The sequence below is a fragment of the Hibiscus syriacus genome, unplaced genomic scaffold, assembly GCF_006381635.1.
Source record: "Hibiscus syriacus cultivar Baekdansim isolate YM2019G1 unplaced genomic scaffold, ASM638163v2 tig00013808_pilon, whole genome shotgun sequence".
In the NCBI taxonomy this organism is placed as follows: Eukaryota; Viridiplantae; Streptophyta; class Magnoliopsida; order Malvales; family Malvaceae; genus Hibiscus; species Hibiscus syriacus.
This window is the reverse complement of record NW_024062310.1, coordinates 643181-715269: the sequence shown is the minus strand read 5'-3', so window position 1 is coordinate 715269 and position 72089 is coordinate 643181. Positions and strand designations below refer to the sequence as shown.

The 72089-nt window shown below is 32.9% G+C and overlaps 3 protein-coding genes across 3 annotated transcripts; 2 read left to right on the top strand and 1 right to left on the bottom strand.

Moving 5' to 3' along the window:
* Positions 1-32640: 32640 nt before the first annotated feature.
* Positions 32641-37270, top strand: LOC120206510 (nucleobase-ascorbate transporter 7-like). The gene is made up of 16 exons (XM_039206146.1): positions 32641-32895; positions 33091-33188; positions 33275-33451; positions 33549-33649; positions 33725-33796; positions 33836-33839; positions 33881-33940; positions 34055-34239; positions 34387-34483; positions 34571-34657; positions 34746-34804; positions 34879-34970; positions 35053-35130; positions 35217-35377; positions 35455-35691; positions 37260-37270. The coding sequence occupies exons 1-15, from the start codon at positions 32766-32768 to the stop codon at positions 35671-35673; spliced, it is 1620 nt and encodes a 539-aa protein (XP_039062077.1). The 5' UTR covers positions 32641-32765; the 3' UTR covers positions 35674-35691; positions 37260-37270.
* Positions 37271-44400: 7130 nt separating this feature from the next.
* On the top strand, positions 44401-60247 carry LOC120206509. Its single transcript, XM_039206145.1, has 3 exons — positions 44401-44745; positions 44841-45096; positions 60237-60247. The coding sequence occupies exons 1-2, from the start codon at positions 44490-44492 to the stop codon at positions 45050-45052; spliced, it is 468 nt and encodes a 155-aa protein (XP_039062076.1). The 5' UTR covers positions 44401-44489; the 3' UTR covers positions 45053-45096; positions 60237-60247.
* LOC120206508 (cyclin-D1-1-like) lies at positions 52750-54703 on the bottom strand. Its single transcript, XM_039206144.1, has 6 exons — positions 54403-54703; positions 54117-54203; positions 53729-53827; positions 53423-53624; positions 53199-53329; positions 52750-53113 (listed from the first exon to the last, which is right to left on the bottom strand). The coding sequence occupies exons 1-6, from the start codon at positions 54652-54654 to the stop codon at positions 52952-52954; spliced, it is 933 nt and encodes a 310-aa protein (XP_039062075.1). The 5' UTR covers positions 54655-54703; the 3' UTR covers positions 52750-52951.
* Positions 60248-72089: the final 11842 nt, after the last annotated feature.

Here is a 72089-nt window from a genome sequence, read left to right as displayed (position 1 = left end):
TCTGCCTCACGAAGAGCTTACAGAGATCTTGAATCTGGGTACAAATGAGGAAAGAAAGAAGTAAAGATTGGTACCACCCTGTCTGCTAGAAGGAAGACATAGCTTGATGGAGTTGCTTCAAGAATTTAAAGATGTATTTGCTTGGTCATACGAAGATATGCCAGGTCTGGATACAAGACTGGTTGTCTATAAACTGCCGATAATGCCTAATGGTAAGCCCGTACAACAGAAACTGAGAAGAATGAGACCTGAGATGCTGCTCAAAATTAAAGAAGTGAAGAAACAATTTGATGTCAGTTTTCTCGCAGTGGCCAAATATCCTGAGTGGGTGGCGAATATTGTCCCAGTGCCAAGGAGGGATGAGAAAGTTCGAATGTGTATCAGCGACAGAGATCTCAGCAGAGCGAGTCCAAAGGATAATTTTCCTTTACCACATAAAGACACTTTAATGGATGATACCGCTGGAAATTCTTTATTCTCATTTGTGGGTGGTCTCCCTAGCTACAATCAAATTAAAATGCACTTTGAAGATATGAAGAAAACGACGTTTTTCACTAATGGGGGCACCTGCATTGTATGGAAGATTAGCCCATTGGCAAATCCTGTTGCCTGAATTTGATATCCAGTTTGTAAACCAGAAAACGGTTAAAGGGAGTGCCATAGCAGAATTCATTATAAGTAGGGCTTCCGAACAATATGAACCGTTGAATTTTGATTTCCCAGATGATGTTTTAATGGCTATCTCGATGGAAGAAACAATTGCATCCAATAGGAAATACTGGAAGATGAACTTTGATGGCGCTTCAAATGCCTTGGGGCATGAAATTGGGGCAATCTTGGTCTCACCAGATGAAGAGCATTATCATTTTACCAGTCGGCTCAATTTTGATTGTACAAACAATATGGCCGAGTAGGAAGCTTGTGTCATGGGTCTTAGAGCTGCTATTGAACTCAAGGTGAAAATGCCCAAGGTATATGGCGATTCAGCTCTCGTAATCTACCAACTCAGAAGAGAATGGGAAACAAAAGATCCTAAACTGGTGGAATATCGTAAATTAGTCTTGGAACTTATTGAAGAATTTGAAGAAGTGACTTTCTATTACCTCCCCAGAGAAGAAAATCAAGTGGCAGATGCATTGGCTCCTCTGGCAGCAGCCTTTAAGATGAACGAGCATGCAAATATGATGCCTATTGAGATAAAAGCTTATGAGTGTTCACCCCACTGCTTTAGTATTGAAGAAGAAGAAGAAGAAGAAGATAGAAGGCCTTGGTACTAGGGTATCTTGCAATATATAAGGTATCAAAGTTATCCCGAGTAGGCGGCCAAGAATGACAGCGGGATATGTGCCCAATGAGGAGACCCTATACGAGAAAAACTTGAATCAAATCCTATTAAAGTGTGTGGACATTGAAGATGCCAAGACCGTTCTTGAAGTACATGAAGGAGTATATGGCACCCATGCTAATGGAATTACGGAGATAGAATGCACACCCCTCCTCATTAGTTGCATGTGATGACAGCCCCGTGGCCGTTTTCTATGTGGGGGCATGGATGTTATTTTGCCGAAAGCGTCAAATGATCATCGCTTTATTCTGGTAGCAATTGATTACCTCACCAAGTGGGTAGACGCAGCTTCCTATGGGAGTGTTACCCAGTCAACGGTATGTAAGTTCTTGAAGAAGAAAATCATCTGTGGATATGGCTTACCAGAGAGGATTACTTCTGACAATGCATAGAATTTAAACGTCAAGATGATGAAGTCTGTCTATGAGCAATTCAAAAGAGAGCATCATAATTCCCCTACTTATCGACCGGAGATGATTGAGGCAGTAGAGACAGCTAATGAGAACATTAAGAGGCTTATTGAGAAGGTGACTGAAACTTATAAAGATTGGCACGAGAAGTTGTCATTTGCTCTATTTGTCTATCGGACTTCAGTGCAGATGTTAACTGGGCAACTGTTTTCTTTGGTTTATGGGATGAAAATTGTCATACCTATTGAGGTGAATTTCCTTCACTTCGGATCTTGTCAGAGGTGAAGCTAAAGGAGGCAGAATGGGTACAGGCCAGATATGACCAACTGAATTTAATTGAAGAAAATAGATTGAAAGCTATTTGTCATGGTCAGATATACCAGAAGCGGATGATACGAGCACATGGTAAGAAAGTTCTCCCTCGAGAAGTCCATGAAGGGGATCTGATGCTAAGGGGGATATTGCTCGTTCCAAAAGATTTCCGAGGGAATTGAATGCCCAAGTGGAAAATATCCTATGTTGTCAAGAAAGCCTTTTTTGGGGAGCTCTAGTCTTGATTGAGATGGATGAGTCCGAATTACCTTATCCAGTGAAATCCGACGCAACTAAGAGGGGTTTTGCTTAAAGATAAAAAAAAATGAAAAATGAAAAAATGAAAAAAATGAAAAAAATGAAAAAAATGAAATAGAAAAAAAAGAAGAAAAAGAGAAGAAGAAAAAAATAAAAAAATAAAAGGGGGTTCAAGATGCAAACTCGAAAAGGGCATTTTGAAACCAAATGAGATCAAGTTGAAAACTCGCAGAGGGCGGCTTGAGTTAAATTCAGAATTCGTGCATGGTGGAGGTTCTGAATTATTTTTGGAAGTGGAAAGAGCTCATGACATGAGTAGTGACAATGATAGTTGGTGATCAGGATTGAGACTAAAGATTAACGAGTCTCTATGAAAGCAACCAGAGGAGAAATTGAATGCACATGAGATTCAATACTGGTTTACGGCATCCAATAATGGGAGATTTTAGGGTTCAGAAGTAGCTTTGCACTCTTAGGTGTCATCACAATTTTGGAATTCCTTTTGACAGAAGCTATGCTCGGGTCATTCTAACGGCGTGCCAGTTCAAAAGCATTTGTGTTATTGATATTTGAATATGCCTATCCTTTTGTTCTTTTTCCAGTTAAAAGTTTGCCATATAGTTGCTAAAAATTCTTTGCATTTATAAATAAAGAGATATTTTTCCTTTCCAATTCCCCTTTTACAAGCATTTGATTTTGAAAAAGTTAAAACATATAGCTTAGCTTGTGGTACATTAGATCATTTTGTATTGTTATGCAAAAGATGTTGAAAAGGAAGGTATTCTGAAGCTAACGTTGGTTTTAGCATGTATGTTTGTATGGCTGCGGGAAGCAGAAATCATGGGATTCATATAAAATTCCAACCATTAATATATGACCCAAAGAGATTGTCATTCATCAGGATGGTCATGGGTACTGGCGGGTTTCAAGAAAGAAAGAAGTCAAAGTCCCGTCAAGCCGAGAGATATGACATTGAGATTGTTAACTAGGGTGAACTGGTCAAATGTAGGTGCCTAAGACGAAATCGAGGTTCATCAGAATCAAAGAAGATGATGTTCCTTCGAAGAAAAAATGTGTTGAATTGCGTAATCGCATACATTTTAGGCATGAATAGGATCATGACATTGCATGGTGACTTAAATGTCTACAGGTTTCCCAATGATAGTGGAAGATTGAATATATTGAAGCATCAAGATGATGATGACTAGTTTTGAACTCCTAAAAAGAATGGTGACAACAATTGAGCTAGAATAGATCCATGTATCTAAGGGCTTTCTGACGAGTTTTCGCGATGAAGATGAATTTTCAGAAATTTTCTCGAACTCAGAATGTTCAAGTATAATATTTTCAAACATACATTAATGATTGATAATGTTTGATTTTCAGGTTCGACCTTTGAAACAAACCAAACTAAAGCCTTCACAAAAAGTAGTGAAGCAAAAGAAGATTGTTCGAGTCTTATACTCTCTGAAGAAATAGGGGGGCAGACGCGATCGTTGAAGATTATTCGAGTCTTATACTCTCTGAAGAAATAGGGGGCAGACGCGATTGATGAAGATTGTGGATCTTATACTCTCTGAAGAAATAGGGGGCAGACGCGATCGTTGAAGATTGTTCGAGTCTTATACTCTCTGAATAAATAGGGGGCAGACGCGATTGTTGAAGATTGTTCGAGTCTTATACTCTCTGAAGAAATAGGGGGCAGACGCGATCGTTGGAGATTATTGTTCGAGTTCTAGTCCCTGAAGAAAATTGGGCAGACCCGTAGGAAGATTATTGTTCGAGTTCTAGTCCCTGAAGAAAATTGGGCATTCTCGTAGGAAGATTATTGTTCGAGTTCTAGTCCCTGAAGAAAATTGGGCAGACCCGTAGGAAGATTATTGTTCGAGTTCTAGTCCTTGAAGAAAATTGGGCAGACCCGTAGGAAGATTATTTTCGAGTTCTAGTCCCTGAAGAAAATTGGGCAGACCCGTAGGAAGATTATTGTTCGAGTTCTAGTCCCTGAAGAAAATTGGGCAGTCTCGTAGGAAGATTATTGTTCGAGTTCTAGTCCCTGAAGAAAATTGGACAGACCCGTAGGAAGATTATTGTTCGAGTTCTAGTCCCTGAAGAAATTGGGCAGACCCGTAGGAAGATTATTGTTCGAGTTCTAGTCCCTGAAGAAAATTGGGCAGTCTCGTAGGAAGATTATTGTTCGAGTTCTAGTCCCTGAAGAAAATTGGACAGACCCGTAGGAAGATTATTGTTCGAGTTCTAGTCCCTGAAGAAAATTGGGCAATCTCGTAGGAAGATTATCGTTCGAGTTCTACTCCCTGAAGAAATAGAGAGTGAACCCGTAAAAAGAAGATTGTTCGAGTTCTATACTCCCTGAAGAAAAAGAGAGCGAACCCGTTTGCAGAAGATTTTTCAAGTCTCACTTACCTTGAAGGAGGAATGGGACAAATCCCTTATCAAGTTTCAAAGCGAAGATGAATTTGGACAAAAACGCGTTGTCTTTTTTATCTTTGCCCTATCCTTGTTAACATAAGGATGAACAAAGAGGGGCAGCTGTAGACACCCGTTTTGTCCGGGATACTATCATTATTATTATTATTATATTATTTTATTATTAATAATAATGTTAAAGTTGTTTATGTTATCATTTTGCAGGCCAAGGTACGCCAAGCACAATTCAGGTCCCAAATTACAAACAGTGCACGACAGCCATGGAAATTGCCAATTTTGAACATGTTCTAAGCATCTTCGGTTTCTGATGTCTTCGTAACAGTTATTCAATCATCTCTTAGCTTTCCAACGTACTTTGAACCGCATCAATCCGATATTTGGAGCTCGAGATATGGTTAAATTAATGAAGACAGTGCAAGCTGGAAATTGTCCAGTGGGCAGATCACGACATTCAGATGTATCGCCAATTTTGAACATGTTCCAAACATATTTGGATGTTGAAGTCTTCTTAACAATTATTCCATTATCTCTTAGATTTCCAACGCACTTTGAATCGCATCAATCCGATATCGATAGCTCGAGATACGCTCAGAGAGATAAAGACTGTGCAAGCTGAATACGGGATTTACGAATTTCAACAAAAAAATTGTTTTTACTTTGCACAATATACACGTTGGGAACAGATTTTTTATGAACATGGAGACATATACACGTTGGAAAAACATGTTTCAGCTAGGAGACAAGCACTCACCAGCACATGTGGCCGCACAGTACCTCACGCCAGCCCACACCATGTTGTTTCTGCACTAGCAGTCTATTAATGGAGCACTAACTCTATTATACTGCCACCACTAATATTTGCTGGCCACCCATGTTTTGTTAAGTGTCCATATTCTACACAAAGTCAATACTTGCTCAACCAAATATCACCAACACAGAGAAAATCAACATGCAGACAAAGTATTCGGTAAAGAAAGTATTGATAAAACGAGAGGGGCTGGACATTGGAGAGGAGGCTCACGAACAGCAGGGACATTCGAGGAAGGAGGTTCATGAACAGCAGGGGGAGGCATTGAAGAACAAAGAAATGGGGGGGGGGAATGATTCGGAAATAAAGAGGGAGGAGGGTTCAACAACCGAAAAAAAAATTAGAAGAGAAGGCACCATTGGAAAGAGGAGAACAAAAAAAAAAAAAAAAAAACTCTTCCCTGCTCGTTTTCTATGCAGCAACAACAGATAAGAAAAATATTTTGCCCACAGTATTCAAGAATCGAACATGTAGCAGGGTCTTCCCTATCGTTTTCTGAAAGCAATAAAAATTAGTATTGAGGTATTCATCATATTTTTTCGATTTACAGTGTGTGAGTAGTGTGTGTATGGGATTCATGTTGAAATAAATGAAAAAGACGAGTCAAGTTTACCTTCGGGTATAGATATGTCGTCAAAGTAAGTGAGTCGTCATTATTAGTGTCCCTTCGTCTAGGTTGCAATGTCGCCGGAGTTGGGTAAAGTTCCATGAGTTTTTCAATCCTTGCATGTTATTTACTTAGTTTAGTTCTCATGGGTTTTCAAAATATCAAAGCAGAAATAGATGGGGGGTTAAGTATTACCTTAGTGTTGCGAGTTCTCGTAGCCGGAGTAGGGTCTTTGGCATATTTCGTCCGTGTTGTGGGAGATCTCTTCGTTAGCTTAGGAGCTCAAGCTTCTCGGTCGTGGTAAGAAAGGGGAGAGTTTGGAGAGCTAAGAACGGCGCTGGTGTAATATGTTAGGTTTAGATGAGTTGGGGTTTAGCTATTAGGTTAAATATTAGTTTAAAGTTTTATTGAACTTAGAGAAGTGATGTCGTTTAACAGGAGTTAGGGAGTCCACTGTGTGCGAATGGGTTTATTACTGAAGAAGCCACTTTTTTTTTATATTTAGTTCATTGTAGTCCTTAAAACCCATGTTTCCGTGATTTCATTGTTTGTAATTTTGTTGAGTTATGTTTGAGTGCTTTACATTGTTACTGTTATGACTTATGCCTTCAAGTTTACATGAAATTTAATATGTTCATGAAAAGTAAATGTATATTCATGTTGCGCATATTGTTTGCTTCATATTTAACTAGTATTATTAAGTTCAGAGAGTCAATACATATTCATTCATATTTTCTACACATACATGCATGATTAATAGCTAGGTATATATATGTACGTCATACGTGAACCTTATAGTAAATAATAATTATCATATTAAATAGGTTTTCATCTTTTAATTATATTAACTAATCTAATGTATGTAAGTTATGTGAATTTATTTAATTGTTAAAACATAAATATAATTGCAAGTATCCATCACTCAATATGTATGATATCCTCACGTGCATAACTTAATCTATCCACATAATTGGATTAAGGGTAATACCCTTTTAATTTAAATTCGTTTTAAGTGGGCTGTCTTAGCTATTAGAGGTCCGCTTTTAACGATTTTAAATTAAAAGTGTATCCCATTAGTGACACCTAAAAATTGATTTATCACTTTAAAATTTTGGAACGGAAGATAAAGAAATGTTCGGCTATTTAAATTTATCGAGAAAAGGTTGTTATAACTATTTAAGATCTGGTCTCGATATTTGTAAATAATCGAATATTCTTTATTTTTCTAAAGGTTGTTACTGTTATGACTTATGCCTTCAAGTTTACATGAAATTTAATATGTTCATGAAAAGTAAATGTATATTCATGTTGCGCATATTGTTTGCTTCATATTTAACTAGTATTATTTAAGTTCAGAGAGTCAATACATATTCATTCATATTTTCTACACATACATGCATGATTAATAGCTAGGTATATATATGTACGTCATACGTGAACCTTATAGTAAATAATAATTATCATATTAAATAGGTTTTCATCTTTTAATTATATTAACTAATCTAATGTATGTAAGTTATGTGAATTTATTTAATTGTTAAAACATAAATATAATTGCAAGTATCCATCACTCAATATGTATGATATCCTCACGTGCATAACTTAATCTATCCACATAATTGGATTAAGGGTAATACCCTTTTAATTTAAATTCGTTTTAAGTGGGCTGTCTTAGCTATTAGAGGTCCGCTTTTAACGATTTTAAATTAAAAGTGTATCCCATTAGTGACACCTAAAAATTGATTATCACTTTAAAATTTTGGAACGGAAGATAAAGAAATGTTCGGCTATTTAATTTATCGAGAAAAGGTTGTTATAACTATTTAAGATCTGGTCTCGATATTGTAAATAATCGAATATTCTTTATTTTTCTAAAGGTTGTATCTTTCTAATGGTTGGGTAATTTTAATTTAATCTGTTTTGGTGTTTATGAATGTTGTAAATATGTATGTTATTGTTTTATTGGGGATCATAAATCAAATTAATATTGAACTTGTAAATTTCATTGCAAAGACATTAATTAATTGATGAGGTACCGATTTAGGGCGTTGTGGGGGTGCTAATCCTTCCCCACGCGTAACCGACTCCCGAACCCGGATTTTGGTAATGTAGACCGCAAATTTGTCGTTTTAATTAAAATTATTTTGTTATAAAATGACAATGTTTTTGGGTGCCCAATCACACCCTAATCAAAGATTGGTGGCGACTCCTCGAACCATATGTTTTTATTGTAAAGGAATTTCCAAATTTTCGAAACGAGAGATTTTCTAAAATCACATTGTTTTTAATTAAAAATCAAACATAAAGAGAATAATTAAAAATGAACGCGGTTTTCCAAATCTCACCCCGTTAAAAATCGTTTCGACACAGTGCATTGATGCTTTAATAGCTTAATAATTTAATTTTTTGTATGGTGCAGAATCGGTATAATTTTTTCAAGTGGGTAGACAATGAATATATTGATGAAGACTTGAAATTTCAAGTGGAAATGTTGATGACCTGAAATAGGAATTTGAAAGTTGAAAACCAACAGTTGAAGGAAATTGTAAAATGTACAAAAAGGAGGACAGATGCTTTATTCTATAAGAAAGTATTATTTACTTCTATGATAGTGTACTTCATGGTGAAATTTGGTCTTTAGATGAATGATGGTAAGACAATTGTAGTTAAAGGAAATTGTAGTTGTTGTTGAAGGAAATTTGTTTCTTGTAATGTTTCTTGTAGTTGGGAAATTAAAAACCAACAATTAAAGGAAATTTTTTTCATATATTGATGAATGATAGATAGTATTCTTTACTTTTGGGACAATGTACTTCATGGTAATGTTGAAGGAAATTTGGTCTTGAAATGTTTCATATATTGAAGTCAACTGCCCAAAATAGTTGCATATATCTAAACAAAATGAGCTGTCAACTGCCCAAATAGTTCACATGAGTAAACAAATTCAAATCTTGAAATTTCATGTGAGTAAAGACAATGCAACACAAAACACAAAAGAAGTAGAAACTTCATTCTAAGATCTCCAAATTGTTGGTCTTATGATGGGAAGCTTTGGCCTGTTGATGGGAAGCTTTGGATCAATGTTGGAAGTTGTCATTGAAGGTGATTCAGAAGATGTTGAAGGTGGTGGTGATGTTGTGCCACTTGAACTATGCATTCTGGCTGCAACAGATGGCCTTGTGTTAGGTGTTGAAAGCATCACTTGACTTGGTCTTCATGGCTGTTAAAATGAAAGCAAATATGAGAAGAAAATATAGTAAGTTTTAAATATGTGTTTTAGAATTATAATTACTTACTTAAAATTTGTAGTTCGGTTGCTTCATTTGTGTACATGTCAATTCCTTGCATGATTGTTCTTCCCTTGGCTCATGTGGTGTAACATGATCTCTAGGAGGAAAGGATATATTTGTTGTCACATTCTTCTTTCTAGTTGTAGAGTTGTAGTTGCTGAACACTGTAGTAGGCATGAACCTCATTTATAGAGCATTGGTGTTGACAGTTGTGTTGAAGCAGGGGGTGTACAAAGAGGTGGGTTGAAGCAGTCCCAATGAAGTTGCTGCTGGTGGGACTTGGTTTGCCTTAAAAAAACAATAATTAGAATACATAGATTCAAATTATTAAATTAAAGTAAAATAATGAAAAACCAAATTAAACTTACATTGTTTTTGCCTTTTTGATGGACAAGTTCTTTAATTATGTTTAGTCTGCCCATAAACTTTACAAGTCATTTTTATTACAGTCCTTATTTTATTCTCATCTTATTTTATTGATCTTCCAGGCATTTTTCTTTTAACTGGTGGATCAATCTTGGTGTTGAAAACATTTTGATATTTCGATATAACAAATTAATTTAAATGAATTTTAAGATTTTCCAAAAGATTTTCTAAGTATATTCGATATAATTATTCGAATATCAAAATATTACTCCAAATCTTTCAAATGTCATTTTTAATCCTTACTCAAGTGTAAAATTAAGTTTTAATCTTAAAATAATTTCAAAACAATTTTACAAAATATTTGAACCATTTCAAAGCCAAAAATTCCAGATTGCTCAGTGGGAACCGATTCCTCCCCAAGGGGGTACGGATTCCCCTTGAATGGTTTGGCTCCGAGAAAAACATAATGCTCGGAGGGAACCGATTCCCCCTGTTTAACGGTCGAAATATTTGAATTTTACACTTAGGGAACCGATTCCCCATGAGGGGTACCGATTCCCCCCACGCTCCAAGTTGTTTTATTAATTGATTTCACACTAAAACGACTCTATTGACTCCACTAATCATCCCCAACGTTCAGAATCATTTGAAGGTGTATTTAAACAAGCTTAGAAGCCATTGATCAACAACAAGAAACAACAATCAACAAGAATCAAGAGAGAATCAAAGAGAAAGCATCAAACCTCAAGTTTGAGCATTTTCAAGCCTATTTCATTCAATATTCATTTTTGATTTCAAGAACACTTATTTTGCTCAATTGTATTATTCTTGAGTATTCTTTCTTTGTTCTAGAATTGTGCAAACATCTTGCCTTGTGAGGATTTTCTTGTAAGTTTGCAAAATTTATATTATTTTCTTTGGGAGAGAGTGTTCTCAAGAATTTGGGGTATAATTCTTGAGGGATTTGTAAGGTTACTCTTTATCCTCAAAAGAAAGACAAATTAGAGTATTTGTGGAAAATCCTTAGTGTGGATAGCTAAGGTAGTGGACGTAAACTTTGGTTGAGAAAGTCGAACCACTCTAAATCGATGTGCAAATCTTTTCAATTTTCTGTAAAGCTTCCACAGAAATTTTTATTTGCCAATTCACCCCCTATTGGCCAACTCCATCGATCGATTAACTCAACAATTGGTATCATAGCTTCACTCATTTGAAGGTTTAATCGCCTCTTGAGTCGATTTGGGAAGAGTTACATCGATTTTCAAGTCATCAATGGTCGGCGCTTCAAACTCTGACTTCGGTCTTGATTCGATGCCCGTCAACAAGCCTCCTTTCTTCAATGGAGCTAACTATGCCTATTGGAAGAATAGGATGATGTATTTCATTCAATCAAGTGACATGGGAGTATGGAACGTTGTAGAAGACGGATATATCAAGCCTCTCGCTCATCCAAGATTGTGGAGTAAATGAGAGACAAGAATGTTCCAGCTCAACTCCAAAGTCATCCATATCATATTTTGTGCTCTTGGACTAGATGAATATGGAATATTTTCATCTTGTACAACCGCCAAAGAAATATGGGATAAACTACAAGTCACTCATGAAGGCACCGACGAGGTAAAAGAATCTAAAATTAGTCTTCTAACACATAGCTATGAAAATTTCAGGATGAAACCAAATGAAGATATCAAAGCTATGACGGATAAATTCTCAACGATTGTCAAATGGTCTCAAATCATATGGAGAGATCATTCCAAATGAAAAGCTTATGAGGAAGTTAGTTTACTAACTTCCAAAATCGTGGCAATCCAAGAAGACTGCAATCATCGATGTTAAAAACCTAAAGTCCTTAACTCTTGAAGAGCTAATCGGTTCCTTCCTCACTCATGAAATGATGCTTGAAGATGAAGTGGACCTCGATAAGATTGATGAGACACCAAAGGAGAAGGGGAAGAAGAAAAATATTGGAGTTGCTCTCAAATCCACAAAAGATGAGAGTGATTCGGATGAAGATGACGATGTGTTTGCCAAACAGTTCAGAAAAATGATGAGACTTTACCGAGGAAGAAAATTCAAACGAAATGAAGGCCTAAAAAATGAACCAAAGGAGAATGACTCTATCATTTGCTATGAATGCAAAAAGTCGGGGCATGTCAAATATGATTGCCCACAATTGAAGAGAAAAGGTCAATCAAAGAATAAGCACAAGGCTCGTGTGGCTACATGGAGCGATGAAGAAGGTTCCGATGAAGAGGAACAAGAAGTAGCAAACTTGTGCTTGATGGTATTCGGGGAAGATTCTAAGGTAACCTCTAACTCATTAGATGATTTATCTTATGATGAGTTATTAGAGGAATATAATGGGTTGGCTTCGGATTATGAGAAATTGTTTTTAAAATATAAAAATGATGTTTCAAAATTAAAAAATAAAAGAAGATCATATCCAAGACCAACAATGATTTTGAAAGTAAAATTAGTGATTTGCAAATCAAACTATAAGAGTTTGAAAAAAAAATTAGATTTGCAAAATTTACTTTCAAAGGTCAATGATGATCATCAAAAGAAAATTGATGATCTTAAAGCTTCTTTTGATAAAGCTCTAACAAAACGTTTTGAAAATAGAGAAAATTCAAAATCCAACTTTGTTATAAAAAGTTTTAAAAACTACAATCATAGAGGTCCCCGAAGAAGAACCTCTAATGGAAAAATTATTAGAAGTATATAGGTTCCTGAATGACTCATTACTACTAAAGATAAAGATATCCTACACAAATGGATACCTAAGGGGACTAGGATTTTGGAAACTAATGAATATGGACTCAAAAGAATTTGGGTACCAAAAATTAGAAATTAATCTATGTTTGTAGGAAAAGGAGCATTGCTACAAGGCATGGAAAACAAATTCAAAATCATGGTACCTTGATAGTGGATGCTCAAGACACATGACCGGAGACAAAAGCCGGTTCATAGAGCTTAACGCCAAAAATAGAGGAGAAGTTACTTTTGGTGATAATTCAAAAGGTTACATCGAAGGTATAGGTACAATAGGTAATACCTCTTCCATACAAATTAGAAATGTTTTATATGTGAATGGATTAAAGCATAATCTTTTGAGCATTAGTCAATTTTGTGATAAAGGATTCAATGTCATATTTGAAACTAATGGTTGTAAAGTTATTGACATTGCATCTAATCAGATTATGCTTGTTGGTCATAGAATAGAAAACATATACATAGTGCATTTAGACTCTATAGATATGACTAATTTATGCCTAGTTGCTAAGGATGAGCATGATAGTTGGTTATGGCATAAGAGACTAGGACATGCTAGTATGAGTGTCTTGCAACGGTTAATTCAAGGAGATTTGGTTCGAGGGCTGCCTAAACTAAAATTTGATAATGATAATATGTGATGCTTGTGCTAAAGGAAACAAAAGCGAGTTTCTTTTAAATCCACTAATGATGTATCAACTAATAGAATATTGCAATTGATCTATTTAGATCTTTTTGGGCCATCTAGAACTACTAGCTTGGGTGGAAAACAATATGCATTTGTCTTGGTAGATGACTATTCTAGATATACTTGGGTCCTATTCTTAAGTACTAAAGATGAAGCATTAGAAAAATTCATCATGTTTTCAAAAGTAATCCAAAACGAAAAATGTTACTCTATAACTAGTGTTAGGAGTTATCATGGAACTGAATTTGAAAATCTTGGATTTACTGAATCTTGTAATTCTAATGGTATTAGTAATAATTTTTCAGCACCTAGAACCCCTCAACAAGATGGAGTTGTTGAAAGGAAAAATCGAACTTTAGAAGAAATGGCTAGAACCATGCTTTATGAAAACAATTTGCCAAAATATTTTTAGGCGGAAGCCACAAATATCGCTTGTTATGTTATTAATCGAGTAATGATTAGGCCTATTTTGAAGAAAACTCCATATGAACTTTTTAAAAATAAAAAGCCTAACATTAGCTATTTTCATCCTTTTGGATGTAAATGTTTTGTTTTAAACAACGGTAAAGACAATCTTGGCAAATTTGATGCTAAAAGTGATGAAGGAATTTTTCTGGGTTATTCCTTAAGTTCTAAAGCTTATCGAGTATTTAATAAAAGAACTTTAGTTGTAGAAGAGTCTATACATGTTGTTTTCGATGATAATCTCCTTCCGAGGAAGGATTCTTGTTTGAATGATGATGTAGGTATTATAAATACAAATGAAGTTAGACATGACATTGGAGAACCATCATTAAAGGAAGAAACGAAAGATGAGGAAACTCATGATCCTCTCGAGAATCCAACCATTGAAGAAAGGGAAGTATCTTACCCAAGAGAGTACAACTATGTCAAGGATGGTGAAATCATAGGTGATCCATCCAAAGGGGTAACAACTCGATCTTCTCTTAACAATATTTGTAATTATGTTGCATTTATCTCATGCATAGAGCCTAAGAATATTAAAGAAGCATTAAATGATGAACATTGGATTTTGGATATGCAAGAAGAGTTAAATCAATTTGAGAGAAGTAAAGTATGGACATTAGTTGAAAGGCCTAGTAATAAATCTACTGTAGGTACTAGATGGGTATTTAGGAATAAGCTTTATGAGAGTGGTGATATAGAGAGAAACAAGGCTATACTTGTTGCTCAAGGGTATACTCAAGAAGAGGGCATAAACTATGATGAAATATACGCTCCCGTAGCTAGGATGGAAGCAATTAGAATGTTATTAGCATTCGCATGTTTTCATGAATTTAAATTATATCAAATAGATGTTAAAAATGCATTTTTAAATGGTTTTATTAAAGAAGAAGTGTATGTGGAACAACCTCCAGGTTTTGAAGATTCAAAATTTCCAGATCATGTTCTTAAATTGACAAAAGCACTTTATGGTTTAAAACAAGCTCCTAAAGCTTGGTATGAAAAATTGTCAATCTTTTTAATTGAAAAAGGTTTTTCAAAAGAGAAGGTTGACACTACATTGTTTTTAAAGCATAAAGGTAAAGATTTATTAGTAGTTCAAATTTATGTTGATGATATAATATTTGGTTCTACTAATGATGTTATTTGCCAAGAATTTTCTAAGCTAATGCAAAGTGAATTCGAGATGAGCATGATGGGGGAGCTCTCATTTTTCTTGGGACTCCAAATCAAGCAAAGAAAAGATGGCATCTTCATCAATCAAGCTAAATATGTCAAAGATATGCTCAAAAAGTTTGGACTGGAAAATGGGAAACCTCATGACACTCCAATGAGCTCTTCTACAAAGCTTGACTTGGATGAAGGAGGTAAATGTGTGGATGTTAAATTATATAGGTCAATGATTGTCTCTTTGCTCTATCTAACTGCAAGTAGACCGAACATTATGTTTAGTGTTTGCTTATGTGCTAGATTTCAATCATGCCCTAAGGAATCACATTTACTAGCTGTTAAGAGAATCTTTAGATACCTTAAGGACACTCCTAGTTTAGGACTTTGGTATCCTAGAGACTCTAGCTTTAGCTTGCATGCCTTTTCTGATGCGGATTATGGAGGATACAAATTAGATAGGAAAAACACCTTTTGTACTTGCCAATTCCTTGGAAATATGCTGATTTCTTGGTTTTCAAAGAAACAAAATCGTGTTGCATTATCTACCACTGAAGTCGAATACATTTCAGCTGGTAGTTGTTGTGCATAAGTTTTATGGATGAAACAACAACTTTTTGATTATGGAATTGAAGTAGGTACCATTCCTATCAAGTGTGACAATACTGGTGCTATTTGTCTCACTAAAAATCCCATCCAACACTCTAGAACTAAGCACATTGAAATAAGACATCACTTCATTAGAGACCATGTCACTAAAGAAGATGTAGTTCTAGAATTTGTTGATATTTTGCATCAATTAGTGGATATCTTTACAAAGCCTTTAGACAATGAACGTTTTTGGACACTTAGGAGAGAATTAGGTTTAACTAACATATCTTCACTTAGTGCTTAAAATAATTTTAGCACTTTTAAGAATAAATAAAAAAATGCTTATAATAGTAATTTTTGATTGCATTCATTGCTTTTAGTTAGGGGTAGTTTATGATTCTTGGTGAAAATTAACTTTATGTTCAAATGTAATTTAAAGATTAATTTGATGGATTGAACATGATTAATTTTTAATATATGAGTTGCCAATACCACTAGAAAAAAATTAATTTAGCATTTTGAGTGTTTAAAATCAGATTTTATCAGATTTGGTGCAGAGGGAATCGATACCCCCTTGAAGGGGAATCGATTCCCCTTTGAAGGAGAACCGATTCCCCCTGTAGGGGAATCAATACCCCCTAGGGTTCTGGTTTTTAACACGGGCAGAACACCCCAAACTCTCAAACCCTCTCTTCTTCTCTCTTAGCCGTTTTCCTCTTTACTCTCACCCTATCTCCATACTTCATCAAAACAACGTTTTTAATCGGAATTCTCTTCAAATATCATCTCCTAAACCTGTTGGAATCATCAAAAATATGCAAACTTCATCTAATCTCACTCAAATCCGAAATTCTTCAAGGTATTTTTCTAAAACTTCTATTTCATCAATTTTTGAACATATAACTAGTTTTAATTAGTTCTAGGTTGAACTTTAGATTGGGCATTGATTGTTTAGTGATTAGAAACTAGATTCTACAACTAATTTTATCAAAAAAACACAAGAATTTTCAAAAAAATTCGAAATTAAAAAAAAAGTTAATTTTCAAATTGTTGTGTTTTGATTTAATTATGTTGTTATTATGAAAACTATGTGTATATTGATTTTCAAACCCTTATTTTTCAATAGTTTTCAAAAACTTTGCCCATTAGATTTGGTTTAGAGAACCTTGAAATATTGAGGACTCAATTGAGTTTTGGGATTAATTATATTGCATACATGTGTTCTTAAAATTGCAGGTTATTTCTTCCATTCCGATTTCCTTAAATCATGTCTCACAAACATTCTAGACCTTCTTCTAGTCAATCTAGCCAACCTCTAAACTCACCTCCAAATCCTCCACCTATCCAACAAATTCCTAATCCTAATCCCGATGATCCAAACATGACCATTCGCAATTCTTGCTTCAATGAACCCGGTCGTAGACAAAATCTCTACTTTAGGTTTTATCAATAGTTTGAGTCCTACAAATTCTGGGAAGAACGAATCCCATCTCTTCAAGCCATGTTAGACATCAATTTTCGACATCTTCCTACTCTTCAAGAGTGGAAATTTGATAAACTCTTCGAGCTTGAACCTATAGTTTACCACCAACTTGTTCGTATCGTCTACTCTAATGTCGTTTGCATTCAAAACTGAGATAAAACCTTAACCATAGGAATCCGATCCTATCTTCTAGGATGATTCCTTCATCTTGACTCGGAATACATAGCCAAAGCATTAGGATTAGATAATGACGAGTTAGACAATGAAAAACTGACGGTAGGATCTTAGTATAAACGAAGGGATAATGCAAGTGTTTTAGATCTTCAAGACCGTTTTCTTCACCTTATGATCTCTTGGTGGTTTCGACCATCCGGAGGCCGTTACTCTACTCTCCGAGCCTTAGATTTATTTTGGCTACATGTGTCCAAAATAATCTCAAAATCAACCTTCCACAGATTATCTTTTCTGAACTTGTCGAAACCGTAAATCTTGTTCCCAATAAAAAATTATGTTCTTCTTTAGTTTATGGTTGTATTCTTAGTAATCTGTTTAAAAAGGCTAGGCTTAGAGTTGGTCTTGATGCTTCATTTCCCCTCAAAAACCAAATCAACCTCTTCTTTTTAACCAAATCGGGATGGAAGTTCAATGAAGAGACTGGTCTTTGGGTTCGTATTCATGAACAACCTCCAGAAGCCGATGACTCCGACAATGAGCAAGAACAACACGAGGAACAATCTCCACCAGAGGAACAAGCACGACCAGAAGATCAAATGCCTTCATATTTTTAATCCTTTATGGAGACATTTGATTTCCGGTATGCATCCATGGATTCTCGCTTCACTTCCATAGAGTTTCATTTATCCACAATGGGAGCTCAACAATTGGAGATTCTCCGGGAGATGTGCGCGAACAACGCTTTTATGAATGAACGCATTAATGCACTCTCACACGAGATGACAACTATGCGAGCTCATTTTCCTCCTCCCGATCCTCCTACGAATGCTTGAGTATTTGTCATGCTTTAGTACTTTGAAATAGAACATGAAGTTTATTGTTTCAACATTTTGAATGACTTTGGATTGTTTTTAATTTTGATTGTTGGATGTTTGAATTTGGTTGATGTTTTATGGATGTTTGAACTTATATTTCTATATATTGGTTTGGTTAAATTTATTCATTATTGCATCATTTACATCATGTTAGATATATGACCAATTTCGCCATATCACATTGTTTATGAATATTGATTATGAAACTAATGGCTAACGTTTCTCTTGATTGTGATCTTAGCAGCTTACGCTATATTTATTTATAATCAATTGGCTAAATGTTTTTTATACACTTGTTTAAAATCTTTTAAAAGTCATTTTGATTTAACAAAAGGGGGAGAAATGTTAAAGTATTTTTAAGGGGAGAAGTGTTAGAATAAGGGGGAGTAATTTCAAAATCTTAAAATTACTAAAATGTTTTGTTATATCAAAAAGGGGGAGATTGTTGAAAACATTTTGATATTTCGATATAACAAATTAAGTTAAATGAATTTTAAGATTTTCCAAAAGATTTTCTAAGTATATTCGAATATCAAAATATTACTCCAAATCTTTCAAATGTCATTTTTAATCCTTACTCAAGTGTAAAATTAAGTTTTAATCTTAAAATAATTTCAAAACAATTTTACAAAATATTTTGAACCATTTCAAAGCCAAAAATTCCAGATTGCTCAGAGGGAACCGATTTCCCCTGAATGGTTTGGCTCCGAGAAAAACAGAATGCTCGGAGGGAACCGATTCCCCCAAGGGGTATCGATTCCCCCTGTTTAACGGTCAAAATATTTGAATTTTACACTTAGGGAACTGATTTCCCATGAGGGGGTACTGATTCCCTCCATTCTCCAAGCTGTTTTATTAATTGATTTCACACTAAAACGGCTCTATTGACTCCACTAATCATCCCCAACGTTCAGAATCATTTGAAGGTGTATTTAAACAAGCTTAGAAGCCATTGATCAACAACAAGAAACAACAATCAATAAGAATCAAGAGAGAATCAAAGAGAAAGCATCAAACCTCAAGTTTGAGCATTTTCAAACCTATTTCATTCAATATTCATTTTTGCTTTCAAGAACACTTATTTTGCTCAATTTTATTATTCTTGAGTGTTCTTTCTTTGTTCTAGAATTGTGCAAACATCTTGCCTTGTGAGGATTTTCTTGTAAGTTTGCAAAATTTGTATTATTTTCTTTAGGAGAGAGTGTTCTCAAGAATTTGGGGTATAATTCTTGAGGGATTTGTAAGGTTACTCTTTGTCCTCAAAAGAAAGACAAATTAGTAAATTTTTGGAAAATCCTTAGTGTGGATAGCTATGGTAGTGGACGTAGACTTTAGTTGAGAAAGTTGAACCACTCTAAATCACTGTGCAAATCTTTTCAATTTTCTACAAAGCTTCCACCGAAATTTTTATTTGCCAATTCACCCCCCTCTTGGCCAACTCCATCGATCGATTAACTCAACACTTGGGTATCATAACTCCACTCATTACTCTCTTCATCTCCCAACCCATAAATACCAGCAAGCCCAATAGGCCCACTGCCAACATTTTCACTACCCTCATTACTCATCTTCTTAATTTGTATAACCTGAAAATATCAATATATTTAATAGTTAATAAACAAAATAATTTAATCAACATGCACCTAAAAATATCAATATAGTTAATAGTTAATTAACAAAATAATTTAATCAACATGCACATAAAAATATCAATATAGTTAAAGGTTAATAAACAAAATAATTTAATTAACATGCAACAAAATAAACAAAATATCAATATTTTAACAGTTAATAAACACCACCAAAATCACCCAAAGTTAATAAACATCACCAAATGCACCAAATAACCAACATGCATTATATTTGTCATTAACCAAAATTTTAATATAATATTTTATTATTTTCAGGAAAAAAAAGAATCTAAACAAGGAGAGAGAGAGAGAAATACATTTCTTGATCAAATTCAGAATCAACATCACCAAAAGCACCAAAAGTGCTTCAACTTTATGTATCCTTCAAAAGTCTAACTGTCAAACTAAAAATATTTTACTTACTATTAAACTCCAAGTAATCAACATCATTTACTTATCATTAAAATCAAATAACATTTACTTACCATTAAAATCAAACCTTTGTTGCTCAAAGGGAACAAAATCAACAGCAGTCAACTCTATGTATCCTTTAATAGTCACACTATCAATGGGTTTGATAGAAAACCAAAAGGGATTTGATTAGGGTTGTAACATTGTTTACTTAACATCCTTTAATAAATATAAGACATAAACTTCATTTTCATATTTACCTTTCAACTTACGTTCACAAACTCTTTCATTTCTACGACGGTTCTTCTTCCTTTAATATGAGCCAATGGATTTGATAGAAAATAAAAAAGGAATCGATTAGGGTAGTAATAAATCTCGCATTCTTTAATTGCAATGATAAACAACAATTATCAAGGTTCAAGGAAATTTTCAGAGGGAAGATAGTCATGGGAAGAGAAGGAAAATTACTTAAGGTTAAAGGTAAAAATGTTTTTTTTCTCTTTTTTATTAATTTTTTTCATTTTTAATTATAATTTATTATTATTATAATTTAAAATTTTGTTTTTTTACTATTATTATACCCATGTCATGTGGCATTTAATGGCCCACATTAGTGACCCGTCACAGACCCGACATCAATGTAAGTTACGAAATAAAACGTTCATCCTAAATTAGACCGGAAAAATGTTAGACATTAATCTAAAAAAAATATAGGTTGGACACCTTTTTTTTTATTTGAGAGTCGAGAGACAGAAGAGGCGTGTCCATTGCCTGGTGATGAAAGTGAGATGTGCATTGAATATTATGTATCTACAGCCACCACTACTCATGAGTTTTGGCTTATTATTGAATGATTGCTAATTTTATATGATAAATGATGGATTTGATGATGGGATATAAACTTATATTAGCAATGTATTATGCTATGAAATATCAAGTATAATTTTATATATTATTTATTAATGTTAATACGACAAGATTTTCTTTCAAGTGTAGCGTGTCCAAGCAGAACTGGTCTGATAAATTTTATTTTATAGGAATGAAACATATAAAGCTGCACTAATTAAGGTTGATTATGGAGCTAACAGCTTTAGAAACTTTAAGTCTATATAGATTATACAGAATAAAACTATTTAGTTTTATATAGATTCAAGACTATTAAATGGGTGAAAATAGGTGACTGAGATTGACTCATTATTTTTTATCAGTGAATATCTTCTTATTTCCTACCGTTAATCTCAGTCATATATTTTTACTTATTCAACGGTCCTAAATCTGTGTAAAACTAAAAAGTTTTACATCATGTAACATAATCTTATCTCATATATATATATATATATATATATATATATATATATATATATATATATATATGATAGAAAATAAGAATATATTCACTGAGAAAAAAAATGAGTTAATCTCAACCATATATTTTCGCTCATCTAATGGTCCTGAGATTCTGTGTAAATATCTTCATTGTGTAATTGAATGAACGAAAATATATGGTTGAAATTGACTCATTATTTTTTTAAGTAAATATCTTCACATTTTATACTTTTTAATCTCAACTATTTATTTTACCCATCTAACGGTCATAAATCTGTGTAAAATTAAAAGAATTTTATATTGTATAAGAGTATCTTATCATTAATAGATGGATTTATATGGTTGACTATGGGGGAGGGGGAGGGCTTTCAATGGCCATTGTTGTCTCGTATTCAATGGCCATTGTTGTCTCGTATCATCCGTACCCTAAACAATCACAACCGAGTCCTGACCGACGTCCATTAGTTCCTCGCTCAAATAGGTAAAACTAAGGATAAATTAAGAATTCAAAATTTATTTAAGGAAATATGAATAATAAAAAATTATTTGAAGAAATAAAGATTAAAATCAAGATAGTTTCCGGTAATTCTACTTTACATTTTAATGTTTCTAAAATTAAAATAAATTCTTTTAGAAAATTTAAAGTGAAATTGTGTGTTTAGCTTCTTTTTTTGAAAGAGTGTTTAGCTTAATTTAAAAAAAAAAACAATGTTTGTTCCGATACCAATTTGAAATAAAAAAAATTCAAATACCCAAAATGAAAATTTTCATAAACTTTGCAATTCTTTTACCACATCATCAAACTGAAAAAATTAAAATAATTGAGATCAAAATGAAAATATAATAAAATTATAATAAAATTATATGTATCAAATATTTGTAAATAATTATATTTTTCTGTGAAAAATTAATTTTTATATCTGACAAGTTAAATTATAATGAAATTAAAATTTTAAAATTACTAATAACAAAATATAAAATAAAAGTAAAAATGATATTTTTAGAGACGATAGTGGTAGAAAAGAAAACGTCTTAAAGCTCCTTCTTATGTGTAGATTTATAACATGAATTAAAAAGTATCAAAATCAAACACAAAATTATGAACTTTTAATGTCATACTCTGATGTTCGGGTTAAAATTTTCCATGTGTATTTTGGACGAAAATATTAATCTTCAAATTCTAAAACCTCTTTGTAAATCATTGAAGTGTAAGGGATTATTTTGATAGGTGTGAAAGTTTGCATTCTGAATTAAAAGAAATTATTGAGATTAAGGATCATATTGTACACAGAGAAAAGTTCACAAGTTTAAAGGATGAATTCTTTTAAGATCAATGGTTGCAGGTGTAATATACCCACTTACCTTTTGAAAGCAAAATCATAGCAAAAAGGAAGAATCGAGGGTAAAGGGATTTCAACCTAAGAAATTAAGACTGAACAATCAAATCGAGAAAATCAAAAAAATTGATATAAATCGAGTAAAATGGTTAGGTTTAGTTTAGTATTATACGGTTCAGTTTTCGGTTCGATTTAAAGTCTATATTCTTTTAATTCGGTTCGGGTTTTTCATATAAAACTCATTTGTTCCATATTGAACCGAATAAACATTTTTTAAAAAAAAAATTATAGTTTCAATTGATTTTTTCATTGAAAAACCGATAAACCGAACCGAACCGAAAAATCCGAATCGTTAAAAAACGGAACCGGAAAAATCGATTTCGATTTTTTCAGTTTTTAAACCATTCGATTTCAGTTTCGATTTCGGTTTAAATTTTGAAAAATCGTTTATTTCAATTCGATTCAATTTTTGGTAAAAAACTGAACCGAACCGAATACACCCCTAAAGACAATAGAATAACATAACTCACTCCGACCAAAACGCATGCCCTCACTCACCGCACAACCTCACCGACAATCGTAGAAGATGTTGTAAAGTACCGTCGAATATCCAAGGCTTCTCATCTATTTTTAAATAATTTTGGCCACCTCTGTCGTCCGTGCTTCACACTCTTGACGTCCATGTGCTTATTGGTGTCCCACGAACAAAACCCAACTGAGTGGACTTTCCCGTCGCCGTTGTCTTAAGGGGTGAGAGAGGAAACATTCTGACCATTCATATAAAATGCATCCCCGTCGTGCATTAATGGTAGTTCGTTCGTCGTTATTTGCGGAGTATAGTGCACGTATAATTTAGGGGCATGTAGAGCACATATTATTTTTATGTCAGTTTAAAATTTATATTTAGATCGTGTGCTAACAAACTCTCTTTTGATGTTTAAATGATTTACGAATTTAACTTATATTTATTTTTAAATTGTTTTATTCTTTTAGATGGTTCAAAAAAATTTATTTTCCCTGATTTTTTTTTTGAATCGCTCCGATGATTCTAATATGTGACACCTTAGATCAAATCGGGGCATCAGTATCGATTTGCTTGTGTTTCATTTAATTTTGTATACTATTGTTTCAGTTAAAATAAACATTTTTAAAAAATTTCATTTTAATTCATATATTTTTAATTTATTTTCAATTTTGAACTCAAGAAATACAAAAAGCTATATTTTCCAACGACTTAGTCCTTACGGCAGCATTAATATTTTCTTTAAACAAAATGATTCATATTTTTTAAAATAAACTTTTATTTTTTTTTATTTAACGACTCGAGTTTGATTCATTGTGTATGCATAAAATTCTTGTTAAAAAACTTACCATCAAAACTACATGTGTGATAAGATAAAATTTTAGAATCGAAAGAGCAATAAAAATATTTTTATATTTACCGCTCAAATATCAAATAATTTATCAATAAATATGAATTACATCGAATCTGAATAAAGAGAACAAAAAAAATTAAAATGAGAATTAACATCGAATCTGGATAAACATGTACAATACAAAAGAAATATCAAATTGGAGTAGGTGGGATTACAATCTATTTGTAGATCTAAATGTGGGCAAATAATAATGTAGGTTTAGTAAGGACAAAAGTTTCTCAATCTCTCAATTCATTTGCTTCCAACACGTTTCTATTTCTTGTCCATTTGTATCGTTGTGACATACTTAATATACTATTAACAAAAAATATTATTAGTTTTGTTATTATTTTTTAATAAAATTAATAAAAAAATTACTTAAAGTATTATTATTTCTACCTAAAATATTAATGTTTTTTAACATGTCCGGTAAAGTGTCAAATAATAATAAAACTGGTAGAAAAAATAACAAAATCGGTAGTGATTTACCGGATATGTTAACAAAACCGGTAAAACGCCTAATAATAATAAAACCGGTAGAAATAATAATATTTCCGGTAATTTTTACCGATTTTATAAAAAAATAACAAAACCGATAACGTCTTTTTCTTAACCGTATATTAATGTTGCAGTTATCCCTTAACACATGCTTTAGCCACCGACACAATTTTATTGCTCTTTCCAAAGTACAAAATAAGTCTTCGTTTGGGATTAAAAAATAAGTGTAAACTATATGAGAGATAACTAACTATTGGATTTTTTCATTTTAATTATCATTTTTGAAATGTTATTAATCTGTATACTCAACTATTTAAATACATTTAATTAAGATCTTATTCGTTAATATTTGACTAAATTACTGAATTGGACATTAATGAAACTGGTATAATTACAAATTTGATTACTCTTAGTTATATATTTTATTAATCCGATCTAAATTTTAATAAATTAAAATAAATTTAATTGTCAAATCAAATTGTGCAATGTGTCGGAATTGTTAATATATATATATATATATATATATCTTAACTTAAATTCACATATTAAATTAAATTCACATCTTAAATTTAAAAATTATATTTTGTTTTTATCTTAACTTATTAAATATATTTTATTCTTATTTTAACTAAAAATATATATTTAAATCTTATCTTAACTTAAAAAATTTATTTTATTTTCACCTTAACTTAAAAAATATATATTGTTCTTATCTTAACTTTTAAAAATAATTTATTTTATATTAACATATTACATATATTATATTCTTAACTTAAATTATTAAATATATTTTATTTTCATCTTAAATTATTAAATATTATTTATTTTTATTTTAACTTAAAATATATTTTTATTCTTATCTTAACTTAAAAATATACATTTTTACTTTTAATTTAAATATATTTTTTATTTTTATTTTAACCTAACAACAAAAAATATATTTTATTTTTAGCTTAATTTTAGAATATTATAAGAATAAAATATAAATATTTAAGTTAAGGTAAAAATAAAATATATTTTTTAAAGTTAAGATAAGACTAAAATATATTTTTTACTTTGGTTAAAATAAGAATAAAATATATTTTTTATTTTTCAAAAAAAAGAATTTAAGATTACATCAAGAGACAGCATGTACACCACTTGTAGTCTATATAAAACCAATAATCAACTTTGTCTTAGAGAAGTGTCATCATCTAATTAGAAGATTAAATTTATTTTATTTTATTAAAATAATGACCAAATTGATAGAATATATAAGTAAGAGTAACTAAATGTGTAATTATAGTTCAATTAAAAAAGGACTATAATTAAACTGTCAGTGCTATAGTTTACCCCCCAAAAAAATAATTATACTATATGAGTCACAATCACGTAGAATTAAAATTTATTATGAATTAGTCCTTTACCAACTGAACAAAATTAACATTGAGTTTGGATAAAATATTTTACGCTGTTTCTAATCTGATTTAAAAGTCATTGTTTCTCTTCTTTAGTCCTGGGTTTGAGCCAGATGAAAGTAATTTGTTTTATTGGTTTGATGAACAGTTTGATCTCTGAATTATATAAGTTTTTTCATTAGTATTTTTTTATTTAATACATAAATTGTTATTTCATTGCACATTTCAGTCTATAATATTAAAAAAAATTGTTATGTGACGTTTTAAAATTACAACATATGATTATCAATTCAGTGGTAAGTAAATTCATATCGATTAAGTAAGGTATTGAGTTCAAGTTATTGTATTTGTAAAAAATATATGTTAGGAGACTTACACACCAAAACGAAGTGTGTGACGAAGATTAATTAATATTAATTAAGGTGAAACATTGAAACTGAGAGGACAACAAAAAAAAATTCAACAAATGACTCTTTAAAATATAATTTTGATAAAATAAATAAAAAATAAAAATATGCAAACACGCTGTTATTTTTAAACTGCGCTGCTAACCCAATAACAAATAGTAGGCTTTGGTGTCATTTTAACAAGTAATCTTAATATAATGTTTTCTTAGGATTAAATATAAAATAAGTAATTAAATTATACCGTTTTTCTTTTTTGAATCATTCAGTGTCTAATGTTACAAATGTTACCATTTTAAGTGTCTCGGGTATAACGACCGTTATAAAATCCCGTTAAATAACACGTGTCACAATCTTAGAATTTTGAAATTTTTATTTTTCGTAAAAAAATAAAAATATTATTAAAAAAAGAAAACTTTCCGTAGCCCGCATCACGCCCCCTCTCCCTCCCTGGTTTTTCATGGCCAACCGGTCGACCAAATGGCCAAATGATTGACTGTCACAATCGATTAAACAATTGATTATCATGATCGACCAAAAGAATTTAAGGCATTGAGTATTTAGAATTTAGGGATTGAAATGTAGGGTTTTGAAAATTTTGGGTTATGAAATGATAGCAAGGGTTGTGACCTATTAGTGGGTGGTGGGTGACGTATGGGTGGCCTGTCGCCAGTGAATGGGTGGTCAGAGACGACCGACAGTTGGAATAAATGAGACTAGAAGGAGTGATTTTAAGATTTTAGATTTTTTGGTATTTTAGAAAAAATTAGGGATTTTTTGAAAATAAAATATTTTTAAGTTTTTTTTAAAAATATATAAAATTTTTAAAATTATCAGATTATGACATGTGTCATTTAACATATTTTTTAACTTACATTAGAATTGATAGTTTCAACACTTATCTTATATTTAAAACTTTTTTAAGCGGGTTGAAAAAATTGGGTTGAATTTGATAGGATAACATGGACTACGTAATGACCACTTTGTCGTCCACAAGATCAATTGAACTATGTTGTAATGACGAGTCGTTACTTGTTAGTAGTGACAAATCCACAATTATTTTAGAGCGGAAGTAATCATGTATATATATTTTAAAATTTGAATAATTTTAATTAGTTATTTATTTTACTGGTGATAATTATTTTAAAATTTTATCTATATTTATTATATTTAAAAGTTTTATAAGTTTTGTGTGGTTCTTGTGTTGGTGTTTGAGTCTTGTTGGTTATGTGATTCTTGAACTTCAAGCTTTACTTATTTGATTTAATTGCGACTTGTATAATAATCTACCTTTTTGTTTCTCTTAAAAGGATATTTTTTTAATGAAGTTAAGGTGATTATAAGGTAGTATATATTTTAAATACTCTCAATTATTTAAAAATGAACGTTCAATCATCCTGTTGTAATTGCTGGTGCTCGAACTCATGATCTCTAGAAAAAATAACGATTCATTTAATCATTTAAGTGTTCCCTTAAAAGAATGATGGCAAAGTTTTTGTGGAAAATAATGGACAGCAGTATTGTAGAAAATGCATGTCTCTCAATCAGCTTCTAGTTAAATTTCTTTATTATTATATGTCGTTAGGGGGTAAATGAACCAAATTTAAATGAATAAAATTATATATGTATTTATTTGTTTATTTTTTAAAGTGTACATGTTTAATTCGTGTTCACTTAAATTTTTAATATCATGTTTATAATTATTTATTTTTATAGATATTTATGTTCTTTCGTTTGATGTTCACGAATATATTCATTAAACGTACATTTAATATTCAACAACAAACACTGTTTTTATCTTTTTATTTACGAGTCAAGAAAAATGGTGAAATTATAGAACTAGTCCTTAATTTTCTGAGGCTTCATGATTTGAACTACAAAGTTTATCTTATCTTCAAGTTAGTCCTTATTTTAATCAATATTTAAAATGTAAGAAAAAAAGAGAGAACTATGTAAACGAGTCAATAAACAAAGTTACTCGTGAACATAGACGAACCAAACACACTTTTGTTGTGTTCGTTTGTTTATTAAATGAATATAAAAAATTTAATCAAACTCATTTATTTAACTTAATGAATAAACATAAATGAACGTCGTACAAACAATTTATGAACAGTTGATCGAATCGAATGCTCTGTTCATTTTTCTTTTTGAAACCGAACCTCCGGCGACAGTGCAAGGAACAGGCCAACACGACATACGGAAATCTCTGCAATGAGACAGGCGACGGGGTTTTCTTCCACTGTTTGATGAACACCCCCAAAAAAATAAAGGAAAAGAAATAATCGGAATTCAGAAGCTTCAGTGAAAATCACTGCAACGCGACAAATTTGAGCAGTACAAAATAAAAATAAATAAGATCGCGCCTTTTCCAATCTATATGCAGAGCAAAAGTATGGCGCTTTATGAATTTCCGTTCTCCAGACTCGATTAAGAAATAATTGTAATCGTATATTAATGGTATCTTATGTTGAGTCCTGTGATGATACAATAAAATTGTGGCATATGCGCCTTGCTCATCTTAGTGAACGTGGTATGGCAGAATTACACAAGAAAAACTTGTTGCATGGTGTCAAAAGCTGTAAGCTCGACTTTTGCAAGTATTGTGTTCTTGGTAAACAGACTAAAGTCCGTTTCAAGACTGCGAAGCACACAACTCAAGGGATTCTTGATTATGTGCATTCTGATGTATGGGGGCCTTCCACGACATCGTCTTTGGGTGGATCTAGGTACTATGTTACTTTTATTGATGATTTTTCACGGAAAGTTTGGGTGTATTTTTTGAAACAGAAATCTGAAGTTTTTGAGAAGTTCAAGCTGTGGAAAGCTGAGGTAGAAAACCAAACAGGACGAAAAATCAAGTGTTTGCGGTCTGACAATGGTACGGAGTACACAGATTCACAGTTCCTACAATTCTGTAAGGAGCATGAGATTCAGAGGCATTTTACAGTGCGCAAGACACCACAACAGAATGGTGTTGCGGAACGAATGAACAGGTCGTTGAATGAAAGAGCCAGATGTTTGCGGTTGAATGCGGAGCTTCCCAAACACTTCTGGGCTGAGGCTGTTAACATGGCGTGTTACCTTATCAATAGATCGCCAAGGGCATCGCTGGCTGGGAAAGTTGCAGAAGAGGTATGGACTGGTCATGATGTTAGTTTTGATAACTTACGGATTTTTGGTTGTCCTGCTTATGTGCATGTACCTGCTGATGAGAGATCCAAACTTGATGCAAAATCGAAGGAGTGCATTTTTCTGGGTTACAAGAAAGGTGTCAAAGGATTCAAGTTCTGGGATCCAGTTGCGAAGAAAGTTGTGATTAGTAGAGATGTCGTTTTTGATAAACAATCCATGTTGCAGCAGAAGCAAGACACGACAGTGGTGGATTTCGAGCAGTTTCCAGTTGAGAAACCAGAAACTTCTCAACCGACTTCTGGTGGTTCCACTACGGATGATTTGCAGGATTATAGTCTCGCCAGAGACAGGGTGAGACGGACGAATATAAAGCCTCCGAACAGATTGGGTTTTGAAGACTTGGTATCTTTTGCACTTATTGTTAGCAGTGATGATCCGGTTACTTTTCATGATGCCGTTACTAGTCAGGAAAACGACAAGTGGATGACAGCCATGGTTGAGGAGATGGAGTCTTTGAATCACAATCGCACATGGGAGTTAGTTCCCCTTCCTGAGGGTAAGAAGCCGATTGGTTGCAAATGGGTGTATAAGAAGAAACCAGCAGTAACAGAAAAAGGGGGAGAAGTTCAAGGCTCGTTTGGTAGCGAAGGGTTTTTCACAGCAGAAGGAGTTGATTATGATGAAATCTTTTCTCCTGTGGTCAGGCACACTTCAATCCGAGCAGTACTTGCATTGGTGGCTAGTTGGGATTTGCATTTAGAGCAGATGGATGTTAAAACTGCTTTTTTGCATGGTGATTTAGAGGAGCAGATCTACATGCGGCAACCTGAAGGTTTCACTCAACCTGGAAACGAGCATTTAGTTTGCAGATTGAAGAAATCTTTGTACGGGTTAAAACAGTCTCCGAGACAGTGGTATAAACGGTTTGACTCCTATATGATCAAGATTGGCTACAACCGATGTGAGTATGATTGTTGTGTCTATGTTAAGAGCCTTGATGATGGTTCTTTTATTTTTCTATTACTGTATGTTGATGATATGTTGATTGCTGCGAAGAACATGGATGATGTTATCGGTTTGAAAACTTTATTGAGTCAGGAATTTGATATGAAAGATTTAGGTGCTGCAAAGAAAATTCTTGGAATGGAAATTTGCAGGGACAGAGACTCAAGGAAACTGCGGCTATCTCAACGGGGTTATGTTGAGAAAATGCTAGAAAGGTTTGCGATGAGCAGCGCGAAACCAGTTAGCACTCCATTGGCGAATCACTTTAAGCTCTCATCAGAACAGTGTCCTAAGACAGATAAGGAAGCTGAAAATATGGCAAAGGTTCCGTATTCTAATGCTGTTGGCTGCTTGATGTATGCGATGGTATGTACTCGTCCTGATTTAGCTCATGCTGTTAGTCAAGTTTGTAAGTACATGTCTAAACCTGGTAAGCAGTCAAGTGGATCTTTCGGTACTTAAAGGGTACTGTGGGACATGGAATTGTTTTTGGGAGTCAGCGGGATAATCCTTTGGTTGTAGGATATGTGGATTCAGATTATGCAGGTGACTTGGATAATAGAAGATCTACGACAGGGTATATGTTTACTCTTGGTGGAGGGCCTATTTGTTGGAAGTCTACTGTTCAATCTGTCGTGGCACTATCTACAACTGAAGCTGAATACATGGCAGCGGCTGAAGCTGCAAAAGAAGCTTTATGGCTTACTGGTTTAGTGAAGGAGTTGGGTGTTCAACAAGGTGGAGTTCAGTTGCTTTGTGATAATCAAAGTGCTATTCACTTGGCTAAGAATCAGGTGTATCGTGCTAGAACTAAACATATTGATGTAAGGTTCCACAAGATCAGAGAGTTGGTTGCATCTGGAGAGGTTTTGTTTCAGAAGGTACATACTGATGAGAATGCCGCTGATATGTTCACCAAGCCAGTTACGACAGACAAGTTCAAGCATTGCTTGGACTTGTTGAATGTTTCGAGTTGTTAAAGAAGCAAGGTAACCCAACCCACATTGAAGTTTCTAAGGGGCAGGATATTCGCCAAGGTGGAGATTTGTTAGGTATGGCTCATAAATATACCAGTAAAGAGGACAGGAGATGGAGCGGAGTGAGTGAAGCTAACATCAACTGTCCTTACAAAGAAAGTCTCGTTGTGGGGTTACAAATTATGTGGGTTGGGGGTGCGGGGGCGCAGCCCCCGCGGTACGGTACAGGGTTAATTTTGTAATTATGTACCAGGGTTTTCTATTATAAATAGAGATGTAACCTAGACCTAAAATATCATTGAATAAAAACTTCTAGCGCCGCCTAGGCACCGAGGACGTAAGCACATTGCCGAACCTCGTAAAATTCTCGTGTTCTTTTGTTTTCTTTATCCGTTTTCGTCAACATCTTACTTGAGAAGATATAATGCAAAAGGCATGTTACAATGCCAGCTTTCAGCTTTAGTTTGATGTGAGAAAAGATGGCTTTATTCTTGTTGATCTTTGCCAAATATAAATCTTTCTTCTTTTTCTTCCTTTTCCTTTATTAATAATTGGAGGAAAAATGGAATATTTTGTAGTAGTAGCTTTGGTAAAGATAACGCGAAGATGCTTTTATCGAACAACTTTATCTTTTACGTGATGGAAAGAAAATGAAAAGAAAGAATCTGTAGAAAATACCCCGAAAAGAAATCACTGCAATGCAAAGTGAAAGAGATTCCTTTGGTTAGCACACAGAACAGCGGAATTTGTGCCTTTCTTCACATTCACACTTAACGGTTCATTCTTTTTTTTCTCTCTCTCTCTCTCTTTATGTTATAATTCTCTCTTTCTTTCTTTTCACCCCATGTTGATCTACTTTTCACAGTTAATGCTTATATTCTCGTAACACTTTTGTCTTTCGAATTCGTTTTCACTTTCATTCCAGTGCACTTGGTCACCACCACTAGTCACAACCTTCCTTTGTTTTCTCTCAGTTTATACAACTTCCAAAGCAAGGGTTTATCTGTGTTCCTTTTTTTCTCTTCTGGGGAATTTAAGAAAAACAACTTTGTTGTTGGTTTTGGAAGATTTTCCATTAGGAATTTGTTTTGGCGATTTGGTTTTTCTTTTATCTAGGGGAATATAGAAAGTTTGTTTTTTTAAAGAAGGTTTGGGCCAAGAAAATAGAGAGAAATGGCAGGAGAAGGTGGAGGAGGTGGTGGAGGAGCTGCACCAAAACCAAAGCAAGACGAGTTACTGCCGCATCCAGTGAAGGAGCAGCTGCCTGGCGTTGCTTATTGCATGACTAGTCCTCCTCCTTGGCGTGAGTTTCTCTCATTTTAAAACTCTTTATCTTGATTCCTCATTGTTGGTTTTTAAATCCCAACTTTGTCAGCTTTCTAACTTTTTCATAAAAATATGTCAATTCTCATTTAGTTTCTATTATTCTTTACTCATTCTTGTATATGAATGTCTATGTGATAACAGTGCGTGGGTTTGTTTCTCATTTCATTTGCAGCTGAGGCTCTATTATTGGGTTTTCAACATTACTTGGTGATGCTTGGGACAACTGTTCTCATACCAACCTCTCTAGTTCCCCAGATGGGAGGTGGAAATGTATGTTTCACAAATAGGCAATTAGTTTTTCATGCTTTTATTGTTTATTTTTGTCTAAATTTATTTATGTGCTTCACTTGCAATAGGAAGAGAAAGCAAAGATGATTCAGACATTGCTATTTGTGGCTGGGGTGAACACATTGTTCCAAACATTGTTCGGTACCCGTCTACCGGCTGTGGTTGGAGGTTCCTATACCTATATGCCGACCACCATTTCGATCATCTTGGCTGGTCGCTATACTGACATTGTAAATCCTCAAGAGGTTAGCTTCACTAAGACCCTACACTTTTGTTTCTTTCTTGTGACGTAAGTTAACAGAGTCCCAGAATTAAGAAGTTGATTCTCTATTGGATATGCAGAAATTCGAGAGGATCATGCGCGGAATCCAGGGCGCCCTTATTGTTGCCTCCACCCTTCAGATCGTACTCGGATTTAGTGGCCTCTGGCGTAATCTTGCAAGGTAAGTTAAGGCCTATAGCTCCAGTGGAACTGCTCTGTGCAAATTTTTTTTATAAATGTTTCAATGCTTTTCCAGGTTCTTAAGTCCATTATCTGCTGTTCCCCTGGTTGCTCTCTCTGGCTTTGGGCTCTATGAGTTTGGTTTCCTGTGGTATGCATCAGCTGCCTGTGGGAACATTTGTTATAGAACTGTTTTATCTTTGTCTCTCAAGTCTGGTTATTTCTTTTGTAGCTTGCCAAATGCATCGAGATCGGGTTACCACAGATCGTCCTTCTCTTAGTTTTTGCACAGGTAATTTATGTTTTCCATTTAAAGGTACCGAAAAAGATGGTTAATGCTTGATCATTCAAGAACATTTTGTTGAATTGTAAATTTGTAACAGTCACCTTATGAGTTTTTTTTCAGTACATACCTCATATTACAAGCGGGGAGCAGCACATGTTTGACCGCTTTGCTGTCATATTCTCTGTTGTGATTGTCTGGCTATATGCTCACCTGCTGACCGTTGGTGGAGCATATAAGAACACTGGACCTAGAACTCAAATGACCTGCCGGACCGATCGCGCTGGGATTATAGGTGGTTCTCCTTGGTAAGTCACTTTTCTTTCTTCATTCACAAATATGATCTTATCTGTGGGATCTATTATTCTTGTAATTGGATACTCAAAAGTTCATTGTTTTGCTGTCTGTATAAGAACAATAATGTTCATTAATTGAGTACTACATTTTCTGAACAGGATAAGAGTTCCATATCCGTTTCAATGGGGAGCTCCCACGTTCGATGCCGGAGAAGCTTTTGCTATGATGGCAGCTTCATTTGTTGCTTTGGTAGAGGTTTGATTCGTCTGTCATAGTCTTGATAATTTTTAGTGAACACATTTATCTAAGTTTGGAACACTTATATACCATATGGTTAAACAGTCTACTGGTACCTACATTGCTGTTGCAAGATATGCAAGTGCAACTCCGATGCCCCCTTCCATTCTCAGCCGTGGTATCGGTTGGCAGGTAAAAATAAACTGATAAATTTGTATACAAATTACTTGGACTTTTAGAGATGTTAAGTATAATCATGGGTTGTTTGTTTCATTCTTAGGGTGTTGGCATTCTCTTTTCTGGACTATTCGGAACTGGGAATGGATCATCCATTTCAGTGTAAGATTCTTTCCTGCAACTAGTTGCACACAAGAAAACAATCTGTTCATCTAACACCGTGTGAAAAATGGCAGTGAGAATGCCGGTTTGTTGGCACTAACTCGTGTCGGCAGTCGAAGAGTTGTCCAGATATCTGCAGGGTTCATGATCTTCTTCTCCATCCTTGGTCAGTTTCAAATGTCAATCTCTCTTGCTTTCTCTCTGTTACAATACCTTGCTCATATGTGTTTGCATGCATTGCTAAACAGGAAAATTCGGAGCAGTGTTTGCTTCGATTCCATCTCCGATATTTGCAGCTTTATATTGTCTTTTCTTCGCATACGTCGGTAAGTCGTATCCGAATCAAGATTTATTATTTCTGTTCCATTCAATATTTCCAAAATTCAACACTTTTTCTTAATGACAAGTCCAGGTTCAGGGGGTCTCAACTTGCTTCAGTTCTGCAACTTAAACAGCTTCAAAACAAAGTTCATATTAGGTTTCTCTGTTTTCATGGGATTATCAATACCACAGTACTTCAACCAGTACACAGCAGCTAATGGTTTCGGTCCAGTTCATACTAGAGCTAGATGGGTAACTATCTGTTTTCTTTTACAACTCTAGTTTGAATCTCTTGCAGCAAGCATAGTTATTCCTCTTGGATTTCGCAGTTCAACGACATGATAAACGTGCCGTTCTCGTCCGAAGCATTTGTTGCCGGTGTATTGGCGATGTTCCTCGATTGCACGTTGCACGGGAAAGACAATGCGACTAGGAAGGATCGCGGCATGCATTTTTGGGATAAGTACAGATCCTTTAAATCAGATGCAAGAAGTGAGGAGTTCTATTCCTTGCCCTTCGATCTCAACAAGTTCTTCCCATCAGTGTGATTGATCTTCGGACATAGGGTGCAACCTCGAATACCATGTTTCTCGACATCCACGACATCGATCTCGTCCACTTTCACCAACTGTTAACTCCATGAACTAAAAAAACATATGCTGCGACAAAGTGCAAACAAATATAGTGTATTTCCTTAGTTCAGCTCCTTTATTGGTACTTCGATGTTGTTTAGGACATCTTATATATGATTATAGTGTATTTCCCTCGTTCGCGTGTTCATGAACTTATGTCCGCATTGATGCACGTTAACAGTGGTTGGTTGGTTCAAAGGATTGAATATACTTCTGACACGGGTCATTATTTTTTCTCGAAAAACATATTTGATAGGATGTATAGTGCTCCCTTTTCCTTTTCCATATAGGAATCCTGTCCTCCACTTCTCCCAGGTGTGCTATTCTCCCTCACTCAATCTCGTTACGTCCTTATTCTTAGCAATCCCACCCACTGAGATTTTCAACATGAAATTAAACAGTCAAAGAGTCTCTCTAACATCAATTGTCACATGATCGTTACTCTCTTCCCAAAAAGATATGTACGATAGAAGATAAAAATTTTAAGATTTTTTTTTCTTTTTCAATGTGAATTTCATATCCCACCTCTATAATACGTGATATTTGCTAAATCAACTGGCAAGAATGCTATATTCACAATCCTAAGTCTGTTGTCGTGTTGTTGTATGGACTTGCTTAGTCATAAAAACAACATAATGTGCATATATATAATCTAGTCAAATCTGATACGAACTTAACATATATTATTGCAATCAATGCTTAAAAAGGAGTTCAAATTGTACAATGTGCAGATTAGATTTTTCGAACATGCGATCCCAGTACAAGTTAGGCTAGTCTTTTTCTGACAAGCTATTAGCAGGATACATGTGGGTGAAGCGAAGGGGTGATGGTCGTTTGTGCCCCCACATTTCCGGAGACTGATCGGTCGTCCAAAGAATATGGTCCAATTGGCCATCCATGTCAAACTAGCGTATTCTATGGTACTATAAACTATAAAACACGATTAAAGCTCCAATAAATGTTCTATTTCCTTGGTGTATCCACTTGGATATTGCAATGGTTGTTATTGTATGCACATTGATTGTATAGTAAAATAGATATCAATGTTTTATGAGTTACTCAAAGTATGACTCATATTACAAATTGGTCCCTAAACTTTAAATGTTTCAATTTCATCCCTAAACTATGACTATCTCTCTAAATTAGTCCTTAAACTTTGTGAACATTTTAATTTCATCCTCAAACTAGTATTTCCTTCATTCTAAATAGATCTCCAAACTTTTTGAACATTTCAATTTAATCCCAAACTATATATATATATATATATATATATATATATATATATATATATATACTAATCACATCTCTTGTTAATAAATCGTTAGGCCAAGTATATTAATATGTTTAAAAAACCAAATTTAGGTCAAATCATTGTTGAAATTAAATACATATTTGGATGAAATTGAAATATATAAAAGTTTGGGGACCAGAAAGGGGTCATATTTAGGGATGAAATTAGAATGTTCAAAAGTTTAAGGACTAATTTAGAATGAGAGTCATAGTTTAAAGATGAAATTGGAATATTCAAAAGTTTGAGGACCAAACTAAAATGCAAATTATAGTTTGGGAACATATGATGCAATTAACTCAAATTTTATTTTAGAAAAAAATTCATTAATGTCAAAAATAAAAGAATACATGAGGGATCTTCATTAACAACTTGATATCTAATATTAATCCGTAATATGTATTTATGGGGATAATTACTTGTTTACAAAGAAAATTTGCATGACAATAAATCTATTCAAAGTATGTTTTTTACTTTTAATTAACATAAAATAAAAGACATTTTACTTTCATTCAAACTAGGTTTAATATTTTCTCAATCAATTTGAGTCAAAATAAGTTTGGGTCAAACTCTAATAACCTTCATCTTGACATAAATTTTAAAAGTATAAGGATTTCGAGATAAAATATAATATTCAAACACTCAAACTAAAAATAATAATTCTTCATATCCAAAAATAAATTCTCCACTTTGAGAATATATTTTCCGCTTCTTTACATATATTACTTTATAATCATTCTAAATTATTCTGTGTACTTTAATTTTGGTAGAAAGCTTATTGCAAGCATAAAACCCTAATCTTAAAGATATTCCTTTTTGAACCATTGATTAACATTTAAAATCTTTGAGGTTTTGGATTCGAATAACTGCGTTTACAGAGTGTGTGTTGTTAATGATTAAAAAATTTATGAATAATACTAATTAAAAATCACCTCAAACTATTAAAAAACCCCTTATTATCTAATAATGATAATAGTTTTATATTAAAGTTAGAAGGTTGTAAATTCTTATATAAATTCTAATCGAGTCTTAAATACGTTCTGACCTTAAATTAAGGGAGCCACCCATGACCTAAATTTTGTTGTACCAAAATAAAAGTTCGAAGGTTGTTTCCGTCGTGGATGAGATTGTAATAGCTTAGGTATAATTAACATGAAGGTGCTCTATTAAATAATTGAGAATATATGCCTTAATTTGCCTCTTCATTGTCACGCTTTGCATCGTCTTTTGTAATTGGCCCTTGGATCCGATCACTTGGCTTATATGTGGAAATTGATTTTCCTTTTTTTTTTCTCTAAAATAAAATTGATAAGACAAGTTTTACTCCTTGAATTTGCTTATTTTTTTACATTTATACTTGGACTTTTTTTTTGTCCACATTGGTACTTAAATTTGTCTTTTTTTTATATTAGTAATTTGGTGTAGGTCGAGCTTAGTCAAAATTTTCAGGAACCGTATTACTTGTTCAAACTTGTCACAAATTTTCTTAAAGTCAATTCACCCTCCTCTTAACGGTTTTAGTTAATCAATCGAACCAATAGACAATAGATATCGAGATAAAAATGAGTAAATTATTTATTTAAAAACACCTATAAATACAAACACAAATTTTTAAAATCTTGTCATTATATCTAAGTATGCAAAATATATACTCCATAAATTGAGACATGACCTTATTACGCACAATTTTCTCTTACCCATACACAATAACAAATTATATAAATATAATGTAAATTAAGATACACAACACAAAAGATAATGAAAACACATGAAAATTAACATACATGCATACACACACACAAATTACTAAAAACCTAAATTAAACTCTAAACCTTTTTCAAAATCTCTTAGTTAGACATCTCAATCAATCAATCAGAACTTTAGGGACCATTTTATACATTATAAAAGTCATAGGGCCATTTAATTAGCATATAAACAATACAAAAAGTAATTTTTACCCCTTTTATAACTAGGACGAATATTAAACAATCCGCCAGATTCTTGCCTCTTTCCCACCGAAGAAACTTGTCTTTTACCATCGAAATTCAACAATAATAAAATTAAATAATATGCATATACCAAGAAAAGAAATAATTGAGCATTGGGTTCATTTTTATATGCGTTTTACATTTTATAATTTACTTATAATTAATTATTTTTTATAAAATTAAAGTACTTCGTTTTATAATTAAAAAAAGATTAATTTTTCAAACGTTTTAGTTGTTCTTTCAAATTTCAATATTTTTTCATAAGTATAGAAAGTTGGTTATGTTAAAAGTATAAAATAAAAAATAAAACTAATCGCTTAAGATGGCAGAAATATTACACAAGGAAAAAGTTAAAAAAGAACCAACTAAATAAACGCAAATAAAAGTTAGGTACGAATAGATCTGACTACATCGTAAAATGAATTATATAAGGATATCAAGTTATTGAAAGACCATCGAAAAACTATAAATTAAAATCGAACGATGTATGAAAATTATCCACAAACGTAAATTGTATATACAAATCAATATGAGGGTCCAAAGTAGGAAAAATCAACATGTTAATAAATAAATGTCATATTAATCAATTGTAACGATATCAAATCTAACCTTAAAAAAATAATAAAAAAATAATAAAAAAACTAAAAAAACGTACCAAAAGATAAAAAAAAACATATTATAAAAGAAGAATTATTAAAAATAAAAAATAAAAAAAAATAATGAATATAAGTGATCTACACGAAAGCTAAGGTTAATGAGGGACCGATCATAATAAAAAACTAACAGTCACAAAGAAAAGGAAAATTAGAGCTAAAAACCTACAATTAGTCTATGAGAAATTTAATATTTGACATTGAATTCTATGATAAATTTAATTAACTTAAACAATACAAATTTCAATTAGTCTTGTTCATTACAAAATTATTTAATTTTTTTTAGAAAAAGACGAAACTGAAACCCAAATTAACAGTGCGACAAAAACTTATAATAAAAAATTAATTTAATCAAACCACGCAGTACATTTATTGATAAGAAGCAATTAAAATAACAATTTTGATCAATCTGAAAGATTCCTTCATAGTTAGACCCACGAGCAGATAGGGAGATTAAAGAAATTTTAATGTACGATAGTATTAATATACGGTTAACAAATATTATCAGTTTTATTATTATTTTTTAACATTTATGGCAAAAAATTACTTTAAACATTATTATTTTTATTTAAAACATTAATTTTTTTTTATATTTTCGGTAAAATGTCCAATAATAACAAAATCGGTAGAAAAAATAATGTTTTAGGTAACGTTTTATCATACATGTTAATAAAACCTGTAAAATGTCCAATAATAACAAAATCAGTAAAAATAATAATATTTTACTATAAATGTTAAAAAATAATAAAAATAATAATTTATTTCTTTAATCGTATATTAAGACTTCCGTATGAGATAGCAGCCTTAGGTGAAAAATTGATTTATCTGGTAATGTTCTACCGAAAAAGAAGGGTTAAAATATTAAGAAAAAAATCCAAATCAAAGCTGACAAGTATTCCTTATATTTACTTTTAACAGTAATTGGCATCTGGGCATTTCATAATTCGGAGGTCTCTTACGGAAGCTGCTCTCAATCTAGTGTTGGGGGTAGCCTACTATCTTACCTCCCCCTTACCCCATACATATGGGAAAAAGGGACAGCCATTTTTATATATATATATACAGAAAATCTCTATTAGAAGACTCAGTTATCAAAATCAGATGTATAATATGGGTCCATCTAGATTAATAAAGTAAAAGCCCTGAAACTAGAGATAATAAAAAAAGAAAAAGAAAAAACTATTCAAAGAAAAAGTGGGTGCTTTTCTGTTGTATACTTAATTTTTTAATTAATCACTCATATTTAATCTATTAATTAATTAATTCAAATTAAATATTGATTCATTCGTAAATATTAAGAACTACTCAGCCATACCATGAAGCTATGAGAAAGGGTGATAGAGGCTAGGTTGAGACAAGTCACTAGGGTTTCGGAAAACCAATTTGGCTTTATGCCAGGCAGGTCTACCATGGAGGCGATTCATCTACTTCGACGACTTATGGAGAAATATAGGGAAAAGTCTAGAGATCTTCACATGGTGTTCATTGACCTTGAGAAGGCTTATGATAGCGTTCCCCGCGATACGATCTGGAAGACTTTGGAAACGAGACGGATCCCAACTGCTTATATCCGGGCAATTCGTGATATGTACTGTAGATCTACTTCTTACGTCAGGACTACAGTTGGCGACACCGAGGCATTCCCGGTGGAAATCGGACTCCACCAGGGGTCGGCTCTTAGCCCTTACATCTTCACCTTGATTATGGATGACATCTTTTGTGCGACACCAGACGGTGTACCATGGTGTATGCTTTTCGCTGACGACATTGTCCTAGTTGCTGAAACAAAATCTGAGTTGAATAGTAGACTGGCTACCTGGAAGACTGCTTTGGAAGAAAAAGGTTTAAGGATCAATATTGAAAAGACAGAGTATTTATGTTCAAACTTCAATGGGAACCAAAACGATGAAGATGTAGAAGTATGCATAGAAGGACACGTTCTCCCATCAAAGGATTGTTTCAAGTACCTAGGGTCTATGATACATAAAGATGGGAGTGTAGATGACGACGTTACACACCGTATAAAGGCGGGATGGCTAAAGTGGAGGGTCGCTACTGGAGTTTTGTGTGACAAGAAGGTGCCTCTAAAACTTAAGGGAAAATTTTATAGAATGGCAATAAGACCAGCGCTGTTGTATGGATCAGAATGTTGGGCAACCAAGAAGGATCACGTAAGGAGGATAGAGGCCGCAGAAATGAGAATGCTTCGATGGACATGTGGTAGGACTCTGTGGGATATGACGACAAACTCTGCTATTAGGATGTCCTTGGGGGTGGTGTCTGTTTCCAAAAAAATGAGGGAGGGAAGACTACGGTGGTTTGGGCATGTCCTTAGGCGACTACCGTCGGATGCGGTCAGAAGGGTAGAGTCGATTACAGTCGACGGTGCCAGAAGGAAAGGACGACCAAGGAGGAAGTGGGAAGACTGCTTGAGATCTGATTTGATGGAGTTAGCCCTTACCGAAGACATGACCTCTCATAGGAAAATATGGAGGCTAAAAACTAGGGTAGTCGTAGTGTGGGTCACATCTATAGGGTGTATCATCTCTGTCTTCTTTTAATGCCTTTGTAGTAATTTCCATGACTTCTACTTTTTATACGTTTCTGTTATTGGTATTTATGAAGGATTGGAACTGGGCTTGATATCGTTGACGTTTGTTTATCATTCTCTTCATGTTTCCTCTTTTAAATTTAGTTGGGTCTTATGTTTCTGTCTATATGCAGAGATTCTTTCGCAGGGATTATTTTACAGGGATTAATTCCCATTACAAACGCACATATGATTTTAATGACTGCATATGAATACTGTTTAGCTATGTATTTATTTATACATGCATTGCATTTTATCTATACTTTTAATTTTCTGACTGTCGGAGGTCTTTCACGGAAGCTACTCCCAACCTGGCGTTGGGGGCAGCCTACTACCCTACCTCCCCCTTACCCCATACATATGGGAATTGGGTTTTGTTGTTGTTGTTGTTGTTGTCTTTGTTGACACTGTACGTTATCTGAACAAAATTACGATATTACTATTTTGAAAATATTTTTATTTTAAAACTGGCATACTATTCACTAAATTAAATAGATTTAAAAGGTGTTTGATTTAAAAAAATGTAAAATTAATTTTAAAAATAAAATTATAGAAGGTAAGATAATGATATTATATTATAGAAAATACTGCAATTATATTATTTAGTTAATTTTAATAAAATATAAAAGTATGATATTCGATTAAACAAATATAAAATTATATCTTATTTATAATGTGCTTATAATTTTTATAAAACAAATTTCAAAATCTTATAACAAAATCTAAAATCAAATGAATGATTAGGGATGGCAAACGGGCGGGTCGGGTGCGGATACCCCCTCCCCCATCCCCATACCCACCTAATATTTTTCAATCCACCACCCGCCCACCAGCCATGATGGGTAAAAATTTTCAAATCCACACCCGCCCACGCGGGTACATTCTCAAATCCATCCCCACACCCATTATCCAACTAGAGATGTACCTGGCTAGACCCGCTTGACAGCAAACTTAAGTTATACATAAGCAACAAACACATAAATTAAACTAGTACTTACTCATTTTGCCCTAAACTGATATCAAGTAGTCTAAGCTCCATTCCAATCCGAGCGGGTACATTCTCAAATCCATCCCCACACCCACTATCCAACTAGAGATGTACCCGGCTAGACCCGCTTGACAGCAAACTTAAGTTATACATAAGCAACAAACACATAAATAAAACTAGTACTTACTCATTTTGCCCTAAACTGATATCAAGTAGTCTAAGCTCCATTCCAATCCGAATTTCAGTACGTTTCCACAGTTTCGATAAGTTTTGAACTGTTTCAACCAATATCAATGCATGTAGATTGATATAAGATTTCGACATTTTAACTAAAAAAATGAGTATTTTATTATGCAATCCCTTCCAATATCATAAGACAGTGAATCCTTTATACCAAAAACACCACAAAATCCAACATCATTTGAAGATCGGCAGAAACTTGATATTAACATATAAAATTGAGAAATACGTAGAACCCAAACTACCTTTGAAGATCGGCGCAGTAATGAAAATGAGAGGTTTGAAAGGAAAAAAAATTATGCATAAACTTAACTTATCCCTAATATTTGGTTAAATAACAAGTTATATCTTATACAATATTATGATTTATAAATTAGTCTCTAAAATTACACCTAAATTCATAATGTCCAAAATGTAATGGATATTTAGATGGGCGGGCGGATGTGGGGCAGGCAGATGCGGGGCGGGTAAGGTGTCAAACCCATTACCCGCCCACTACCTGCGACGGATACCACTTTCTAAATCCACACCCGTCCACTACCCACTAAAATTATACCCATCCCCGCTCCAATTGGAGCGGGTGCGGTGCGGAATCCACGAAATTGTACCCGTTTGCCATCCCTATGAATGATCATGTGACCTCGTCCACAGCCAAAGACCTAAGCCTGCTAGTACAGACTCTGTAAAAAAATCTCCACGTGGAGGTCGTACCGCTTTCCGAGGCCTAGTGCCTGTGTCAATTCGTCATGCCTTAAAGTTGTCAATGATAATTATTTATACATATGAACATTTGATTTAGTAACAATCGTAATCTAATAACAACCCTTAAAACCTCATTATTATTAATGTGGCGTTTATGAGCAGAGGGACGACCTGCTTCATTCACGCTCTTGTTATTTGTACGTATCAGCTGGCTAGAAAGAGACGGCTGCTCCTTCCCCTCCTTTTCTTCTTCAATCTTTCTCCTCTTTCGATTTGCGTCGTAATGGGGAATTGTCAGGCCATCGATGCCGCTGTGTTGGTGATTCAACATCCCTGTGGGAAGATCGAGAGGTTGTACTGGTCGGTTCCGGCGAGTGAAGTCATGAGAATTAATCCGGGTTATTATGTTTCGCTCATCATTCCGTTACCTGTATCCGATCAAGATGGTGACAAGGCGGCGCGTTTCACTCGCGTCAAGCTTCTTCGTCCTCGTGATAGGCTCGCCCTCGGCCATGCTTATCGGCTCATCACTTCTCAAGGTCTTTTTTTTTCACCGGACCCTGATTATTGCTTCATGTTCCTTTTTCTTTTACTTGTTTTTGATTAAGAGACTGATGGTTTGTGTGTTTTGCAGAGGTTATGGAGGTTCTGAAGGCGAAGAAATATGCGAAAACGAAGAGGCAACAACAACTCCTGAAATCAAATGAAAAGTTGGAGCATGAACAAGGGAACTTGCAGACGCAGGTGACGACGGAGCATGAAGGACGACGCCCGAGTAAAGCGCCGGCGATGAGCTCAAAATCATGGCGGCCTTCATTACAGAGCATCTCTGAGTCTGCAAGCTAATATTGTTTTGTTTTTCGGGTTATGTCTTGTAAAGATCTGATTGGGTTTGAGAGTGGTAATCAATAACAGTTTCATCATGAAGACCCCAAAAATATGGAGGAAATTAAAAAATAGAAATTCACTCATATGAATGAAGATGGTAACTTAGATTTGTCATAATGATTACATTATACGTGAAAAAATTTAGGGTAAATTATGCATTGAGTATCTAAACTATCAGTTTGATCTGTTTTGATACTTAATCTTTTAATTTTTTCAAAATCATACCTAAAGTTTAATTTTTGTTTCTTTTTAATACCTCCGTTAAAAACTTAACGCTAACTTTGAAAAAAACTAAAGTTTAGTTACTAAAACAAACCAAAATTGATAGTTTAAATATTAAGTGCGTTAAAGTTTTAATAGTAAGATACTAAAATGAAATAAAAACTAAACATTAGACATGATTTTTAAAAAAATTAAAAGTTTAAAATACTAAAATAGATAAAAATGATAGTTTAAGTACTAAATATATAATTTACCCTGAAATTTAATTACTTCTTATTTCTTCAAAACAAATAATCATAATTTTTTTGGGTACAGTAGACGAAACGTCTCGAAGCACAATTACTTCCTGAGAAAATGTATTCCTAATCTATCAGAGTGGAGATTTGTTGCTATCTCCCCCGGCGGTTCATCAAGCTCGTGAAGACCCTCAGGTTTTTCAAGCGCCAATCTGGCCAAACAATTGGCTGCTCTATTCCCTTCTCTCCATATTTGGTCAACGTGTTTTCGATGTCACCCGAGCCTTCACCTGTGTCTCTTTCCCAACACACCGCCCTTCTAAAACAACAGCTGCCGTTCATCACTGCACCGGCTATCATGTACACTCTACCCTCCTTCAAGGTTGCAATCAAGGGTGATCAAATCCGAGTACTCGGGTCTTCGGGTACTCGAAGTTCCGGATACCTGGGTCCTCGGGTACTTGATTAGTCGGCGTGTGTTTCAGTCCAAGTGTTATGGGTACCCGATAATCGGATACGTGGATTTTACGGGTATCCGCAATTCGGATAATAGGGTATTCGATTTTTTATCATTTTCAAATTATTAATTTTAAAAAATACTCAAATTTAAATATTTGAATTACATACTCTAACATTTAAACATAAAATTTAAAAGTAATTTTTTTGGGAGTTTTTTTTTTAAATTTTATTAGTTTAATTTAATATATAAATTATTAGTTTAAATTAAGAACAAACCAAATAGTCTCCGTAATGAAAGAATTATTGTTATTTTTGAGGACCTGGATTAGAGCACCATAAATGTTAGGGTATGAGCAATCTATGTCAAAAAGTTGAGAATTTATCTTTGAATAAATATTGCCTTGTACTTATCCCATATTAATTAAAAAAAATTAATAATTAAATATGTAATAGTAATATATATATATAAATAAATATAATCGGATACCTGAAAAAAATTAATTTTGTAATCCGGACCCGACCCGATAATTGTCGAGCCGGTTAAAGATAGAAAACTTGAATTTTTTTTAATAAAAGAATAGCCCAATTTATTACCTGATCGACAGATCAGATCAACTATTTTTGAACACCCCTAATTGCAATATGTCGATTGGGGCCATTTAGGCTTATTTTGTTCAACACAACTGATAAAGTTACAACCCATTTGTATATGTAATAACTTGAGCCCAATTAGGTAGGTGTTGTAGGTGGTCTAGGCTTGGGTGTCAATTGCCAAACCTGAAATACTTCGCCCATTTCTATTATTGGGATACAGATAATAATCTCATTTTTCTTTCACTTGATAATACTTTTATTTAAATAATTATAATTTTTAATTCAACAAATTTAAAACAAGTCAATTTAAAACCCAATTAGAAGGCAGAAAGTGTTTAAACAAAATTCAAAAGGTAGTGGAAAAGGGTGTGTTGCAAATGGAGGGAGTAGGGATCGCAGCGGGCCGGATTTGAACCAGATCGAACTAGACCCAAATTTAGATCCATTTTTATTTCTTGGATCCAGACCTGTCCCGGATATGCGGGTCTAGAAAATTGAGACCCATATCCAGATCCAACAGATCTCAAGGATTCGTGTCTAAAACATGTTCAAAATGGGTATGTTCAAAAACGACAATTCGACCTATTTTTTAACATAATAAAATTGTTATTGACTAATTTCACATTGCATCTCCAATGGAGGAAAGATTAATTTCAATAAAACTAGCAACATAATAAAAAAGATAAATTAAGTCTAAAAAAAACTCCATACAATTACACAAACATTAAAAAATATATATCATGAGACATTATATTGTCATAAGCCGAATTTAAAACCTATAAGAACTCAACCCTATAAGAACTCATGTATCTCTTGTCTATAAAATATCTATATATTTTTTTAAAAACTATTATGTCATATATATACATATATGTATAATATATGTTAAAATCAAAGGTGATCTTTTCTATAAACGGGTAAATGAGTCCATACTGGTATCTTAGTGTTATATTCGGATCCGGATTTTAATCAGAGGATCTAGATCTGGTCCGGATCTGTAGGGTCCAAAATTTTAGGATCCAGATCCTATAAAACGGATATGGATATACGTATTCGGGTCGGATCCAGGATCCATTGTCATCCCTAGGAGGGACCTTGCAGTGGCAGATGCACTAAGCCCCCATAAGGGCCAAGTGCATCCCCATTATTTTGGAAAAGTGGTTAAATTTAGCTTAATGTGTTAAGGAAAAAAATTACAATTTTTGCATACCCATTATTTTTAAGAAAAAAATTAAAATTTTGGATCATATTTTTAAATTTCTAGATCTGCCACTGGACCTTGTGCATTAAAGCAATGTGATAACTAGTTTTTTCAAAGAAAACAAATCTTAGACACGACGTTTCCAATCTCTATATATATATGCAATTGACACATTCTAATGCCTTTTTCTATAATCAACCAAATGTTCTACATTTTCTTGACAACAATAGATCAGAAGTGTCATACAAATTAAGATATTTTCGTACACACGATCTATTGGTAGATTATAAGGATGCAACGTTAATTCATTTAAAAACGTTTAGAATCTAAATATTAATATTATTTATAAAACAACCTGAATTAAAAAGACCGTTCATTGAATCTAGATTAATCGACTCATAAATAATATTTTAAATGATTATACCATGATAATGTAAATATCCTAAGCATATGACATGTGAAGTGAACACTATACATACATACAATATGTTTTCTAAGTTATCCATTCTTGGGAGTCGAGGGGTTCAGGCACTATGACAATAGCTAACTAAAGAGCAGCAACAACGCTCCCTCGGGAGTACCCAAAGACCCCCTAGAATTGTGACTTGGGAACCCCAAAACAGGGCCTCTCGGACACTTCACTCCACTCCATACCTCTACCACGACAAACATCTTTTATATATGGCGGTCCATGTTCACATAATTAAAGAGATAAAATATGGATTTCATCTCAGGTACGTATGTGAAGGGCTACAGATATGATCAAAGATGTAATACGTACACTGCTCCTTTTTCCTTTAGCGTGCTTCGATGGGGACAGTTGGAGGGGAATGACAGTGTCTTGAATTCAGCAGCAAATTAAAAACCAAATCTGGGAAATTTCAGCATATCATTCTAGCTTTTGAACTATTTAGCATTAAGGAGGGGTCCAATATGAAACTTTTACAGAGAACCCCACGACGGTACGACCTCGGTTGGTAAAAGAGTTACCTAGATTCTGCACCCTCCTTATCCCTTCACTTTTCATATATAGGGGAGGTGAAAAGAAATTTTGGGTTCTGGGCTTTATACTTTGGATTCCTCACTTTAAACATCAGTTTTAGAGTTAAAAGGAAGAGTTTTTTTTTGGGATATTCTGATATAAATATTATTCTGATGACATAATAACAAAGTGAGTCCTTCAACGTTTGTTTAAATAATTATTTTACTCCATGTTCTTTTTTTTTAAAATACTTTAACCTCATTTTTGTCAAAATATTTCTTGTTGGATGAAAATCTTGTTCATATAATTTTTTCATATGTATTTAATTGTTAATATGTCAAATATTATATCATCAAAATGATGACATGACATGAGTCACATCATCCAAAGTGATAATATGACATGTATCATGTCATCGATTAAGTACATGTGAATATATTACATCAACAACATATTTTGAAAGTTAACCAATAACGATTTTTATCATGATTATTTCCAAAAAAAATAATAAAAATCAACACAATTACTTGAACATACCTATCTGAATTCATATGTAACATGGAACAACACATGGTGTTAAAGGGTGGAATGATGGTGAAAAATGAAAGAAAAACAAACAAACTCCCATAACATATTGGTGTTTGATGATAATGGGGTAGGGAAGGAATAGTGGTGGGAACCGGTTGCTCACAAATTCCAAATCTTCTTTCGTTAAAAGCTATCTCCCAAAATGGTACATCTTTATCGATGCCCCCACATCGAGAGTTACGTTTATACGCTCCACCCCATCATCCCCGTCGTTAAAATAATATAATGAAACTGTTTAGTATTACCAGCGCACAAGATTCCCGATGCAGTCTCAAGGGATATTTTGTAATACGGCCCTTGCTGTTTAGTATTAACACCTACTTATTTTCCCATATAAATTCAAATATATTTTCATCAACAGCTTGGCCTATTATCTGTCCCATTTGTGGATTAATCCAACTTGGCTGTGGGGGATTAAATATAGTAATCGAATTAATGTTTGGATTTAGTTATAATGTGACGTTTTTAGTGGGGAAGATGGTGTCTTTTTGGGTTGATAATACTCCCAAATCTTCATGGCTCCCACCCTTTCTGTACCAATGAGAAAGCACCAATTCCCATCAAAGGATTGGTGAATGGCTGCCCTCGCACAGTATTATATAAATGGATTCTTCGTAATTTTATTGCTCAACTGGATTCTGACACGTTTCATAATCGAATTCACACTGTTGAAAAACAAGTATAATAAAAGCTAGCTAGGGTTTGGCCATAAAAAGGAGAATGTTCTGTATTGGTTCAAGTTTTAATGAATAATAAGTTATATTTTTTATGATTGTAATGGTTCAATATTATTTAGTTATTAAGTTTTTTAGGTAAAATAATTTAAGAAATAATTTTGTTAGCGTACGTGTAAGTAATCAGCTCTTTAAATATAGAATATGTTTGAAACTGACTATAAAAACAGAATAAATCTTATCCTTTGAAATTATGATAATTATATGAGGAAGTTGGGAGAGTTTTGATAATACACTGGGTTTGTGAAATATGTTAAATCTTTGGTATACGTGGAATTCCATGTATATACACTCTCATTTATAATAGAAGTATATAGTATTAAACCATATTTGGTCATCAATTAATGTCAATAATGAAGTTGACATTATTGTTATACGAGAATGGGTTGTGGTCCTTGCATCCCTTAATCTACGGGGAAGAATATACATGGTGAGAAGAAGAATATACATGGTGAGAAGGTGAATTATGAACGAGTCCAAGTGAGTTGGATAAAATAGCACTACTGAATAATCGTCACCTTGTGTCGGATTTCCTTTCACCCTGGCCAATACAGTAAGACGCCACGTGTAATGAGGGGGGAGTGAACTGGCATGATAAGGTTATAAAGAAAGTTTTTATGATCCACTTTTTATAGTGCCATTGTTGTCCAAACTTTTTTTATTTAAATAGTTTAAAGTGATTATAAATTAATAATTATTTAAAAATAATTAATTATTAATAACACATAATTGTAGAGTAACTATTTGAACCTATCATGTTTAAGGAGAACAAAATTACTTTTTTTAGTATAAGAAAACTAGTTTTGGTCGAATTGAACAAAACTTTTTTCTTCCCGTGCATGTAATGTCGGCATAAACCTTTTTTATATGTGGAAGGAGATATTTAAGATGGAAGAGAGGACACCAGGTTGGCATGATGGGGGCGATGAGCAGTGAGAAATTGGCAACCGTGGCCAGGACATGAGGGGGATCATGTTCATGAAATTGAACCGTCTTTATTGCCTGCGGGACCCAAGTCCTAGTCCCTTCACTCATGCCTCCGCGAACTTCTCTTCGTTCATTTAATTTTTGCCTTGGAATTTGCATACAAATTGTGTAATGTCAATTAAGAGGAAAAACAAAAGGATGTAAAGAGTGGTTTGAAACGAGAGAGAATGATATTATAATCCGGTCTTTATTTATTCACGGGTGTAATACAACAAGCTTAAAAAAGGCCCCAAAGACCTTATATTTGTTTATGGACCAAAAACTGGTCATGAAACAGATTTTCCTCCTCTAGAGGAACTTTTAAAAAAACAAAAAGATAAAGAGGGATATATATATATATATATATATATATATGCATACACGTGTCACCATCACACGCACGACGTAACATGTAGAAAGAACCAGTGTTTTTAAAATCGGATCGGACATTGAACCGATGAAGGTACTGGTTCACTGGCTCAATCGGGTTCAACCGCGATTAAACCGAATTTTATATAAAATAATTTTTTTTTTAAATTTTACATAATATTCAAAGCAATATTAATATATATGTAACACTTTTTTTAAGTTTACAATATTAAAATGTATAAAAATATCACAAGTCATAACATATATAAATTAAAAACCATAAAATCAAGTGAAACAAAATTATTCAAATCAACTACAACATAATATTTAAGGTAAAACATATTAAATAATAAATATAATTATATAACTATAATCAAAAAAATAAAATTAGGGTTTAAAAAAAGCATAACAAATGATGTCATTTGGTTTAATTGTTTTAAAAAAACAATCTCACATGGCTAAGAAACATAGAAGAGCATTCCAGAAGTTTAAAGAGTAAAAATATGAGAACAATACAATCCCACATGGCTAAGAAACATAGAAGAACATCCCAACTTACTTCTATAAATAATAGAGGTAATTTGACATTCAAAATCATGGAGCCTTTTGGAGAGCACAGAACGAATTATTCTTTCGCTTCAATTAACTCAAATTTTAAGCTTCAATTGAATTTCTAATTTTTTTTGAATTCGAGCCTTTTTGAGTTCAAGTTTTAATATTATATTTCGAGTTCGAGTTGAACTTGATAATTATTAGCTCGTGAGTTTTTTTAGTCGAGTTGAGCTTACTTTTAAAGTTTTCGAGTTCGAGTCGAGCTCAATAATACTGGAATTTGACTCGGCTCGTTGAACAAAAGACGTCGTTTGATTTAATTTTTTTTTAAAAGAAAAAAAGTGAACCGACAGTTCAAACCGATTTTCAGCCGGTTTACCCCGATTCTATCGATTTTAAGCTGGTTCATTGCCAATCCGGTTTTATGAGGTAACCGGACCAGACAGACCACCGATTCACGGTTCAACCGGTCCAATTTTGATAACCATGGAAAGATAAGAAGATGAATGATAAAAAGAGGGGCATTTCCCGCCAAAAAAAAACACATAAACAATAAAATATCTATGCCACAATCCACTCAACCCTAAACTTGAACGTTTTTTATCCCTAAATCGGCCAAACCTAGTCTCTCTCTGCTTTCGGCCTAAGGGACCACCCATCACAATAAAACAATAAAATATCTATACCACAACCCCCCCCCCCCCACAGCTCCCTCGAGAATCTGCAAACCCATTTCCACCAACCAAATTATGTTTAATATACCTGCAAACTCGCCAAACTCTCATCTTTTTTCTTTTTTTACATGCACATACGTATATACTCTTGCATGTCGATTTACTCTCAAACCCTGACCCTTCACCAAAATTATATATGTATTTAGGTTTCTACACAACTCGGGCCACCATTTTTCTATTTTTTTTTCTTTTCTTACTTGCAGTTTCTGTCATCATCCAGTTATTTAATTCTCCTTTGTATGAAGGTGATGAAAAGATGAGGAAGATGAGTGACTCGGCCTCGGATCGTTACTCGAAGCTGTGGTAAGACCTTTGGTTGTTTCCTCCTCGCATTGTCTTCCACAAGCTCTTGCATTAACCTGTAGCAGCTTAGGATTTTCTCCTGCAAATTTTGGATTTTTGTTTTACCATATTGGATGGAATTTTACGGCAATTTCTCAGTGTGAACATTAGTTAATTGAACATACCCTGCTTAGTCCATCACACCATGACTCCGCATGTACGGGATTGAAAAGAGACAAGTTTGGGATTTGGTTGGCTGCGCAAAGTATCGCCGCCGCAGCAATGCTTGACGGCCGATACTCTAGAAATCTCGCCTCTGTTCACAGCATCAAAATAAATATGAATGTCGGATCATATACGATATCAACCGAACGAAATATAATAGAATTGATGATGATGATAGCAGTACCTTTGATATTGGATAAAATAATATCCGAGGCCCTTGAAATCAAGAAGCGCAGAAAAGTAGCGGTTGGGTCGAGCTTGCATGCAAAGAAGTCAATGAAACTGAACGGCGTTACTGATCGCAGTCTACAATCCAGAACCGTCAGCACAAGCAGTTCCATTCTTTGAATTGTTTTTGGTTCAAAAATGTATTTCGCTCCCTCTACCTGCAGAAATGCATCATTTTGTTGGAATTACAATACTTTCTAACGATTGCTAAAAGTTTACTAAAAAATTTGTTGTTGATAGAAGAAGCAATGTTATTATATACCTGAAGATCTATAAGAGATGGAACAAGAGGTTCCTCCATCTTCGCCGCTAACGACAAGCAAGCAATAGATAAGAGTTGCAATGGCCACCCACTATTTTGCTGAATAGTAGAAAAACAATATTACTTTTTCTTTGAAAAAATACAATGAACATATTTACATCAAGTTACTGATCATAAAACTTAAATACATGTTTTATTTTAATTAATCACTGAGTTACTCGTGTCCTTTTCAAAATTTCATTGTTGTTAAAACTTCAAAAATAAAAATCTACTGTTGTTGAAAAGGCAAATAGTTGCATCAAAAAGAGAAAATTTAATGATTCCGTTTCCCTTGTCCACCTAATAAATCCTTTACTAAAAGTTAACGGTGGCGGAAAGAAGAGCTCACCGGCAAGCGGCGGGAATACAAAAACCGATCCAAATAGTTAACGGAAAGATAGGCCGTCAAAGGCTGCAAATTGTAGTATGCTTGCACCTGCAAACAAACAAAAAGAGATTATCAGCATTACTTGAAAGGAAGAGAAAAAGTTGAAAGTAACAGCCGGCCAATCAATTATTAATCATCTCCGTCCATCAATCGGCTTCTGTGTGCATTTTAGCAGAACTTTTAAACTTTTAAACTAACGTGCGCCAGTTGTATTATTGTAATATCGAAGAACAGAGATTGTTTGTACCTTCAGAATCCATGCAACAGATTCCTCTCGAGCCGACGCTTCAAGAGATTGACACTGAAACCGAGCCAAGTAATCGAATCCGGGGACGAAGTTCGTTTCGTCTTCGATGAAGCCATCGATGGAGGATTCCTCGATGGAAGTCACCGGAGACTCCAGCTCCGACGAAAACGACGGCGAATCGCCGGATAACACCTCGTCGGAATCCTCGGCGCAGAGCAAGTCCGTGAAGCGATCGGAACATGATAACGACATATCGATAGCGGTTTCAACGACGGAAATCGTGGCAATCGTGGCCAGTAGATCGAGTAATCTCGATGTCGAAACAAAGCTACGGAGATGTTCCTCTACAATGGGTCGGCGTTTGTGTGAATGAGCGAGGGATATAGAGGAAAAGGAGAGAGAAAGAGAGAAATGGTTTGGGGTTTTGAAGCGATGATGTAGCTTCTGAAAGTTGGGGGATGGGGAGTTGGGATATAAAAATCTGAAGGATTCTTTTTTGGGGGGGGGGGGTAAATTTTATTTCGGGGTTGATTGAGGGGCAAGATTTTCCCGGGAAACGGGATTCCATTTTTGGAGGGTACTGACAAAGTTTTGTTTGTTGAAGAATTTCGAGACGGAGAGTCATTGTTATTAGAGTAAATTACATTCAAGATCACTTAAATACGGAATTGATCACAAACAGGTCACTTAATTAAAATATTATTACAAATAGGTCATCGCATAGTTAACGATGAAATGGACTTTTAATGCAGTCTCATATAATAACATTTTTAGTCCCAAAATTTATACATTCCAATAATTTAGTCTTAATTTAAAACAACTCAACAAATTTAACTATTTATATTTAAAAATTATATACAGTTAATTTTTTTTTACGATACAACCAAACCAAATAAGCTCATCATATCAAAACAGTTGATGAATAATTATATTTTATCATATAATAGTAGCATGTAACTATTAAATTATTTTCATACCATAAAAGTAATAGGAAAATAATATAACATGTAACTGGTAATTTTTTTTTATTAATCTGGGATACGTATAAGTAGGGATGGCAAACGAGTGCAGTTTCGTGGATTCCGCACCGCATCCGTTCCAATTGGAGCGGGGATGGGTATAATTTTAGCGGGTAATGGGCGGGTGTGGATTTATAAAGTGGTACCCATCGTGGGTGGTGGGCAGGTAATGAGTTTGAGACATTACCCGCCCCGCATCAGCCCCGCTCAGCTAAATATCTATTAAATTTTGGACCATTATGAATTTAGGTGTAATTTTAGAGACTAATTTATAAATTTTAATATTGTATAATATATAACATATAATTTAACCAAATATTAAGGATATTTAGTCTTTAATCTGATCTTTAATTAGGGAAATATTCGACTCTTTGATTAAACTCATAATCCCACTAACCACGTCACTTTCCATGTTCTTTAGCCCATGATGTCCATCCAAACACAAGTTTGTCGTACTATATGCATTAACATCAAAAGCAGCAGTTTCCATATTCTCTAGCACCTCAAAACCTATATTAGGCGCACTATAAGCATTAACATCGAAAGCAACTCAACAATCCAGTTGTACGACTACATGCTCCCTACAATCTGTCTCCATAACATTCGTAGAGCCACTCCTCTGACAAATTGAAGCATGCGTTGCTATCCCATCACGAACTGTCTGGGAACCAACTCCAACATCTCATTAGTTTGATGTCAGGCAGGTCTAGATGGGTATGTCGCTAGTGGGTAGTGGGTGTGGGGATGGATTTGAAAATGTACCCGCGTGGGCGGGTGTGGATTTGAAAATTTGTACCCATCATGGGTGGTGGTCTGGTGGTGGATTGAAAAATATTAGGTGGGTATGGGGATGGGGGAGGGGGTATCCGCACCCGACCCGCCCGTTTGCCATCCCTACGTATAAGGTAGTATATGTTCAAAGATAACTCTCAATTATTTGACATTAAACGTTCACACCCCTAATACTTTTGGTGCTCGAACCAAAGCCTCAAGGAATAACAATAATTCATTTACCACCGATATCGTTTGGTTCGTGCACTTTTAAATTTTTAAATATAAATGATTAAATTTATTGGATTATTTCAGTTAAAACTAAATTTAAAAATTGCGTAAATATTAATTATTAAAATTATTATTATGTTAGATTATGCCACTAATCTGTCTAATATTTAATAATGAAATAATTTATTTAAAATATTACTTTTAGGATTTTAGAGTTTTTTGTAATTTCAAAAAAATTTGAGTTTTTATTAAATTAATAATAATTTTAATTTAAAAAAAAATCAAAAAATAATATACATGACATATGTCACATAACGTTTTCTACTATAGATATCTAAAAGGGTAACATAGAAAATATTATGCACATTTTTTAACAAAAAATTCTTTAAACACCTAAAGTCAACTTAAGATATAATTTGAGTAATTATTTTTATATTAAACCTTATTATTATAACTAGGTGTGAGCAAAACTCGATTCAATTCGAAAAATCGAATTTTTTTTAACTCAATTCGACTCAAACAAACTTGATTTGAATTGAGAGTTGCAATTTCATAATCTCGACACGAAAAAATTTCAAGTTCAAATCGAGTTGTAAAATGCAACTCGAATAACTCAAAATTTTTAGTAATTAATGGATTTATTTTCAAGTTTGAGTCGAGTCTTTGGACTTTGTATGATATATGTATATCACATATGAAAGAAATATGAAGAAAATATTTGTACTTAATATATGATTATAGAAAATCACTTAAATTGGAATCAAATAATATTATAATATTATAAATATTTATAATTATATTTAAACAGAAACTCGAAAAATCGAATCGACTCGAAAAAATGTCAAGTCAACTCAAAGTTGTAAAATAAGACTCATCAACTCGAATAATTTAAAAATTTTTGACTCGATTCGATCGAATGCTCACCCCTAATTATAACTTCTACCTCTAGAACTTGGACAAGAGAGAATTAAAACTAAGATAGCCATAAAGAGAAAGTTTATTGTTTCATTTAATTAAAACTAAGATGGCCTAATTTTTAAATATTAAAGATTTATTAAATTATTTCGTATTAAAACCAATTTGATAAGATGTGTAAATTTTGAGACTAAATTATTATTATACTATGTCATATCACAATTTTATTAAATGAACTATTGAATTTAACGAGGAATATCAAAATAAAAAATGACTTACGATTAAAATCTAAGGGTTTTTTTTTTGTTTTATTGTAATTGGCTTTCAGAAAAATATTTTCATTATTTTTTAGTGTTCGGTTAGTAGAAAACAAAAAGTTAATGTAATTTATTTTCCTGGTTAAAAGAATTTTATAAAATAATATATTATAATAATATATGATATTATTTTTATTTTAATAATATATGATAAATTATCTATAAAATTAATTTATTTATTACTCTCATAAAATATTATTATTTAATTATTAAATATTTAAAATAGATTACTAATAATTTTCAGAATATAATTTAAAATTTTAATTTTAATATTATAATAATATTTTTATTTTAATAAATAATTAATATAATTAATAATATAATATTTTTAATATAATAAATAATTAATATAATTTTTAAATTTTTAATTTTAATAAAATATAATAGTCTAAGTGTTTTTATTCTATAAAAATATAAAAATACTATTTTAATAATATTATTTACATAAATAACATTAAATGAATTATTTTACTATTTAAAAATAATATTATTAATTATTTTATAATTAATAATATTATTTACCGTATTCAATATTTGTAATACATAGTTTTTAAAAAATTTATCAATAAGTGAAAAATAATTTACACGATATTATCCAAATTTCGTAAAATAATTTTTAAAATTTATTTTTCATAAAATGTAAGTCATGTTACGAAAATTATTTTCAAAATTTAATTTCCGTGAATCAAACGGACCATAAATAAAAATGATATTAATGATATTTATCCGTTTTTTTTCCAATATATACACACACATACATGTGTGTGGGTGAAGGGAACAAAAAGGATAATTAGGTTTCTTAGATTCTGTAAAACGGGCCACACAAACAAAACAATTGGGGATTAGTTTATGCCTCTTCGCAAGAACCTGAATTATTTGAACATTGAACAATGGAAATATAACATCCTCAATACCGGGTTAGTGACTAAATTGTAAGGTTTCAAAATTTGGTGATTTAAATTAGAATAATTGAGTGGTTTAAAGACTTATATGAGAAATGAGGTGTAAGATCAAATTGAAAAGAATGAGGAATAAAAGGATAGTATGGTTATTTGCAAAGAAAAGAAAAATATAATAATAATATATGGTATATATAGATACACGTGGAATGAAGGAAACAAAGTTTAGAGGTTTCCAGAGTTCTCTTCTTCTTTTTTTCTTCTTCTTCACGTGTGAAGCCAAGCAAAGGTGAGTTTTCTCTTGAGCGATTATGTGCTGAAATTTAAGTTTAGTTTTGATTATTAGATGCTAAGTAAGATTAAGGAAAGCTTAATTTTCTTTAAAACAACAAGATGAAGAGTTTAGGAGGATTTAAAGATTTGGAGTTTTTGAATGAAATATCGAAATAAAGTTTATATTGAGAATTGGAAGTTGAATTTGACTTGTCCCTAACTTGATTAAGGGATATGAAGGGTTAGAATCAGAATTATATCATATGGGAATTTGAGTGAAATTCTTAAATTCTATGTGGAGGAATGGGTTTTCAAGTGTAAGAGATATTGAATGGGTATTAATTAGTTTAAATAAGTGTATAAGAGTTAAGAACATGAAAGGGGATGAAAGATGAAGCATTTGAGTTGTTTTGAGCAGATTCTCGGGATTTAAAATGAATTCTGAGCTATGTGCATCGATGCACATTCAAGGTGCACTGATGCATCAAGGGTAAATCTCTAGAAATTGTTCAGTGTGTATCGATGCACAGGAAGTGCATCGATGTACCTATTAAAATGGAGACATCGAATGCAATTGGTGCATCGATGCATAAGGAGTGCATCGATGCATCCCCTTAAATGAAAACATCGAAGGTGATTTGTGCATCAATGTACGGGTACTGCATCAATGCACATACTAAAGAATGCATCGATGCACTATTGAATGCATCAATGCACTGTTGAATGCATCGATGCACTTCAAGGGAAATAGAAATAAACCTTTCTTTTGGTCTAAGAAATGATAGATTAGAGTATATTAATTGGATATTGATATGTATCAATGTATTATTATGTAGATATTGAACGTGACTTTGCTTCAAAGTAATCCAAGGGTTAGAATTGATTCAATTCAAACAAGGCTAAGGTGAGTGCATATGCATAACATGATTATGTTAGTATATTCAGTTCTAGACTTGCGATAAGTCTAGATTTAATATCTTGATACATGATTCATTCAATATTATTAAAGATGATATAAATTCATACCATATGCATTATGGGATATACTGTGCGGATTGTGGTAAGTCTATTTTCTAGATTAGAGCTTATATATGAATGTATGTGTCATATGGGATTGAATGAGTTACGGGATATCTATATTAGGTATATGAAGTGTGTGTGATGTGTTTGTTATGGTTTATATGTATGAATGAGCAGATGTATTGATATGTTACAGTATATATATATGATATGAGTTATGAGAACTGTAGGTATAGTTGGCATGCCAAGAGTTAAAGAACTACCTATGTCTTTCGAGACATATGGACAGTATACCTATGTTCTAAGGAACATATGGATAGTTTACCTAGGTTCTTCGGGACCTATGGACAGTTACCGAGGATTTTTATGACCTCTGGATAGTTACCGAGGATCTTTATGACCTTTGGATAATTACCGAGGATCTTTATGACCTATAGATAGTTACCGAGGATCTTTATGACCTCTGGATAGTTACAGAAGATCTTTATGACCTCTGGATAGGTCCTTCGGGACATTCATTGAGCTGTGGTGACAGCATACGTGTGTACAACCTCATAATACTCGTATACCTTGGGTTCTCAATAGTGTATATGGGCTTAAACAAGACATAACGAGGATGTATATAATTGTATCTTAATATGGTATTATTATGATTTATATTGTCTCATACGTGGTATAATAAATGATGGTATGATAATATAATTGCGTTTGGATAGTAGATGGTATGTTTATATTTTTAGTAATTCTTTATTATGTAATTATGTCTCACTAAGTCTATGACTTAGCGTGTAAGTGTTTTTACACATAGGTTTCGAAGAGCAAGAGAATCAAGAATAGGAATTTGCAGATCAACATATCTCCACTCAGCGATCAGATCAGAAGTAAAGTCACAGTATGTATTTTGTTGTATGTAGTGTGTTAGCATGTAAGAAAAGTGTTACTTATAAATACTCTGATTAGTTTTGTCTTGTTTTGGTTAACTCGTGTACAGTGACAATGTTATTTTAATAAAAGTTTTAAATTTCATTGGTTTTCGTCAAAAGTTTAAAGTTTGAAAAGTCAATGTGACACCTCAGACTGGTATCCGGGTCGGATACAGGTTGAGGGTGTTATATTTAATAGTATAAGAGCTACGATTTAGTCGATTCTCAGCATAAACCGGAGTACATAGTGTCTTAAAAAGTGTTCATGCCAACACAGTAGTAAGAACTTCTGATCTGATACGAGTAATGAGTATGTTGTTTAGCTGATAGAAATATTTAGTTATCTCTTATTAGATGTCCGGACAAGATAGCTCTCGGGGTGAAGCGAGAGATGATAGATTAGCTTAAAGTAGTAATTCACCTGCCCTGGCCAGGCAAGGTGAAGGACAGGCACCCTCTGGAGTGCATGTACAAGATCAAAATGTACTCTTCAGGATGTTGGGCACTATTTTGACACGTTTCCAAACTCATGCATCCTCAACGCAGAGGATTAATGTTACCAAAGAGTTAAAGGGATTAGGAGCTCCAGAGTTCAAAGGTGAAGCCGAATAAGATCCTGTTGTTGCGGACCTTTGGCTTAATGATGTAAAGATCATGTTAGAGGGACTCCACTGCTCTGATATGGAGAAACTAGATGGGATGGTCTCTTTGCTCCGTGGGCAAGCGAGAATCTGGTAGACGAATGTTATTCATAGGATGCCAAATGATCAGATAACATGGTATTTGTTTTTAGAAGAGTTTAAGCACAAGTATATAGGAGACAAGTTCATCAGGGAAATGAAGCAAGAATTCTTGAATTTGAAACAGCTGAATCGCACTGTGTATGAATATGATTGTGAATTATAAGTTGATATAGGGTAAGGAAATGGTAGATAGTGTTATGAAAAGAATGTATGATTTCGTAAAGTATACATTTAATAACATTTGAAGAGGTTTAAGGTTGTGTTCTGAGTTATAGAATGATGGAATAAGAGATTAGGTATGGTTATAAGGTAATTAGAAATGGATTGGTTTCTTTGGAAGTGAAAGCAAATCATTGATTACAAAATGCAATGGGATAAAGTAGATAAATGAGCATGAGAACATTAAAAGGTATGTGTAATGAAAATTCGAGGACGAATTTTCTTAAAAGGAGGGGAGATTTGTAACATCCTCAATACTGGGTTAGTGACTAAATTGTAAGGTTTCAAAATTTGGTGATTTAAATTAGAATAATTGAGTGGTTTAAAGACTTATATGAGAAATGAGGTGTAAGATCAAATTGAAAATAATGAGGAATGAAAGGATAGTATGGTCATTTGCAAAGAAAAGAAAAATATAATAATAATATATGGTATATATAGATACACGTGGAAGGAAGGAAACAAAGTTTAGAGGTTTCCAGAGTTCTCTTATTTTTTTTTCTTCTTCTTCACGTGTGAAGCCAATCAAAGGTGAGTTTTCTCTTGAGCTGATTATGTGCTGAAATTTAAGTTTAGTTTTGATTATTAGATGCTAAGTAAGACTAAGGAAAGCTTAATTTGCTTTAAAACAACAAGATGAAGAGTTTAGGAGGATTTAAAGATTTGCAGTTTTTTAATGAAATATCAAAATAAATTTATATTGAGAATTGGAAGTTGAATTTGACTTGTCCCTAACTTGATTAAGGGATATGAAGGGTTAGAATCAGAATTATATCATATGGGAATTTGAGTGAAATTCTTAAATTCTATGTGGAGGAATGGATTTTGAAGTGTAAGAGATATTGAATGGGTATTAATTAGTTTAAATAAGTGTATAAGAGTTAAAAACATGAAAGGGGATGAAAGATGAATCATTTGAGTTGTTTTGAGTAGATTTTCGGGATTTAAAATGAATTTTGAGCTATGTGCATCGATGCACATTCAAGGTGCACCGATGCATCAAGGGTAAATCTCTAGAAATTGTTCAGTGTGTATCGATGCACAGGAAGTGCATCGATGCACCTATTAAAATGGAAACATCGAATGCAATTGGTGCATCAATGCATAAGGAGTGCATCGATGCATCCCCTTAAAATGAAAACATCGAATGTGATTTGTGCATCGATGTACGGGTACTGCATCGATGCACATGCTAAAGAATGCATCGATGCACTGTTGAATGCATCGATGCACTTCAAGGGAAATAGAAATAAACCTTTCTTTTGGTCTAAGAAATGATAGATTAGAGTATATTAATTGGATACTGATATGTATCAATGTATTATTATGTAGATATTGAACGTGACTTTGCTTCAAAGTAATCGAAGGGTTAGAATTGATTCAATTCAAACAAGGCTAAGGTGAGTGCATATGCATAACATGATTATGTTAGTATATTTAGTTCTAGACTTGCGATAAGTCTAGATTTAATATCTTGATACATGATTCATTCAATATTATTAAAGATGATATGAATTCATACCATATGCATTATGGGATATACTATGCGGATTGTGGTAAGTCTATTTTCCAGATTAGAGCGTATATATGAATGTATGTGTCATATGTGATTGAATGAGTTATAGGATATCTATATTAGGTATATGAAGTGTGTGTGATGTGTTTGTTATGGTTTATATGTATGAATGAGCAGATGTATTGACATGTTACAGTATATATATATGATATGAGTTATGAGAACTGTAGGTATAGTTGGCATGCCAAGAGTAAAAGAACTACCTATGTCTTTCGAGACATATGAACAGTATACCTATGTTCTAAGGAACATATGGATAGTTTACCTAGGTTCTTCGGGACCTATGGACAGTTACCGAGGATTTTTATGACCTCTGGATAGTTACCGAGGATCTTTATGACCTCTGGATAGTTACCGAGGATCTTTATGACCTTTGGATATTTATCGAGGATCTTTATGACCTCTGGATAGTTACCGAGGATCTTTATGACCTCTGGATAGTTACCGAGGATCTTTATGACCTCTGGATAGTTACCGAGGATCTTTATGACCTCTGGATAGGTCCTTCGGGACATTATTGAGCTGTGGTGACAGCATACATGTGCACAACCTCATAATACTCGTATACCTTGGGTTCTCAATAGTGTATATGGGCTTAAACATGACATAACGAGGATGTATATAATTGTATCTTAATATGGTATTATTATGATTTATATTGTCTCATATGTGGTATAATATATGATGGTATGATAGTATAATTGCGTTTGGATAGTAGACGGCATGTTTATATTTTTAGTAATTCTTTATTATGTAATTATGCCTCACTAAGTCTATGACTTAGCGTGTAAGTATTTTTACACGTAGGTTTCGAAGAGCATGAGAATCAAGAATAGGAATTTGCAGATCAACATATCTCCACTCAGCGATCAGATCAGAAGTAAAGTCACAGTATGTATTTTGTTGTATGTAGTGTGTTGACATGTAAGAAAAATATTACTTACAAATACTCTGATTAGTTTTGTCTTGTTTTGGTTATCTCATGTACAGTGACAATGTTATTTTAATAAAAGTTTTAAGTTTCATTGGTTTTCGTCAAAAGTTTTAAGTTTGAAAAGTCAATGTGACACCTCATACTGGTATCCGGGTCGGATACGGGTTGAGGGTGTTACAGGAAACTTCTCATATTTGCATGATTTGGTTAAATGTTCTCATAATTGAATGTTTTGGTCATAATTTTTATCACATTATTGGGAAAAAACTTATGTATTATTTGCTGAGCATAGAGGCTATGAGCTTAGGTGATTGTTATGTCTTTATTTCTTAGTTTCATTATTTTCTATAAAAAAAAATCATCAATCAAAAATGAATTTCAGCCAACCAAATTATTCATTCGGTTGATAGAACCGAAATAATCTAATATAATTTAATTGTTTTAGTATTTATATATAATATATTAAAAATAATAAATCAAATACGAAATTATTTTTAAACATATATTGAAACCTTGAGTCTTTTAATTTTAATATTTTAGAAGATATGTTTTTCTTGCAATAATTTTTTTTGCTAAGATGTAGTTAAAATAAAAGTTAAATTTAATTTCTACTATATTTTAATATCTATAATATATGTAACATAATTAATCACATAATTTTATATTATATTTTATAATAATATTTTACATTATATTTTATAATAACATTTTACATTATAAATGTCTCCACAAGTATGAGTTTTAATATAACATTATTTACATTAAACATATCTATCATAATTGGGGATGATAATCTAACCTGAATTCTAAGGGTTTCCACCCAATCTGACCTAATAGGATCAGATTCTTTTTAAAGAAATTTGTGTCGGGTGGATTTTCTAAGAGGCGATGTCGGGTCGGGTTCGGGTGGAGGGTGAAAAAACTCAGACCATATAGGACCCAAGATAATAATGTAATTTTATTAAAAAAATTATTATTATGTTAATTAAATCTTTATTTTATATCAAATTAGGTTGGATCGAATTTATACTCTGAAAAATAGGGTCGGATCGAAGTCGGATGAAGATATATCAGGTCAAGTCAGTGGAGGATATAAAATTTTTAGATCAAATCAGATTCGGGTGAAGAATATATATTTGACCAAAAAAACCAACCCTAACCCGACTCGTTTGCATATCAAATAATAATTACGTGTTGACTCTATGAATTCACACTCACCCATATACATATAGTGGGAGCATATTGGCTAGGTAAAATTCGAATATAAAAATGATGGAAAATTCAACATATTGGCTATTTATTACCCCTGTTCTAATAGTACATATCTGCTGGTTGGTGCATTGATTTAGCTCTATTGATAAGACAATGTAAAGAGCCGTTGTTTTTATTTTTGATCAATTTTATTTTATGCGTTGGTGTAATATTTATGATTTGTGTTTATAATATTATTTTAACGATTTAATTATATATTTTTTTCTTAAAAAATGTTATATTTTATTAATTAAATTAAGCATTTTGTTTTTGAATAAGATAAAATCAAAACCAAAGATTAGGGGAAAGGTGATATAATATAAGGGATAAGCCAAATTATAGGCCTTAGGATTCTGGTATCTGTTCCTATCCAAGACTATTTCAGCACACTCAAAAATAATATTCATATAGGACCCCATGGAACTTCCTTTGGTCGGTCCAATTGGGATGTTCGAAGCCATCTAACCACATTGAACGACAGTTTTGAATTTCTGTTCTCAACCCCTTTTCTGTTATTTACTCTTCCTAACAAAATTTTCAAACTGCAAATAATTACATCTTTTGTGTAGCTTATCCTTTAAACTATTCGAATATGTTACTTGCAAATTATATTTGTATTTGTACTTTAAAAAATCGAATATGTTGAGAGGAATAAGTCTATTTTGTCGGTCATTAACGATTCATCCCTTCTGATTTCGACGAAGAGTTACAGTCGGTGTAAGAATGATCGTTCACCAATGTTTCTTAATAAGAGAGATCGTTGAACATGATAAATTTTTTGTTTAAATATGTATGATTTTCCTATATTATTTTTAAGAATTAAAATTTAATCTAAGTATTTCATTTTTGTAAACTTGAGTTTATAAATTATTTTTATTAGAAAATCTTGGCCCCTTAGTTTCTAATTAATTTTTTTCAAAATAATAAAAGAGTGAGACCTTGCACCTAAATGTTCTTTTTCCTAAGAGGGAATTAAAATAGCAAGTAGGAAGAAATGTTGTTAATTTTAGAATGAAGTTAAGGTAGGCAATTGACAAATCGGCTTGTCCATCATTAAAATTCTATCTTGGCAAATGCATTAGTATTTAAATGTGTTTTTTAATATCAATAATAATAGGATAAACTACACTGGAGACCACTTAACTATTGTCCCTATTATTTTGACCACCGATATTTCGATTTGATCAATCAGATCACACAACTATTTAAATACTTCAATCAAGCCATTAATCGTTAACTTTTAATAGAGGAGGTGAAATGATAGTTAAAAATTTAGTATAATTATATATTTGGTCCTCAATATTTTTACATTCTATCAATTAGGTCATAATTTAATTCAATTAAAATAAATTTAATCTCTAACTAGGTAAGGACACGTGTCACTATAGGATTATGTAACACCCCAACCCGTACCCGACCCGGATACGAGTCTGAGGTGTCACATTGACTTTTCAAACTTTGACTCTTGATAAAATTCAAAGAATTTTTAAAACATTTCATTAAAGTAAAAGATGTTTAGTTACATAAACTGACCACAATAACCAAAATCAATCAGAGCATATTTAATTCAACCAATTAGTACATGGCAACTATACTCAAAATAACCAAAAACATTTAAATCCTCTATTTTTTGATCTGAAATTTTGTAAGGGAGGTGCTGACCTGTCTTACTCTTCTTCTCTTCTCTTCTTGCTTCTGTACCCTACGCGTGAAACAATCACACGCTAAGTCGAAGACTTAGTGAGGCATAAAAAAACTTATAATGCACTTTATAACATATATCAATACATGCATGTTCTGTTCTATCATGTTATACCAAATTACATGCTTTCTTCGTATCATATAAAATCATATCAGATTAATTACAGTAAATACATACATACACATAACTCATCATTAACAATTTATCATGTAATCACCTACTTTTATGCTTAACCTTTTCAATCAAACACTATACACACACAACATCATATCATTTCTATAACATTTATCATACCACTAACATATATTTGTTTATATCTCTTGATTAGCCCATGTACATATGTGAGAACTATAGATATGTGAGTTTATGGAGGTTGTGCACTAAGGCTGTCACCACAGCTCATATAAATGCACCGAAGTCCACATAGAATTGCACCGCAGTACCGCGTAGAATTGCACCGTAGTGCCATATAATAATGTCCATAAGGACCACATATCATTCCTTAAGAATCATATACATATACTAGGGATCAAGTATGTGTCTCACCAGACTTCACACATGTTCCAAAGAATACATATATGTCCCGAAGGACCACATATCATTCCTTAAGCAAAGAATACATATATGTCCCGAAGGACCACATATCATTCCTTAAGAATCATATACATATGCCAAGGATCAAGTATGTGTCTCACCAGACTTCACACATGTTCCAAAGAATACATATATAGCCCGAAGGACCACATATCATTCCTTAAGAATCATATACATATGCCAAGGATCAAGTATGTGTCTCACCAGACTTCACACATGTTCCAAAGAATACATATATGTCCTGAAGGACCACATATACCCTCGACTCTTGGCATGCCAACTATACCCCTAGCTCTCATGACACATAACATGGGCATTGTCATTTATATCATTTCATATTCACACATGCATATTAATTATATTTTATCACATGTCTGATCTCTTATAATCATATAATCACATAACTCATGTCATTTCTTGTAAAATCACATATATCATGTAATACATATAACTTATACACTTTCTCATATGTTCACATAGTTCACATCACATGAATCATATCTTTTCATATAGTTTATGCTTTATTCTCTTATATTCCCATACATGTAATACATATCAAGTACGGTTACACAACTCCTTTCGATATAACTTGCATGTACCTATATTCTTTTTCATATACTCACATAGTCATATAGTATAATATTTCATATAACCTCATGAAACAACTCACATGGATACATACTCAAATACTCATAGTTACATATCACTTAAATTATTCATATTTACCTAATCCATGGTCATATAGCTTTTATCACCAAGTCACTTATCTAATCTCTTATTCTCATATGTTCATATTTATCATATAACACATAAGTTTTATTGCATATTTATATCTCATTCCTACATCACTAATTCATAATATAATTTACATCATATCATCTACCTTATTCTATATTTCTTAGTATACACTTACATTACCTAACCTACATTATACTTATAAACCTGAATATATTACTTCTATTATTTCTTTTATGTACAATTTAATCTATTTACTTAACTTAATTCCGTACAACTCCTATAATCATTTCATATCACTCCATAGCTTCTATTATACAACTAATGTATCATAATTTTATTTAAGCATATGAATCTTTCTCCTCTATCTTATCTTATATGCTCATAGTATCACTGAAGTTCAAGTCTCCTGGTTTATATATTATTTATGTGACTTTTGCTTACTTAGTTCATATCCTTTCTCATAAACTCACTTTTACCATATTCTCATGTTATTACTTAAATTATCTCATAACATGTATTCACGTAGTAATATTTCATTTATATATCAAAGATCTTATCACATAACTTATCTTTATATTCATATAATTTATTATCATATCATATGGTTTATATCATCATAACATATCACACATTCACATCAACCATATAATACATATACAATACATGTCAACACGTATGAATCATACACATATACTTCTATTTATGAATTCATGCATTTTACTATGGAAAATAGACTTGTCGCAAGTCTTATTTCCATTTAACATCATATAATACTAATATGCACTCACCTGGCCTCACTAGTCCATTCCAATCTCTTATCTTCCCTTTTTATCGATCTTACTTGTCAATGATTCCGGAACTCGTTTAGGCTTTGAATCTACATAATTATACATTTTAAGACAATTATTAGATACCTACACCTTGTAATTTGATACTAGCAACTTAAACGAACTTATTAAACCAATATTTACAATTTTCCTTTAGGGGGAATCGGTTCCCTACTAAGGGGGTATCGATTCCCTCATGACATTCTGGAAATTTTTGTTCGTTTGATGGGGTATCGGTTCCCCTTGAATGGTACCGATTCCCCTTGCCCAGAAATCATATTTTTAGCTCGAAAATCACTTCATTTTCAGCTCAACACTTCATATATCATCCCCTTTTTCATTCTTAACTCTAGTACACATACTTAAACCAATCTATATTCATTTATTTCATCTTAAACCTCAAAATCCTATCTTCCATATGTAATTCAAGAATCATACCAAATTTTCTATATGTTCTAAATCCAATTCTATCACTCCAAATCTCTTAATTTAACCATTGGCAAGTCAAATTTAACTTCCAATTTAAGAAATGAACTTTATTCCAAGATTTCATTTGTAAACTCTAAATCTTTAATCTCTCCTAACTCCACCATCCTTTGCTTTTAAGATTATTTAAGCTTTCCTTAAGCTTAGTTATCATCTAATAATTAAAACCCAACCTTAAAATCAACAATTCAATTATAAACAAAGAAACTTACCTTTGGCTCTTGGCTTCCACGTGAAGAAGAAGAAGAAAGGAGAAGAGAACTCTGGAGAATTCTCTCCCTTTCCACGTGCATTTATAATCCCATTTTTAATTCATTTCTTGGTCAATTGACCATTTTGCCCTTTATTTCCTTTAATAATTACTAAATAACCTTCATCATATATATCCAATAATCATTGAACTATTTTATTCTTATACTTTAGTCACCAAATTCTGAAACTTTACAATTTGGTCACTAACCCGGTATTGCGGATGTTACAAATCTCCCCTCTTTTTAAAGAAAATTCAGCCTCGAATTTTCGCTGGACATCTTGATAGAAACATATCTTCTAAAGTTCTCATGTTGCTTCATTTAATTAATCTTTCTTGTCATCATCAGAAACTTACCTTTCAATCCTTTAGCTTTTCAATTACCTTTTTCCTTTATATATATATATATTCATATCATGTCACTTATCACTTAAACAACAACCAGCAACTTCAATCTATTTTCATCAATCAACATCATAAATCCATCTCTAATTACCTTATAATAATAACCAAATTCGTTTTCCATCATCATTTAACCAAGAACACGACCTTAAATCTTCTTTAAATATGATTCAACATACACTTTATAAAATCTTTTCACCTCACCAATCCCTCTTTTCTCACTTGTATATCCAAAATTATCACCTACACTTCCATATAACCTTTATCGTGTCTGATCCTTTAACTCAATCCCATTTCATTTCTTTATTCCATTCTTCCTTTATTTATTCCTTATACACAAATCATATCTTTCCTTTCATGTTCACATACTCTTGTCTTATCACCTATATTCATCGCTATATACCAATCTTCATTGCATCCTCATAACTTTGATAACCTATTTCTTATACTTGTATTTTCATTTCTTAAAATTCCATGCAAATACTTATATCCTTTTCTACATCATAGCTATCTGATCAAAATACCCAACTATATTCAGATTCACATCATAATTGATTAACTCAACTTTACCTTTTATTCCAATCTTATAACTCTATCACTTTTATTCTGACAGTTAATCAATAACATCTATCCAAACTAGAACACAACCCTAATCAACCAATCACATACCTCATTTCCAATCGAAATTATCTCAAAATTCGTTCACTTAACTTGTCAATTTCACCTCAATTCTCATACATCCTATAATTTTCGTTGTTCAACTGAACATTCTGACTTACTTTGTCTTATAAACTGATCATCGATATACCCATTCCTAAACTCTTATTATCAATCCTCAGCTTTACTTAAATATACCAATCCTTATTCCCTTTACTATACCACAGTACTATGATCCAAATATACAGTTGTATCCATATCCATTTCATATTTGGTTGTCTTATCATGACAACATCTCTATACCTTTTCCATCACATAATCTGGTTAGCCAACGCTAACTCTTTCCATCCAAAATACAAACCCTTATTCTATCCACATTCTTATTAATACACAATACTATTCCTTTATTTCAAACTCATCAACTCTGACTGTATATATCTTATATGCTTATCACTGATGCACTTATTCTCGAACTTTCCACAAATTCTAACCACATCCTTAGATCTTTTAACATCCTTATGGTGACACTTGCTCACCATATTCTATCTTACTCACTTTATAACAAAATTTCTCTGTATCACTTTTTTCGATTCGAAACAGTGAAAATCTTTTATAACTATTCGAATATGATTTCAATTTCTGAAATCAACCTTTAATCTTATAAGACACTTTCTGAGGTTTTTGCTCTTCATCCTGCCTGGCCAGGGCAGGTGAATTACTATCACCATCAGATTTGTCAGCTATCGATTCACTTTGTCATTTCTTATAATCACATTTCTATTGTATTCTATTAAACTTATTCTATCAGCAAGACAGCATATTCCTTACAATTTCATATTAGAATTTTTTTTCTATTTTTTTGGCATGTATACATTATACGACACTCTAGACTCCGATTTATGCCGAGAATCGACTAAACCGTAGCTTTGATACCATTAAA

What these genes read in the sequence shown, in the direction of transcription:
- LOC120206510 (XM_039206146.1), top strand. Translation starts at nt 32,766, where the DNA reads ATGGCAGGAGAAGGTGGAGGAGGTGGTGGAGGAGCTGCACCAAAACCA. An exon ending in ACATTGTAAATCCTCAAGAG is followed by an intron (nt 33,452 to 33,548) that starts GTTAGCTTCACT and finishes TTGGATATGCAG; the next exon opens with AAATTCGAGAGGATCATGCG. An exon ending in GCCGTGGTATCGGTTGGCAG is followed by an intron (nt 34,658 to 34,745) that starts GTAAAAATAAAC and finishes TTTCATTCTTAG; the next exon opens with GGTGTTGGCATTCTCTTTTC.
- LOC120206509 (XM_039206145.1), top strand. Translation starts at nt 44,490, where the DNA reads ATGGGGAATTGTCAGGCCATCGATGCCGCTGTGTTGGTGATTCAACAT. An exon ending in TCGGCTCATCACTTCTCAAG is followed by an intron (nt 44,746 to 44,840) that starts GTCTTTTTTTTT and finishes TGTGTTTTGCAG; the next exon opens with AGGTTATGGAGGTTCTGAAG.
- LOC120206508 (XM_039206144.1), bottom strand. Translation starts at nt 54,654, where the DNA reads ATGTCGTTATCATGTTCCGATCGCTTCACGGACTTGCTCTGCGCCGAG. An exon ending in CTGTTGCATGGATTCTGAAG is followed by an intron (nt 54,204 to 54,402) that starts GTACAAACAATC and finishes GTTTGTTTGCAG; the next exon opens with GTGCAAGCATACTACAATTT. An exon ending in TATTTTATCCAATATCAAAG is followed by an intron (nt 53,330 to 53,422) that starts GTACTGCTATCA and finishes TGCTGTGAACAG; the next exon opens with AGGCGAGATTTCTAGAGTAT.